The sequence below is a fragment of the Heterodontus francisci genome, chromosome 8 (genome assembly GCF_036365525.1).
Source record: "Heterodontus francisci isolate sHetFra1 chromosome 8, sHetFra1.hap1, whole genome shotgun sequence".
NCBI lineage: Eukaryota > Metazoa > Chordata > Chondrichthyes > Heterodontiformes > Heterodontidae > Heterodontus > Heterodontus francisci.
Window position 1 is genome coordinate 93,110,297 of NC_090378.1, and position 68,473 is coordinate 93,178,769.

The 68,473-nt window shown below is 42.5% G+C and overlaps 1 protein-coding gene across 1 annotated transcript; it reads left to right on the plus strand.

Moving 5' to 3' along the window:
• Positions 1–6,525: 6,525 nt before the first annotated feature.
• Positions 6,526–39,901, plus strand: uhmk1 (U2AF homology motif (UHM) kinase 1). The gene is made up of 8 exons (XM_068037730.1): positions 6,526–6,943; positions 17,838–18,130; positions 22,358–22,549; positions 25,069–25,163; positions 27,098–27,174; positions 27,816–27,911; positions 28,083–28,171; positions 31,473–39,901. Exons 1-8 carry the CDS (start codon positions 6,646–6,648, stop codon positions 31,626–31,628), a joined length of 1,296 nt encoding a protein of 431 aa, XP_067893831.1. The 5' UTR covers positions 6,526–6,645; the 3' UTR covers positions 31,629–39,901.
• Positions 39,902–68,473: the final 28,572 nt, after the last annotated feature.

Here is a 68,473-nt window from a genome sequence, read left to right on the forward strand (position 1 = left end):
GAAGGGACGCAAACAAGGAGGACACTTATGGGCATTAAGGCAGGCTAATGTTTGCAGAAGACGTTACCCAACTGAATGGGTTTACAGACCAAGGCTTAGCCTTTAGGAGATGGCGGAGCAGCAGTGTCTCCGAAAACTACGTCAATCCAGGTAGGTGGTAGCAGAGCAGTGTGGAATGCTGGAGGTAGAGTTGAAGCCACTGGTGAAGGTGGCTGTGGTGCTGAACTTTTTCGCCTCAGGCTTGCTCCAGGGATCATCTGGAGATATATGTGGGATTTCGCAGTCAACTCAATCAAGCAGAAGATGGATGTCATGTACCAGAGGGCAGGGCAATACATCAGGTATCGCACCATTTAGTCTGCGAAGGTGATTGAATTTGAGGCCATGGCTGGATTCTCAGTTGGAGGAGGCAATCAACTGCATGCATGTGGCCATCCAGGCTCCCACACAGCAGCCAGGTGCCTTCATGAACAGGAAGGGGTTCCACTCGCTGAATGTTCAAATTGACAACGACCACTGCAAAAAGATCCTGCAGGTGTGTGGAAGGTTCTCGGGAAGCTGCCACAACTCGTACATCCTGTGACAATCCCAGGTGCCTCAGCTGTTCAGGCCACCCGAATGCCTTTCTGGATGGATCCTGGGTGACAAGGGGTATGTACTAAAGACATGGCTGCTTACACCTGGGCAGAACTCCAACACAGAACCAAAGGACACCTACAACTGGTGCCATGTGACTACAAGGGTGACAACTGAACAGGCCATTGGCCTTCTGAAAATTAACTTCAGAAACCTAGATAGATCTCGGGGAACCCTGCAATATGCTCCATCAAGGGTCTCGCGTGTCATGGTGGTCTGCTACGTTCAAGACAGCCTCCAGAAGGGAGTGACATTGGAGATGGACGACCACATTGCGCACCCCTCCACATCCGAGGAGGAGGATAAGGTGGAGGTGCTTCAAGACCAGACGGCCAATGGAAATGCAGCCAGGGGTCCGATGTCAATGGACACTGACATGCATGCCAAGGAGACACACAACTCACTTATAAGCACATATTTCTCCTGCAATTCCGTTAAATGCCCTGGAAACAAATCAATCAGTCTTCTCCCTGAGGTAGCCTTGGTGGCCTTTCATTAAAAGCCCTTACTATCTCACTGGCCCCATCATTATATCATTCCAAGGGCTACATCCACCACTGGTCCTCATTCTGTGCACAGCTTTTCATGCTCTCCATCTCAAGCGCTCATCATCTGGTGACAGCCATTGGTGCAGAAATGAACAGATGAGCCATTAACCTATGCATTACAAGAACTTCAAAGCTGTACAAATCTCTAATGCTGTGGCATTCAGCAAATTAATATCACCTGGTGAGACCCCAAGAGCTACGAGGTGCATTTACGTGAACCCTTCTGGATGGATTCTCCTTCATTGCTGGTACCTGCAGTTGATGTGGTGACAGGCTGCTGTCTTTTCTGCTCTGGGGCAGGAGATGGCCATGGCAGACAGTCTCCGAGTGCCGCTGCCCTAGAGGGGCCCAGCACATTTGGGGCTGTCATCCTGGCTGCATGCAGTGCTTGTGTCACCATCAAAGGGGCCAAGCAGCTGCCAAAAACGCAAGAAGTTCCTTGAGAAGAGCCCCCATAGGCTTCAGGCAGCAGCTCCTCAAACCTTTAAAGGTCCACCTGCCCTCCCCTGCTGACCTGGAGTAGTTCAACACCTGGAAATGGGTCCGTATGTCAAGGAAATTTCACCTACTCACTGCTCAACACAGCTCATGGGTGAGGAGATACTGTAGAAGTCGGTACGCACCTTCTGTGTTCACTGGGTAGAATGCTGCATGTGGCTCTACATGAGGGTCACCTCTCTCCCCATGGAGGAGGCCCTGCACTCACAGGCCAGAGTCAGAGATGTCTACAACTATATGTAGTGAAAGGAATTGCAAACATTAGGTATTTTTTTGCCTTCTCAAAGCAAATTTCACCAAAACAAAGTTACCATGGCGGATTTCCAATCAGCTGGTCTCAATGCCCTCCAGGTGAGCTGATATGACAAACACAATAAGATCATATCCTGTAATAAAAGCAAAATACTGCAGATGCTAGAAATCTGAAAAAACAGAAAGTGCTAGAAATACACAGCAGGTTAGGCAGCATCAGTGGAGAGAGAAACAGAGTTAACGTTTCAGATCAATGACCTTTCATCAGAACTGGCAAAGGTTAAAAATGTGATAGATTTTGAGCAATTGAAGTGTGGGGGGGGGGGGGATATGGGGTGGGGGAAGAAGAACAAAACAAAGGTTTGTGTTAGGGCGGCAGGCGGGAGAGATTAAATGACAAAGATATCATAGAATAAAAGGCAAAAGCGTGGTAATAGTGGTAGTAAAAGACAAAGCATTTGTCTGGAGAGTGTGAATGGCAGAATAATGAACAGCTCTCTCTAAATGCTAAAACATGAAAAACAAGTTTAAGACTGGCACATGGTAAAAAAAAAATCAAAATGGGAGTCATGCTCTGAAATTCTTGAGCTCAATGTTGAGTCCAGAAGGCTGTAAAGTGCCTAATCAGAAGATGCGGTGCTTGTTCCTCAAGCTTGCGTTGAGTGTCACTGAAACACTGCAGCAGGCCGAGGGAAGAAATGTGGCCATGAGAGCAAGGTGGTGAATTAAAATGGCAAGCAACCGGAAGCTCGGGGTCATGCTTGTGGACTGAGCAGAGGTGTTCCGCAAAGCGGTCACCCAATCTGCGTTTGGTCTCTCCAATGTAGAGGAGACCGCATTGTGAGCAGCGAATACAGTACACTAAATTGAAAAGTATAAGTAAATCGCTGCTTCACCTGGAAGGAGTGTTTGGGGCCTTGGATGGTGAGGAGAGAGGAGGTAAAAGGGCAGGTATTACACCTCCTGCGTTTGCATGGGAAGGTGCTGTGGGAAGGAGACAAGGTGTCGGGGGTGATGGAGGAGTGGCCCAGGGTGTCGCGCAGGGAACAGTTCCTTCAGAATGCAGACAGGGAAGGCAGGGGAAGATGTGTTTGGTGGTGGCATCATGCTGGAGGCGACGAAAATGGCAGACGATGTTCCTTTGGATGTGGAGGATGGTGGGGTGGAAAGTGAGGACAAGAGGAACCCTATCACCATTCTGGGAAGGAGGGGAAGAGGTGAGAGCAGAAGTGCAGGCAATGGGTCGGACACAGTCGCGGGCCCTGTCAACCATGGTGGGGTGAATCCTTGGTTGAAGAAAAAGGAAGACATACCACAAACACTGTTGTGGAAGGTTGCATCATCAGAACAGATGCGACAGAGATGGAGAAACTGGGAGAAAGGAATGGAGTGCTGACAGGAGGCAGGTTACGAGAAAATATAGTTGAGGTAGCTGTGGGAGTCGGTGGGCTTACCATATTAGTAGACAGCATAACCCCAGAAATGGAGACAGAGAAGTCGAGGAAGGGAAGGGAAGTGTCAGAGCTGGACCATGTGAAGGTAAGAGGAGGGTGGAAATTGGAAGCAAAGTTGATGAGGTTTCCCAGTTCTGGGTGAGAGCAGGAAAGGGCACCGATTCAGTCATCAATGTACCAGAAAAAGCATTGGGGGAGAGGGCTTGAATAGGACTGGAACAAGGAATGTTAGACATACATGCTGGAAAATGGGATTAGAATAGTTAGGGGCTTGATAGGACTATGAGGTGGGATGCTATAGAGGGAAGATCTCGAGAGGAGATGAGGTCAGTGACAGTCCTGGAGACAGTGGCTTGATATTTGCTGTGGTCATGGTCCAGGGGAGGTAGGAAGAAGTGCTTTAGAGTTGGCGCTCAGCCTCTGCAAGGGAAGGTTGGTATGCCAGACAGCAACACCCTTGTCAGCAGGTTTGATCACAATGTCAGGGTTAGACCTAAGAGAACAGAGTGCAGCAAGTTTAGAAACAGGTTAGAGTGAGTGAGGAAAGCAGAGAAATTAAGGCGGCCAATATCATGCCAACAGTTCTCAATGAAAAGATCAAGAACAGGTAAGAGGCCAGAGGGAGGGGTCAAGGTGGAGTGGGAATACTGGAGGCAAGTGAACGGATCTGCTGGTTGCGGGGAGGACTCCTGGTCAAAATAAAGTGAGCCCAGATGCAAAGGCGACGGAAGAAGAGCTCAATGTCATGCCGAGCGCAAAATTCATTGAGGTGGGGGCGTAAGGGGATAAAGCTTTGCTAAGTACAGATCGTTCAGCATCAGAGAGGGGAAGGTCAGAGGCTATTGTGAATACATGTTAGGGGGTGAGATTAGAAGAAGGGATGGGGTCAGAGGGAAGTGAAGGGGAAGAAAGATGTGGAAGGGCGTTGGAACCCATGAGTTATTGGAGCTTGTGTTCCTTAACACCTGAAAGGAAGAGCAAATGATTTTTGTTAAAGTGCAGATAAGATGAAGGACGAAATAAAACTACAGAGTAGGACAGCTTTGAGATAAGGTGAGTCAGTACTGCTGGAGAGAGGCCAATTGTGTACATGTGGCAGCGCATGGCAGAGTGTGGATCTCCGGATGCGGCAAGAACAGCAGTCCAAGTAACACTGTATGACTCGGTGATATCTGTAATTCTGGGTGGATTTGAAGTATGAAGGATGGAACCTCAGTTGGAATCCATGTGGAATATGTCAGAGCCAGAGACAGTCGCTGAGGAAGGCGATGTGGCTGCGAAAACAAGTTTTGGTCCTCATCGAACACCAGGAGGGAAATGAAAAGCAATGAAGGTGAACAACATAAAAGAGACAGATGGAAATCTTGTTGGAGAGAAGAGCAGAACTTCTTCAAGGTAGAAATTCCTGGAAGAGAAGCAGCAGTGAATTAAACACCAAAATAAAAGCAAAATACTGCAGAGACTGGAAATCTGAAATAAAAACAGAAAGTGCTGGAAATACTCAGCAGGTCCGGCAGCATTTATGGAGAGGGACAGAGTTAACATTTCATGTCGATGACCTTTCATCAGAACTAGCAAAAGATCATATCCTGTCATTGGCACGGGTTCTGAAATGGAATCTGACTTCACATAGGGAACAACTCAGAGCTGAAGTCTGCACAGCCCATCTATGCTGATAAGGTTTGTACACTACTTGTTGTAGTGTAGAATTGCTTCAAACAGAAAATCTCTTTGTGAACATCACCTGAGGAAACTATATGAAGGTTGAAAGCCTTAGTTAGGCTATTTCAATGATGAGTATGTTCAAGACAGAGATCAATAGATTTCTAGATATTAAAGATAACAAGGGATATGGGGATAGTGCGGGAAAACGGTGTGAGTTACAAGATCAGCCATTTTTTTTTTATTTCCAAAATATACTTTATTCATAAAAATCCGTAAAAATTACATTCCCAAACAGTTTAAAACAGCATCAAGTCAAAGAATACAGACAGTGCAAAGGTGATCAGTTACCTTCTATACAATCATGAGTTGCCTCACAACCCTTCCATTTCATTGTCATGCCATATACATTTTTACATTTACAGCACACAAAATTTCTCCGATACAGTTCGAGGGGTTTCCCATGGATCCAGCCCCTCAGTTCAGCTTGGTGGGGGGACCTTACACTCTGGTCTTTCCGCATTGAGCCTTTGCTGCAGCTGCCCCAAGCTTTACTGCGTCCCTCAGCACGTAGTCCTTGACCTTGGAATGTGCCAGTCTGCAACATTCGGTGGTGGACAACTCTGCGCTGGAAGACCAGCAAGTTTCGGGCAGACCAAAGGGCGTCTTTCACCGAATTGATAGTTCTCCAGCAGCAGTTGATGTTTGTCTCGGTGTGCGTCCCTGGGAACAGCCCGTAGAGCACAGACTCCTGTGTTACAGAGCTGCTTGGGAAGAACCTCGACAAAAACCACTGCATCTCTTTCCACACCTGCTTTGCGAAGACACATTCCAGGAGGAGGTGGGCGACCGTCTCTTCCCCACCACAGCCACCGCGGGGGCATTGTGCGGAGGGGGCGACACTTCGGGTGTGCATGAAGGATCTGACGGGGAGGGCCCTTCTCACCACCAGCCATGATCTAGCTGAATGATGGAGCAGGCTCAAGGGGCAAAATGGCCTATTCCTGCTTCTATTTCCTATGTTCCTAAATGCACTTCATGGTCTTACCGTACAGTTATATGCATGAGGTACCCCTGAGGCCAGCAATTGGCCACTGCAATCTGTAGAATCTGCAACACTCCTTTCCTAACACAGCAGTGTCATTTTTTCTTCTTGATTTCATGGCCATTATATAAGGTAACAGACTAAAGTGTTGGAGATAAACAAAACTGCAATCACCACTTTACCCTGCAGCTTGTGAATGATCATGGCATCTCCCATGCACTTTGAGACGCCTGGTGGTCGTGAAAGGCGTTATATAAATTCAAGTCTTTCCTCCCCACTGTGACACATAAGATGTTGATGCCGTCCAGTGGGCGGGACCTGTTATTTGATAGGCACCGAATGGTCCAATCAGAAGCAGCAGAATGGGGTTGCGTCACGCGTTTGTTTATCAGACGTCAAAAGGGGGCGGGGTAGTAGCACGTGGCCCCGCCCAGCGCGGCCCGTCCCGTCCGTCACACGGCAGCGGTGGGGGCGGGGGGGTATCCAGCCTGTGGCCTTGTTTATCGGCAGGCGGCCTGCCCAGCCCTCCTCCCGCACCCTTGTTCCTGTCATGGCAACCTACATCGGAGCGAGGCCCAGGCCGCGACCCAGATACCATGCGGACGACTGGTACTCGGAGCCGGAGCGGCTTTGTAACAACCTGCCGCCTCTGGGCGTCTTCCAGGCCCACGGGCGGCTGTGGCGGGCGCAGCGCTGCCTGGGCAAAGGTTCATCGGCCGCCGTCTATCGGGTGACATCGGGGGCGGCCCGGGCCGCCGTCAAACAGTTCGTGCACGACACCAAATCGGACTACGGCTTCCTGACCGAGAGTGGCGTCCTGGAGGATCTGCAGGGCCACCGGAATATTGGTAAATAGAGCGTGCTGGCGGCGAGCAAAAGCGGCCGGGTGCTGCAGGCCGTGGCTGGGTGATGGGGAGATGGGGAGATGGTCCAAATAGTCGGCCGGGGGACATAAACATAACTTCCGTCTGATCTCAGGCTGCAGCTCAGTAAGAAAGCCCTGCCCGACAGGCTTAACAAGCCAAGACTACAGCCCAGAACAAGCTATTGCCAGTCTCCTACCGTTACCCTGTGTGCTTTTCCTTTTAGCTGTGTCTGACTACATTTCCATGCTCTCCCATTTATTGGCATATGATAGCTGGCAGACTGCACCTAGAGTATAGTGTACAGTTTTGGTCCCCAAATTTAAAGGCTATATTGACATTGGAGGTATTTTTATTTATTTAGAGATACAGCACTGAAACAGGCCCTTCGGCCCACTGCGTCTGTGCCAACCAAGAACCACCCATTTATACTAACCCTACAGTAATCCCACATTCCCTACCACCTACCTACACTAAGGTAAATTGGCCATTGTAAATTGCCCCATCACCTGCAAGTCTTTGGCGGTGGGAGGAAACCTGAGCACCCGGCGAAAACCCACGCGTCACAGGGAGAACTTGCAAACTCCGCACAGCCAGTACCCAGAATTGAACCCGGGTCCCTGGAGCTGTGAGGCTGCAGTGCTAACCACTGTGCCACCCAAAAAAGATTCACTAGGCTGATACCTGGGATGAAGGGGTTGACTTTCAAGAACGGCTAAACAGGTTAGGCCTTTATTTATTAGTTTAGAAGAATGAGGGGTAATTTTATTGAAACGTACAAGATTCTGAGGGGGCGTGATGGTAGATGTTGAGGAGGTGTTTCCACTACTGTGGGAAATCTCAAACTAGGGGACATAGTTACGGAATAAAGGGGACACTCATTTAAAACTGAGATGCGAAGGAATTTCTTCCCTCACAGGAAAGTGAATGCCTGGAATTCTCTACCCGAGAGTTATGAAGGCTAGATCACAAAGTATTTAAAGAGGAGGTAGATAGATTTTTAAAATATCGGGGAGTTGAGGGCTATGAGGGGCTGGTACAAAAGAGGAATTGAGGTCTGGGGCAGATCAGCCATGATCTTATTGAATGGCTGGGCAGGGTTGAGGGACTGAATGGCCTACTCCTATTTATGTTATTCTGATGAAAGTATGAGACATTGCACAGACAAGATGCATTTAAGATCGGGTGACATTACAAAGCAAGTAATGGAAAAGACAAATAGTAAAACAGGCTTACTTGTAGTCATCTCAAGGGCTTTATGATCTCAAAATATGTTTTAATTAGCAAGGTAGTAGTGGTTCTGTAAGTCTACTTGCTCTACTGAAGATCCTGCTGAATTATTTTGATTTAAATCTCAGTACTAATATTTGAGAATGACAGAACAGGCTCAAGGGCTGAATGGCCTATCTCTATACTGCACTGTAATTCTCAATTATATAGAAATACTTTCTCAGGCAGTAATCTGAAGAGTTCAGAGGACATTTGGATGTTGGAGAACTGCTTTCAGTGCATAGCTTTATTTTATTTGAGCCCATTACGTTGTGTGTGTGTTTGATACAGGATGCTATCTACCCTTTAATGTAAATTAGTTTGTTATAATTCCACTATTCTGCTAGCTAGAACAAATTGAAAATATGGAAAGGGTTTGATAATTAAGATTCATTGCCTCAATCCAACTATACCAAAATCTAAACTTTCTACTCTTAATATAATTTGCAGGTGGCAAGATCAATGTCCTGAGTATCCAATCGGCATACTTGTGGATGCAAAAACCAGCAGAAATCAGTGTAAACAATCATGTCCTGAATAAAAAAAGGACAGAATGTACCACAATTTATTACTTTAAATCTCATACGATAGTTCCAACTTTAATATCCACTTGTATCGTTGCTATGCTCACTGTATAAAGTTTTTCAATTTTTAAATGCAACAGGTTCTGATGGTATTAAAGGCAAAGATCTTAGTAATGAGAAATATATTTTTTTTTTTTAAAATGGTAATGTTAGGTTCCATTGCGCCCAATTTTCTGGGCATTTTTGCAGCTATTCAAAACTGACGTAAATGGATAAAACTTGCATTTGTCTAACTTCTGGATAGAGTTCAGTGGGGTTTTAGCAGACAACCTGGATTGCAGATGTGATTAGGGGTAGGCGGTGTAGTGGTATTATCACTGGACTAGTAACCTAGAGACCCAGGGTATTCCTCTGGGGACATGGGTTCGAATCCCACCACAGAAGGTGGAATTTGAATTTAATTAATAAATCTGGAATTAAAAGCTAGTCTAATGATGGCCATGAAACCATTGTCGATTGTTGTAAAAACCCATCTGGTTCACTAATGTCCTTTGGGAAGGAAATCTGCTGTCCTTACCTGGTCTGGCCTACGTGACTCCAGACCCACAGCAATGTGGTTAACTCTTACATGCCCTCTGAAATGGCCTAGCAAGCCACTCAGTTGTATCTAACTGCTACAAAGTCAATAAAAATGAATGAAACCGGACAGACCGCCCGGCATTGACCTAGGCACCGGAAACGACAATGGCAAACCCAGCCCTGTCGACCCTGCAAAGTCCTCCTTATTAACATCTGGGGGCTTGTGCCAAAGTTGGGAGAGCTGTCCCACAGACTAGTCAAGCAACCGCCTGACAGTCATACTCATGGAAACATACCTTAGTGTCCCAGACACGGACATCACCATCCCTGGGTATGTCCTGTCCCACCAGCAGGACAGACCCAGCAGAGGTGGTGGCACAGTGGTATACAGTAGGGAGGGAGTTGCCCTGGGAGTCCTCAACATAGATGAGGTCAAAGATGGGCAAGGTAACCTCCTACTGATTACCACCTACTGCCCTCCCTCAGCTGATGACTCAGTACTCCACCATGTTGACCACTTGGAGGAAGCACTGAGGGTGGCAAGGGCACAAAATGTACTCTGGGTGGGGGACGTCAATGTCCATCACCAAGAGTGGCTTGGGAGCACCACTACGGACCGGGCTGGCCGAGTCCTAAAGGACATAGCTGCTAGACTGGGTCTGCGGCATGTGGTGGGGGCACCAACACGACGGAAGAACAGAGTTGACCTCGTCCTCACCAATCTGCCTGCCGCAAATGCATCTGTCCATGACAGTATTGGTAGGTGTGACCACTGCAAAGTCCTTGTGGAGACTAAGTCCTGCCTTCACATTGAGGATACCATCCATCATGCTAAATGGGATAGATTTCGAACAGATCTAGCAATGCAAAACTGGGCATCCATGAGGCGCTGTGGGCCATCAACAGCAGCAGAATTGGACTCAACCACAATCTGTAACCTCATGGCCCAGCATATCCCCCACTCTACCATCATCATCAAGCCAGGAGACCAACCCTGGTTCAAAGAAAAAAAAAAGAGTGCAGGAGGGCATGCCAGGAGCAGCACCAGGCATTCCTCAAAATGAAGTGTCAACCTAGTGAAGCTACAACCCAGGACTACTTGCATGCCAAACTGCGTAAGCAGCATGCAATAGACAGAGCTAAGCGATCCCATAACCAACGGATCAGATCTAAGCTCTGCAGTCCTGCCACATCCAGCCGTGAATGGTGGTGGACAATTAAACAACTAGCTGGAGGAGGTGGCTCCACAAATATCCCCATCCTCAATGATGGGGGAGCCCAGCACATCAATACGAAAGAGAAGGCTGAAGCGTTTGCAACAATCTTCAGCCAGAAGTGCCGAGTTGATGATCCATCTCGACCTCCTCCTGAAGTCCCCAGCATCACAGATGCTAGACTTCAGCCAATTCGATTCACTCCACGTGATATCAAGAAACGACTGAAGGCACTGGATACTGCAAAAGCTATGGGCCCTGACAATATTCCGGCAATAGTACTGAAGACCTGTGCTCCAGAAGTTGTCGCGCCCCTAGCCAAACTGTTCCAGTACAGCTACAACACTGGCATCTACCCTGCAATGTGGAAAATTGCCCAGGTATGTCCTGTACACAAAAAGCAGGACAAGTCCAATCCGGCCAACTACCGCCCCATCAGCCTACTCTCAATCATCAGTAAAGTGATGGAAGGTGTCATCAACAGTGCCATCAAGCGGCACTTGCTTAGCAATAACCTGCTCAGTGACGCTCAGTTTGGGTTCTGCCAGGGCCACTCAGCTCCTGACCTCATTACAGCCTTGGTTCAAACATGGAGAAAAGAGCTGAACTCCAGAGGTGAGGTGAGAGTGACTGCCCTTGACATCAAGGTAGCATTTGATCGAGTATGGCATCAAGGAGCCCTAGCAAAACTGAGGTCAATGGGAATCGGGGAAACCCTCCGTTGGCTGAAGTCATACCTAGCGCAAAGGAAGATGGTTGTGGTTGTTGGAGGTTAATCATCTGAGCTCCAGGACATCACTGCAGGAGTTCCTCAGGGTAGTGTCCTAGGCCCAGCCATCTTCAGCTGCTTCATCAATGACCTTCCTTCAATCATAAGGTCAGAAGTGGGGATGTTCGCTGATGATTGCACAACGTTCAGCACTATTTGTGACTCCTCAGATACTGAAGCAGTCAGTGTAGAAATGCAGCAGACCTGGACAATATCTAGGCTTGGGCTGATAAGTGGCAAGTAACATTCACGCCACACAAGTGCCAGGCAATGACCATCTCCAACAAGAGAGAATCTAACCATCTCCCCTTGACATTCAATGGCATTACCATCACTGAATCCCCCACTATCAACATCCTAGGGGTTACCATTGACCAGAAACTGAACTGGAGTAGCCATATAAATACCATGGCTACAAGAGCAGGTCAGAGGCTAGGAATCCTGTGGCGAGTAACTTGCCTCCTGACTCCCCAAAGCCTGTCCACCATCTACAAGGCACAAGTCAGGAGGGTGATGGAATACTCTCCACTTGGCTGGATGGGTGCAGCTCCAACAACACTCAAGAAGCTCGACACCATCCAGAACAAAGCAGCCCGCTTGATTGGCACCCCATCTACAAACATTCACTCCCTCCACCACCGACACACAGTGGCAGCAGTGTGTACCATCTACAAGATGCACTGCAGCAATGCACCAAGGCTCCTTAGACAGTACCTTCCAAACCCGCGACCTCTACCATTTAGAAGAACAAGGGCAGCAAATGCATGGCAACACCACCTGCAAGTTCCCCTCCAAGTCACACACCATCCTGACTTGGAACTATATCGCCGTTCCTTCACTGTCACTGTGTCAAAATCCTGGAACTCCCTTAACAGCACTGTGGGTATACCTACCTCACATGGACTGCAGCGGTTCAAGAAGGCAGCTCACCACCACTTTCTCAAGGGCAATTAGGGATGGGCAATAAATGCTGGCCTGGCCAGCGACGCCCACATCACATGAATGAATAAAAAAAAGTGTTCTGTGGCTTCGTGTAAACTGATTACATGCAAATTTCCCCAGGGGAAAGGCGCAACTGCTTTGACTGTTACACCATAACCTTACAGGAAATTCTGGGATTTTTTTTTCCCGGGGGTGGTCTTATTGGTGCTTGTAGCCAATTTCTTTACAAGTGCTTTACATCCAATGAAGTACTTTTTCCAAAGTGTCGTCGTTGTTGTAGGAAACCAGTAACCTATTTGAACACAGCAAGGCCCTGCAACCAGTAAATGAGATGAGCAAACCAAATATTTTATTTTTTAAAAAGACGGATGTTAATTGTGGGAAAATATTCGCCAAGACACCAGGGAGAATTGCCTTGCTCTTGGAATAGTGCCATACGATCTTTTACATCCATCAGAGGGAGCAAATGGAGCCTCTTCAACTTAATGCCTCATCTGAAAGGTGAATGTAGGACAAGATTATTTCAGCCTCCGATCATTCTAATGTATTGTTTCAATTAAAAAAAAAGAGTGCTGCCTGCTTCTAAAGGAGTTTATTAAAATTGAATTACAATTTATCTGATGGTCTGAATTAACTTTCACTCCATTCTGTGCCAGCAATTTTTTTATTCTTTAATGGGATGTGGGCATTGCTGGCAAGGCCAGCATTTGTTGCCCAATCCTAATTGCCCTCGACAACTGAGCAGCTTGCTAGGCTATTTCAGAGGGCAGGTAACGACAGCAGATTTCCTTCCCTAAAAAAAAAAGGAAATTAGTGAACCAAATGGGTGATTATGACAATGATGGTGTCATGGCACCATTACTCTTTTTTATTAAAGAATTGAACTTAAATACCACCAGCTGCCATGGTGGGATTTGAACCCAGGTCTCTGGAATACTAGTTCAGTGACATTGCCACTACACCACTATCTCCCCATAACATTTAGTTTCCAGTGTCAGTTTTGTGCAATCATGCAGTTTCTTCCCAGTCTACAAAAATGTGGCGAGTTTATCCTGGCCTTACTCCTAAAGCACTTAAAAAAAAACTACACCCAGTATGAAAAGGTCCCATGCAACACTTATTTTACAGTTGTATCTATTCTAATCTTCCATGCATCTTAAAAGGCATTGTGCAGTGATGAGACAGACAAGCTACTATGCATGATCAGGAAAAAGCTTATTTTTTGTGGTATATGTGCTTTGAAAACATAAAATTATCCTCCGTCAGGGAACATACACTGTACCCACGAGTGGTTAAAGGCTGTGCCCAAAAAGGGCTTGCTCAAAAGGAACTTTTACAAGTCAGCTCCATAAACAGAAATTGAATGAAGTCAGCAGCCATTATGGTGCAAAAGCTGGGATGAAAAGTAGGGTTTCCTACTAGGTAAATAATGGTAAGCACGATGGGACTTGCACCTAAATTTATCATAGGCACTTAACAGCATTTCTAAAAAGGTTCAAGTCTGTTTCTCTGCTTGTACAAATCCCTTTCTAATTTCACTTTTTTTATATTTTTCCAGTGATTTCAGGTCCTGGCACCTCCATTTACATCATATGGCTCAGCATTCTGAATGAAAGGTGCATGTGGACCATATTGGAAAAAAAAGTTTCCAGTCAGCATATTCCCCTTGCATTCACTTTTTGGTCAGGATGAGGATGGAAGAGCTTGAGCTGCCTATACCACTAGTCACAAAGGACTTGAAACTTAGTAAATTGCATCAAGGACCATTGTATATATTTCACCTGATCCATAAATAATTGCACTCACATCTAGGAAGCTTCGTCATGATTTTACACAATCTTTACTCTTCTTGCTACTGTCAATATACCTGAACAACATTACAATTAAGTCAGTAAATTTACCCTTTATAAAAAAAAAAGAGTCAGCTACATGTCCTCCAGCCTTCATTGCAAGATTGAGCAGTATGCATATTGCATGCAATTTTCTTTTACAGACTAATCTAAACGAATCACAGCAGAATAAGTACCACAAGACAGTCTGAGAATTGTTGTATGCGTACATGATAAACCGCTTGGTCACAATGATCACGGCACAATAGTTTTCACTAACTTAGCAAACAGCACATGGCCATAGCCAAACCATAATAGAATAGAATCATAGAATGGTTACAGCACAGAAGGAGGCGATTCGTCCCGTCATGCCCATGCTGGTTCTCTGCAAGAGCAACTCAGATATTCCTGCTCCCTTGCCCTTTGCAAACTGCAGGGCAAGTATTGAGCTTAGTAATAGACAATAGAACATTACTCAAGAGTAAATTTAACAAGGCTAAATGGGTATCCTTCATAAAACATGAGATGGATGTGCTAAGTACATATCCAGATGCAGTAAGCACAAAAGTGGATTACTGGAATGAAAGGGATCAAGAAAAAACAAGATTCACAAAGCTTGTAGATAGTCACAGGATCAAATGCAAGATTATGAGGTTAACAAACAAATACAACGTTGAAACAGTAGGTAGAGGGATGAGGGGTTCAAAACCATAAAGGGCTCCTGTGGAAGTTGGTGAGAGCGGCAGGCGATTTGCTAAATTACGACTAGGAGTTTTTGAAAGCAGGAGCTCACTAAAAGTATATCAGACATCAAGCATTTTGTGCACTCTGGGCTTTTGGCAGTGAAAGAGTTTCTAAGTAAGTTTAAAAACAAGAAACTCCTAACAGGGATGAACTATAGAAATGAGAAGAAATTTCTGATGTCATTGAGTATCAAAACACCAAAAAGATTCTGAGACTGCAAACTGACAAATATGGTTTTTATATTAAACAAGGTTGACTGCCCATACCAACAACTACAAAGCTATTGGTCTGATATCAAAAATTGGAAAGTGGACGGCATCAGCTATCAAAAGTTGAGTGGAAGACCCCCACTATGATGAAAATAACTCAATGAACTGCTTCAGAAGGAGTAGATTGTCGATGATCAATCTGATGGAATATGATTGAGAAGTGATGTAAAAAAAAAAAAAGGTGTAACTAGACTTCCAGGGATCCTTTGAAGTTCCAATTAGACAATCTTTTGGAAACTTAAAATCAGTGGCTGTTAGACAGATTGGTAACCCTGTAACAAGGCCAGGATGCTATGGTTAAAAGTGAAAGGAGCTAGGTTGAATGGTGGAGAGGGGGAGTGTGTGGATAAAGAGTTTGTGCTGGGATCCTATCTATTCTTGGAATAGATAAGTGGTCTGGATTTGCAGTTTTTGTGCAAGATAGTTAAAATTTGGAGGCAAAATCTGGATAGTACTGTGGACCCAAAGATAGCACCCAAAATCTTAAAGAGCTCACGAGAGTTTAAACTCCGGTGGCAAATAAAATGGATACATATACCATATGAATAGGGTAAAATGGTCAAGGAGGAAGGTGAAAGAGGCTTAGTGCTGTTAGTCGACTTGGTATCAATTTCTAAACAGTATGTTGTGGCAATAAAGAGACTGAGTAGGATGCCAGGTTATATTGGTCAAACCAGTTAAGCTCGAATACTTGAGAAGTTATAGCTGACATTCAAAGTGCACAGGACCAGGTGCATTTGAAGGACTGCATAGGAGGTTGGGTGCTGTGACTAAAAGGAGATTTGTGGTTTTTTTTTCCAAAAAAAGGAAAAGGAGTCAAACTGAATATATCTTACTTTAAATTTTAAGGATACAATATTAGATGGATTGCTTACTTTTATTTTTTTTTTTAAAAACCCCTTCTAGTATTGTGTAAAGCAATTATACAGTGATTCCACCCATCAGTCCCACCTGCACAACTGTCATTCACTACTTCATATAAAGAGGCCATTCTAGTTTTGGAGGCTCAAATCATTTTAACCATAGAAAGCAACTTTCAATATCTAGTGCATCTATTCTTAAAATCTTGTTTTGCAACAAAATTTGCTTTTTTCAAAGAACACCTTCCAAAGAAAGAACTTGCATGTATTTAGAGGATTACTATATCTTCAGAAAGCTTCTTGAAGTGTGGTCACTGGTGTTATAAAGGCAAAATGAGGCAGCCAGTTTATACGCTGGATTCTGAAAACAGTAAATTGAATGACTGGTTAATTTGGAGGGGTGGGTGTTGGTTGAGGGAGGAATACCAAGAGAACTTAATTCCCTTCAGATAGTGCCATGGCATCCATTACATTTACTTGAATAGGCTTCAGATGAACGTCACATCTGAAAGATAGCCATACAGCATTCCTTGGCTACTTCAGAACTGCAAGTGTTAACTAAGCAGGTCTGATACCTCAATGTGGGAAATAGATGTTCTTAAAAGGGAGAGGGCCAGAAAGTATGATATTCATTTTTCACAAAAAGATCCTATTTAAAAGTTAAGTAAATGACTTCTATTTAGATTCTTTATAATATAGATGAATTTAACAAAAAGATTTTCAGCTCAGTGATGGAACTCTTTTGAGTCAGAAGATTGCAAGTTAACAACTCACTAGGTTTGACACCTGAGCAGTACAGATGGAGTGCTACACTGCCAGAGACATTAAACAGGCACTCAGGTGGATGTAAAAGATCCCAAGGTGCCATTAAAGAGTGGAGTTTCCCTGGTGTCCTAGCTGACATTCTACCCGCATTCAACACCACTGACAAGTTAATTGTTCATTCAGCTCACTGCCTGGTGCAAATTGCCTGCTAGATTTGCTAACAAAACTGAAGTGATTTGGGATGTTCAGGGGACACGAAAATGCACTATAGAAGATATTTTTTCTTCTAGTTCTTAGAAATAATTTTACAAATTTTTTTTTTTTGTTTTTAAAACTGAACAGCTCCTGAATTTAAGTATCCTCTCCAAATGCCAACTTCACTAAGGATTTGAAACAGCTACAGTGATGACTCTCTCTCCAGTGGTGGAGTTGAGCTTAGAGAAGTACTTTCTACCCAGACTTGGGACTGTGAGAACACATGCCTCGCTGCCTTTCTCAATTGTTCGTCTTACTTCAAAATGAGGTCAAAGCTTTTGAGTGACAATTAAAATAACCAAGATTGTTGAAGTAACCTGATTCAGTCATGGTCTTTTCTGATTAGTATACTTCCCTGAACAAAGTATTTTCTTCAAGCAATTCCTCATTGGATACATAGATCAGTATTCAAATTTTCTAAAGCAAGTAATAGGAGCAGCAACACTCACTCTAATCAATAGTACTATAGAAAGATTTGTAAGTTAACAGTTGTGTACCTATTTAAAAACTAATTTTGGTAGGCTATTTAATATTTGTAGTTTAAAACTGACCATGACTTCCAAAAGGAAAATATTCACTAGGTAACCAGTTTATACAAATGCAAATGTTAGCAAACGTGCTAACATTAGCAAAGTAACAGGCCTTCCTCTAGTGCAGGAGACCATAAAGATTTGTAGTTCAACTGATCTCCAAACAGTGCAGAAGAAGTGGCAGCATGTCACGAGTTTGTTTCACGTTTCCTGTGCTCAACGTTAATACTAATGAATAGGAATCTTGTAGCAACAGTTGCAAACAAAAGCAGTAATTGTATATCCAGTTCCATGGAGGTTTAATTTATATTTTCCTCTTTATATTTCCAGTGACTTTATACGGGAGATTTTCTAACTTGTCCTACATGAACCAACGTTGTAACTGCATTTTGCTGGAATTGTTGGATGTCAGTGTCTCTGAGCTGCTGCTACACTCCATTAATAGAGGCCATTCAATGTGGATGATCCAACACTGTGCTCGGGATGTTCTGAATGCACTAGCTTTTATTCATAGAGAGGGTTACGTACATGCAGACCTCAAGCCATGTAATATCCTCTGGAGTGCGGAGGATGAATGCTTTAAACTCATTGACTTCGGGCTGAGTTTTCAAGAAGGAAATCAGGTAAATAGTGAAGTGAGAGTTCATTAAATGTAGGAGTGCCGCATAAGTGTCTCAATGTCTGCTAAAAACAGATAACTAAACACTTAATGCTCTTCAAACATGTAACCATACTGATTAAATACACTAGTGTTGATTTCCATCTAGGTTAAATTAATTGCAGAGAAATTCACCTGATGTAATTTCGCAGAATGGTTACAGCACAGGAAGCAGCCACTTGGCCCATTGTGTGCACTGGCTCTCCAAGTGAGCAATTCACTTAGTGCCATTCTTCTGCCTTCTTCCCATAACCCTGTACATTCTCTCGTTTCGGGTAACTAATTCCCTTTTGAATACCTCTATCAGAATCTCCTCTGAGGCTTCTCTTCTGCAAGGAATACAGTCCCAAATTCTCCAATCTATCTTCGTAAATGAAGTTCCTCATCCCTGGAACCATTCTCTTGAATCTTTTCTGTACTCTTCACATCTTTCCTTAAATGAGTAATGCGCCCAGAACTGGACGCATTACTCCAGCTGAGGCTGAACTAGTGTCTTATACAAGTTCAACATAACCTCCTTGCTCTTGTACTCTATGCTCCTATTAAAGCGGAGGATACTATATGCTTTAATCGGCCTGTCCTGCCACCTTCAATGACTTACGCACATATACACCCAGGTCCTTCTGTTCCTGCACCCCCTTTAGACTTGTCCACTTTATTTTATGGTCATCATGTTCTTCCTACCAAAATTAATCACTTTATATTTCTCTGCATTGAATTTCATCTGCCACTTATCCACCCATTCCACCAGCTTGTCTATGTCCTTTTGAAGTTTTATATTATCCTCTTCACAGTTCACAATGCTTCCAAGTTTCATATCATCTGGAAATTTTGAAATTGTGCCCTGTACACCAAGGTCTTAGGTCATTAATATACATAAGAGCAAGGATCCCAATTGACCCATGGGGAATGCCACTACATACCTTCCTCCAGCATGAAAAACATCCATTAACCACTACTGTTTCCTGTCACTCAGCCAATTTCATATCTATGTTGCTACTGTCCCTTTCATTCCACGAGCTATAAATTTGCTCAAGTCAGTTGTGTGGCACTGCCTCAAGTGCCTTTTGGAAGTCTGTGTGCACCGCAACATCTGCAGTGCCCTCATCAACCCTCTGTTACCCCTTCAAAAAACTCCAAGTTAGTTAAACACTATTTTCCCTTACAAATCTATGCTGGCTTTCCTTAAGTAACCCACATTTGGCCATGTGACTATTAATTTTGTCCCGAATTATTGTTTCTATAAGTTTCCCCACTGCTGAAGTTAAATGGAGTGGCCTGTAGTTGCTGGGCTTATCTTTACATCCTTTTTCGATGAAGGGTGTAATATTTGCAAATCTCCAGTCTAATTTCCTTTTCTGCAGCAAGGGAGAGATACAGAAATTGATGACAAGATGTCAGGGAACCTATTACTCTGATCTGCAAGAATCTTGGCAGTTTGAAAGTGATTATAAGCAATTATACACAATACAAAATTTCCAGAATTGCACTTAAAATATACAACTTTATATTTCCCATAATAGCTTAAATCATATAGCAGTCAGCAATCACATTCTAGCTCTAAAAATATTTCAAGCAAGGAGTTGAGCATTTTATAGTGGGGTAAATGGCAGTTTAGACAACTTACATTTTTTCAAATCAAGCAGAGGAAGGTGTTAGGGGCTGAAATTTCCAGAACTTGGCAACTCGTGGGGACACTGCACGAATGTGTTGCAGCAACCAGGTTAAATGTTCGTTTTATTACATGAGATTCAAAGGTTTCTGCATTAGTCATTGAGGAATTAAATTCACAAACGTCTCCACTTGAAATTGTATCACTTGACATCACTATGAATGAAATGAACAAAGAACAGTACAGCACAGAAACAGGCCATTCGGCCCTCCAAGCCTGCGCCGATCTTGATGCCTGCCTAAACTAACACCTTCTGCACTTCTGGGGCCCATATCCTTCTATTCCCTTCCTATTCATGTATTTATCAAGATGTCTCTTAAACGTCGCTATCGTATCTGCTTCCACCACCTCCCCTGGCAGCAAGTTCCAGGCACTCCCCACCCTCTTTAAAAAAAAAAAAAAACTTGCCTCGCACATCCCCTCTAAACTTTGCCCCTCGCAGCTTAAACCTATGTCCTAGTAACTGACTCTTCCACCCTGCGAAAAAGCTTCCGACTATCCACTCTGTCCATGCCGCTCATAACTTTGTAAACCTCTATCATGTTGCCCCTCCACCTCCGTCGTTCTAGTGAAAACAATCCGAGTTTTTCCAACCTCTCCTCATAGCTAATGCCCTCCAGACCAGGCAACATCCTGGTAAACCTCCTCTGTACCCTCTCCAAAGCCTCCACGTCCTTCTGGTAGTGTGGCGACCAGAATTGCACACAATATTCTAAGTGTGGCCTAACTAAGGTTCTGTACAGCTGCAACATGACTTGCCAATTTTTATACTCTATGCCCCGACCGATGAAGGCAAGCATGCCGTATGACTTCTTGACTACCTTATCCACCTGCGTTGCCACTTTGTGACCTGTGGACCTATACGCCCAGATCTCTCTGCCTGTCAATACTCCTAAGGGTTCTGCCATTTACTGTATACTTCCCACCTGCATTAGACCTTCCAAAATGCATTACCTCACATTTGTCCGGATTAAACGCCATCTGCCATTTCTCCGCCCAGGTCTCCAACCGATCTATATCCTGCTGCATCCTCTGATAATCCTAATCATTATCCGCAACTCCACCAACCTTTGTCGTCCGCAAACTTACTAATCAGACCAGCTACATTTTCCTCCATATCATTTATATATATTACAAACAGCAAAGGTCCCAGCACTGATCCCTGTGGAACACCACTAGTCACAACCCTCCATTCAGAAAAACACCCATCCACTGATACCCTCTGTCTTCTATGACCGAGCCAGTTCTGTATCCATCTTGCCAGCTCACCTCTGATCCCGTGTGACTTCACCTTTTGTACCAGTCTGCCATGCGGGACCTTGTCAAAGGCTTTACTGAAGTCCATATAGATAACATCCACTGCCCTTCCTTCATCAATCATCTTCGTCACTTCCTCAAAAAACTCAAATTAGTAAGACACGACCTCCCCTTCACAAAACCATGCTGTCTCTCACTAATAAGTTTGTTTGTTTCCAAATGGGAGTAAATCCTGTCCCGAAGAATCCTCTCTAATAATTTCCCTACCACGGATGTAAGGCTCACCGACCTATAATTTCCTGGATTATCCTTGCTACCCTTCTTAAACAAAGGAACAACATTGGCTATTCTCCAGTCCTCTGGGACCTCACCTGTCGCCAATGAGGATGCAAAGATTTCTGTCAAGGCCCCGGCAATTTCTTCCCTTGCCTCCCTCAGTATTCTAGGGTAGATCCCATCAGGCCCTGGGGACTTATCTACCTTAATGCTTTGCAAGACACCCAACACCTCCTCCTTTTTGATAATGAGATGACTGAGACTATCTGCACTCCCTTCTCTTTGGTGAATACTGATACAAAGTACTTATTTAGCACCTTGCCCATTTCCTCTGGCTCCACACAGATTCCCATCTCTGTCCTTGAGTGGGCCAACCCTTTCCCTGGTTACCCTCTTGCTCTTTATATATGTATAAAAGGCCTTGGGATTTTCCTTAATCCTGTTTGCCAATGACTTTTCATGACCCCTTTTAGCCCTCCTAACTCCTTGCTTAAGTTCCTTCCTACTGTCTTTATATTCCTCAAGTGCTTCATCTGTTCCTAGCCTTCCAGCCCTTACAAATGCATATGAACTTCTTGGATTCTGCTAACCAGATGTTAAGTTAATTACAAAATACTGCATCAAATGAGACCTAATGTAGCACCTATTGTACAAACGTAGCTTAAACTTTAAGTGGCAGTTATAGTCAAAAAGCTAGTAAGTGTTGCTTGATTCATTGTTTAATTGTTTCTTTGGCACATGGACAGTTAATTTCGTGGGCAACGTGTTTTTCCAATAAAACCCTTGAACATCAACTTGCATTTACCTAGCATCTTAAAATAGTAAGATGTCCCAAGGCACTTCACAGCAGTATTACCAATCAAAACAACAGGTGCAGAAAGACAATAATTTGTTTATAGGGCTACTGGAAATTGACCCACTCAAGGGTAGAGTGACTGAATTTACTTAATCATAATTCTAAGATATTCTTTTGTCTACTGTATACAGGATGTAAAATATATTCAGACAGATGGTTACAGAGCTCCCGAAGCAGAGTTACATAATATCCTGGCACAAATGGGCTTGGAAAGTAATACAGAATGCACAACAGCAGTTGATATTTGGAGTCTTGGAGTAATTTTACTGGAAATGTTCTCAGGAATAAAACTGAAGGAGACCATCAAATCTCCACAATGGAAGGTAAGAACCAAACAATTTATTGGGCAAGTAATTAGGCGATGACGTTTTAAAAAAAAAGTCATGCAACACTAAATTGCAAGGTAACAAAAATTTAAAATGGAAGTGCTTTACATGCATTTAGAAATATAAATTGAAATTTAATAAACCGGCATAGGCTGGTTGTACCGAATGGCCTGTTTCTATGCTGTAAGTTGTATGTAAAAAAAAAAGGCGGATCCCACCCCACCATCATATGCTCAGTTTACAAGGCAAGAGAGAATTGAGAATTTTGGGATTGGGTGGGACAAAGAAGAATGTACTTCTCTTTCCTTCAGCAGCTTCATACCACCAATTTTGTGCATATGTCCACAAGTTAACAAATGGAGTGTAACTAGGCAACAGTGGTGCTCAGTGGCTGCCAGTTTTAATCTGGAGCCAGGAGGAGCACCTCCATTCCTTTTGGCTCCATGTTCAGGTAAATTTTAAAAACTTCTTAGCCACTAGGTGGTTGCGTCCAGCAGTCCCTTTTAAGATGGCTGCTTTATCCTGAGTAAATTGACCACAGCATGCAGAGCTCAGCGATGATCCAATACTGGAAGGGGGCCTGAAATAGGCTTTGGGTCCTTGAATTGCGCAAGTAACTGTTTAGGAGAGAGAGGAGAGAAAATTGCCTTATGCAAGTGCTTTAAGCAATCCAGGCTGCCACCAAAAAAAAAGTATGTTTTATACATGCGTGAGCCTTTTAAAGATGCAAGGTGAATACTATGTTTGCAGCTTTATTTACAAAGTCACCAAGTTCAACAATACATCCAGAAAATTGCAGCAAGCAATGCACAGTCTTAATCAGAGTGGCAGTATTAAAATTTGGGATCCAACAGACTGAGGTGGAATAGAGTGTCCAAGAGTGTACAGACAGTCCACTGACTGCAGTTACTTTGTACAAATGACATTTTAATCCTGGAGACTGGATGTATAAAAATAAACAAAAAAAAGAGAAATCTTGCAATAATGAATTTGGCTTGAAATTAAAAAGGCCTACAAAATTATGGCAGGACATCCAGGCATGGGTCTCATTCTCCCATTTTTGCACCATGGACCACTTTTCCTTCCCTCAAGATAATGGCCTGATTTTGTAGTACAAATGGAAAAACTGTTACTGTTTGCCATCCTTACTCCTCTGAAATGGACAGTAACAGTTAAACACTGAAATCCAGAATTGTCACCAATTCTATGCTTCTGCACGGGGTGTGCTGTTGAAGCTACAATCAAATTATTGAAATGACTAAAACTTGCCTATTTACTGGTCTCACTATGCAATGCTTTAATGAGGTGTAGCTGGGTTTTTAATGGTGTACAAGTCTCTAAATTACTACTGAGCAGCCTCACTGTCCCTAAAAAATAATTTTGCATTTGTATTTCAAATTTCTCCATTATGATTAACTTCAATTCACATTTTAATTTTATGCTATTTCAGCTTGTACCTTAATCCCATATGTATGCCCCAATCATTTATTACGCTCTGTTTAAAAATTTAAGTTAGTGAAAAATTCAGTGCATTTTACTTCCTGGTTTGCTGAATGAGAGAATTCTTGGATGTAATTAGCTGCTTCTCCTGCTGCTGGATACCTGAAGATCTCCTTGACTTGGCACCAGATTCAAACTGATTTAGGTAAAGAAGAAATCCATGCTACAACAATTGCTAGGTCTTGGTCAGCTTTGCTGCTGACTGAAATCCAGGCTGTAGTATTTATACACCTTAGCAAAAAACATTTGCTTTATTAATGTTGACTAAATGTTACAAATTTTATATTATCCCCTCATATGACAGAGCTGTAATGCAAGAAGTTTGTATGCCAAATTTATTCCAGTTCTTGCACTCAGCATCACCATCGTGGGAACTGAAATATTTCTACCAGGACAGAAAGCACTGTTGCTGTGTACCTCCTGGCAGCTTGTTAGAGTTACATTGATGCAAGTGTCAGAGCAAGTTAACCACCTGCCCCTTCAGGTTAGAAAATAGTACTGCAAGTCAATTTTTTTGTAAACTATCTACAGATTATTTAATGCAGCATATTTCAGTTACCTCTCACGCTGGATGGTCAAAGATCGATTGTCCCTCATCATAATTGTGTTATTTGTATGTGGGACTCATGGAGGGGAGAGTTGCAACAGGAGAGAGAGAGAGAGAGAGAGAGAGAGAGAGAGAGACAGACACACAGAGACAGGATGTAGTTGACGAGCGCCTGTCCAAGCATTGTTGTGGCAAAGTCTCACTTGCAGTTTTGGACTGTAAAGTTAAAGTTTGTAATTTTGAGCATTTTCCATCAGCCAGAGTGTTCTATATTTCCTGCAACCCCATCCAATTTTGCCTTGTTCTTACACATATATATGCAAATAGAGTTTTCATACCTCAAAACGTGGGGCCACAATACCAGAAAAATTCTTCCACAACTTGTAAAAGATTAATAATCTAAATCTTCATTATAATTACACTTGGGACTTCTGCTGTGATCTAAATGTTTCCATTTTATTCTGTCTAGGCAAACAGTTCTGCAATCATCGATTCCATTTTTGCAAGTAAAGATATGGTATACTCGGCGATCCCAGTTTATCACCTCAGAGATGTTATCAAAAGGTTAATTATACTTAAACATCTTGAACATTACTAGTTTTTTCTGAAAACTGATTTATTTGAACTTTTACTCTCTACAGCCACATACATGCATACACATTTATTTAGGCTAATTGGGGATAGGAGTATAATCTTCATTATGTATGCATGACACTGGAAAGGTGTCTAATGGGATGATTATGGATGTCAGTTCAGCCAGAATATTCATGTTCACAAGCTTTCACTGTTGGGCAAAAAGTGCCATGAAATAGGAACTTAAGTTTTTTTTTAAAGTATCCTTTTCATGTTCACAAAACATTCTAATGCTTCACAACCAATGAAGTATTTTGAAATGTAGTCATTGTTGATATGTAGGCAAAAGTGGCAGCCAATTTGCATGCAGCAAGGTCCCACAAATAGCAATGAGATAACTACTAGATAATTGTTTTTCATTAATGTTGATTATTAAGAGATAAGTGTTTGTTTTACACCAGGAGAACTCCTTCTGTTCTTCAAATAAACTTTTACGAAAGATGGAACTTTGATAAAGCAGCACTTCCTCAGTTTAATACTCATATGTCAGCCTAGATTGTGTGCTCAATACACACTGGAGCGGGGCTTTAACCCACAACTTTCTAACTCAGAGGTGAGAGTGCTACCACTGAGCCAAGCTGGACACCTTTATTGTACCTTAAATTGGCTCATTATTTCACATCCATAATGGCACTTCAAAGTAATTATTGTATGTGAATTTTACTGTTATAATTAAATCGTTCCTCAATGAAGCAAAGGAAGCCTTCAAATTGCAAGGATTTTCAAAAGTAACTCAACTGGTCTTTAATGGTGTAATCTGCCATTAAAATCTAAACATGGTGCTTCAAGAAGCTAGCAGACATTTTATGTGTGCTTAACAATGATCATGAGGCGTTCAACCGATCAAAAAAAGCTTTTTAAAAATGGATATGTTACAAGTTGCAGGCCTGCTTTTAGATATTCTCTTGGGTGTAGCAGTACTTGTCTCTACGATAATGGGTCTGAGCTAGAATAGCCCAATATCTAATTATACCATAGTGTATCCGAGGTGTAATAGGCCCCATTGTAATTGATTGGTTAATTGCATTTGCCACATGCAGTCATATTGCTTTTTCAGTTCTCCTGAAGGCAGACTGAGAAACACTTAAACAAATATGAAATGTTAAACTAATTTTACAGATAGGAAGCAAATACACTAGTCAAATCCCACTCAGTCCCATTTATTTCTTTGAAAAGTGGAAAAATGAGCTGCATGCCCAGTTTTGTGTGGGCTGGCTTTCTAGTTTTTGGATTTACTTTTCTTTCTAGGCAACTTCTAATTGTAAAATCTGCATTTTAACTTAAGTCTCCATGCTTCTGGCCTGTAGCCCATTGTCTCATTTTTAAAAACCTGTCATTATCTGGAACATGGATTTTCCCCTTGTTAATTCGGACGTCAAGAATCAGAGGCGCAGTGTCTTGAATCTTTCAGATGTAAAGATTTAAATGCAACTCAATAGCAAAATTGGAATAAATTAATGATCAAAATCCTGAAATGAGAGTTTGCATCAATGGTGATTATAAAATCAGAAAAGGCCTTTCTGAGCACAAGATTTTCTGCTGGTTAAAGTAGATTTCATTTTCAGATAACTGTGCAACAGGGCTACATTAGCTGTATGTATTTTAATCTTTCGTAAAGCAGTGCTGTGTTTTAATATGGCAACACACTTTTAGTAATAATGTGATATTACAGAAGATACTTTCAATTTAAAAACCAGTCCTGATAATTTGTATAAAACTGATCAGAAATTCTTAAGATTACATCACTATGGATACAAGAAAATCATTGTTTGCAGCCAATTGAAAAGACATAGATGTTTATAAAGTTTAAGTACTCAGTTTACAATACTTGACAAATTTTTCTCCTCCCAATATTTAAATTATAGTATGCTTCATCCTGACCCAGCACAAAGAACTACAGCAGAACATGCTTTGTATAACCCTTTCTTCAGCATTCCCTTTGGTAAGTTCAGTATTCGACATATATTTCATGTTCTTGAGCCCAAAGTGTAAAATTTTACAAATTTCTACAGAGATATGCAGCATTAGAGTTTACATTTAATGTGACTATATTGTGAATTGTATTGGAGCCAAGAGACTTGGAGATCTGCCCTTTGTGTTCCTTTGCTTTGTACACAGCTTTGACATCCATTGATGGGAATATTGAACAATGGTGACAAAATGGAGGAGAAAACTTGTTTCTATTAACAGATGTCTGGAAATGTCTTTGATTCTGTCTATGCTGCTGAATATGCCAAACAAAATAAGTAGGGTTGCTGGCTTGAGTGAACTGATTAGCACGTTTAATACATGCAATATATGTCAGTATATCACTAGAAACAAAAAAAGATACAAATCTCTGTTTCCCATCATCTGGTAAAAACCTACATCTGCTTCCCTGGTATTTTAGTCACCTTTCTATTCCTTCCAGTTTTGCTTTGGGAAGAACACTTGGACTGACCTTCACAACACACCTGCAAAGTCTCAGCTGCAGTGCAATATAGAGACATTCATACGTCAGAAAACATTAACTTATTCTTTTGCATTTTAGTTAAAACTGACAGCTGAAATTAAGTGCTCACTGTTAATTTTTTTTATTACTAGCACCACATATTGAAGATTTGGTTATGCTTCCAACCCCAGTGCTGAGACTGCTCAATGTTATTGATGATAGCCATCTTCAGAGTGAAGAATACGAAGGTCAGTCGGTGTCACCTTTCACTTATGTGTAGCTATTTTCAAAACAATTAAGTAGTGCTAAAATATTGGAAAGGAATGAAGTTTGGCATGGACATCTTGAATAGGTAATGTTTTTAAACACATTACTGTATTTGAATTTAATTTAAAAATCTAGTTTGCTTTTCCAAACAGATGTTGTGGAAGATGTGAGGGAAGAATGCCAGAAGTTTGGACCAGTTATGTCTCTGCTTGTCCCAAAGGAAATTCCTGGTAAAGGCCAGGTAAACATTTCCCATAATGTGTATTGTATTTCCTCTATTTTCAAAGTTAGATAGGGTTGTTTGCTTGAGGAAAATGTAATATTCTGAATGAGAAGGCAGAGCAGCTTGATCCAGAGACTGATGAAAGCAGTACAGCTATTTGAGAACTAAAAAAAAAAAAAAAAAACTTGCATTTATATAGCATCTTTCACAACCAGATGTCCCAAAGTGTTTTACAGCCACACTGAAGTACTTTAAAGTGTAGTTACTGCGTAGGAATTGTGGCAGCCAATTTGCATGCTGCAAGCTGTACTGTGATAATCAACAGAAAAAACTGACCTGGTTAAGAGATAAATATTGGCCAGGTCACAGAGGATAACTCCCCTGCTGTGCTTAGAATGAGTGTCATGAGATCTTTTACATCACCTGAGGGGGCAGACAGGGCCTCAGTTTAATGAGTCACCTGAAAGGCACCTCTGACAGTACAGCATTCCCCAATACAGCACTGGAGTGTCAACCTCAATTTTTGTGCTCAGGTCCTGGAACGGAACTTGAACCCACAACTGTGCGACTTAGAGGAGACTGTGCTCCCAAATAAGCCATGGTCAACACTTAGTGACTTAAGTGACAGAAGATTTATAATGAGCAAACTGTAGCATATTTCCTTCCCGAGTTTCCATCTCTTTCGGCAAGTGAATTGTTAAATTTCAAAGGTGAGTTAGACCATTGGGATTTGGATTTTTATTTCATAGCCTTTATTAAATTATCTTTAGTGGTTATAAATTCCATTTCCTCCCCATGTATTCTTGTACTTAAAGGTCAAGGATATCACTTCTACAAATAAAATCTCCAATTAAAAGTAGACCCTTTGCTCAAAAGATGAGCCTTACTACGCATTTTCCCACTCTTCATTCTGGCATCCTTCACATATCACAGGGGTAAACTCATACTGACAGTAGGAAATAATTCTGCGATGGTCATGTCAGACTACGCATTGGCAGTAGGGTTGGATGAATGTATTTTGCATTACCACTAAGCAGATACAAAACTTCAGCAACATTAGGAGTCTTTCCATTAGTTCGACATTTGCATCGTGGCCCAATCTTTAGAAATAAAAGTGAGCAACCTACATAGAATGATACAGCACAGGAGGCTGCATTTGGCCCATTGTGCTGGAGCTTTGAAAGAACTATCCAGTTCCCTTTTGAAAATTATTGAATCTGCTTCCACCACCCAGACAATGCATTCCAGATCATAATTCACTGCATAGAAAAATTCTCATTTTGCCTCAGGTTCTTTTGCCAATTATCCTCAACTTTTGTCCTCTGGTTACTGACTCTTCTGCCACTGGAAACATTTTCTTACTGTATCAAAACCCTTCATGATTTTGAACAATTTTAATGAAATCTCCCCATAACATTTGCTGCCCCAAGAACTCCACCTTCTCTGTCCACGTAACTGAAATCCTACGTCCCTAGTAACATTCTAGAAGAAAATCTGTGCCCTCTAAGGCCTTGAGATCCCTCCTAAGGTTTGATGCCCAGAATTAGACAATACTCCATCTGGGGCCCAACCATTGATTTATAAAAGTTTAGCATAACTTCCTTGCTTTTGTACTTTATGCCTCGGTTTCTAAAGAGAAGGATCCCATACGCTGATTTGTCCTGCCACCTTCAAAAATTTGTGTACGCACGCTCCCAGATCTCTGCTCCTACATCCACTTTGTTTTTTTTTTAACAAAAGGGATGGTTTCTCTGATTTAACCAGCAATTCTATTCTTGATGCAAGGATTTTATGTAGACAAAAGGCTCAATCTTACATTTACAGTCAGTCTCCTACAAGAGGATGTTGGAAAGAAGTTAATTTATCTGTCTTACTGGATCTTCATTCTTGAAATGAAATGAGCTTCCATATGCCATGATTTCCCCCCAACCAGTTCAGCAGACCTGTTTTGTTTTAGAATCAGAGCATAGGTATGAAATTGGCATAACCTGGGTGAGGAAAGACATTTTCCTCCTAGCCTTTGCCCCTATCTAAACACTCAAAGCAGAAACTACTGGAAATATTCAAACATACAGCATCTGAGGAGAGAAAGAGGTTAATGGCCTTTCATCGGGAGGTCATGTGCTTCTTACACCCACCCAAGCTTCTGCAGTATGTGGAGATAATTCCAAAGAAAAGTATTCAGACTTCTGTCCCATTCATGTGGTTTGGATTCAGACCCAAAGACAAAGATGTAAATCCATTGCCCTCCAATACCTTATTTTAATAGTTAAAGTATTACTTCACAATAATGAACCCAACTTATAACAAACCTAACTACTAGACCAGATTTCCTCCCCAAACAGAAACTGGTCCACTACGATAAACATTTAAGCAGAAACTACCCGAATACAACAATGGAAATGAAGCTGAAGCTAATGCAACACCATTTCCTTCAACATGCCCTTGTGCATTCAACCTGAAAGCAGTTAGTGTGCACACTCTTTCTCCCTGCCCTCCCCAGTGCAACAAGTGTTCTACAGCCAATGGAACAGATTGTTGAGCTCTACTATAGTGAACATCCGGGTAATCTTTTCTAACAGTTCCAAGGGAGTTTGTTAATAGTGAAGTTCAACTGCATGCTAATTTAAAAATCAAGACATCTGCATATTAGATTTTATAAAATGTGATACAAGATACTACTTAAATCAAGGCTGAACACAACTTTCAGATCTCATTGTTGAACCAGTAAAAATTGGATTGAACAGTTTAATGCACAATAAAACCATATTTTTCTATAATAGAATATACGGCACAAACAGGTTATTCAACCCAAGCAGTACATGCTCCACTCAAGTCTCCTCCCATCCTTCCTAATCTATCAGCATACCCCTCTGTTTATTTAGCTTCCTCTTAAATGTATCTGTTCTATTTGCCTCAACTACTCCCATTTAGTGGCGAGTTCCATATTCTCACCACTCTCTGGGCAAAAAGTTTCTTAATCTAGAGAATTCAGAAGAATGAGAGTCAGGATTGATGTTACTTTAGATAGATAATCCGTAAGTGTTATATCTTGCCAGCTCCTCGGGTGTAAAGATTTGTGATGTTTTGCAATTACCCTACTTAAATACAAATAAAAAAAACCAATCTAACTCATTCTCAAGGAGTTAACCACGAAAAGGTGAATAGTCAACAAGATTCAGTTTCAATTAAATCCCATTTCTTCAAGAGGAGCTGGTTGGTATAGCTGCTGTCAAGACTGAGAAATGCAAAAAGTAAGGTAGTTTAAAAAAAAAATAAAATGTTAGATCTTGATTCTCTTTCTTCTTTTAAAAACTAGGTTTTTGTTGAATTCAGAAGTGCTGGTGACTGCAAAATAGCCCAGCAGATGCTGACTGGAAGAATGTTTGATGGAAAATTTGTTGTGGCTACATTCTACCCACTGTGTGCCTACAAGAGGGGATACCTGTATCATACAGTAGTTGCTGACACTTAAGTTACAACTGGCTCACCACCTTTTACAATCACCCAGGTCCCTTTTGAAATATTCAATACAATAGTGTAAAAGGTGAAATGTTTTGCTCTGTTTCCCTTTGTGTGTAAGCTAGCATTGATTTAAGCAGCTGGTTTAGAGAAAAGGTTAACAAAGTTAGGGATTAATGCACTTAAAATCTGCTGGCAAGTTAACAAAAATCTATTTTATTACTAGAAATTATAGCAACCTGCATTTGGTTTGTAAAATGCTAAAACATCTTCACTGGCAGAGCTATCAAATGCATTCTTGTTAATGGGGAGCATGCTGGTGAAAATTTTACTATTTCTGAACCGAAAGAAAATCACAACACATTTTTATAAATGGTGCGAAAATAAAGATTGAATCTATGTCAGTGGGGTCAAAAGGATCACCTTGCAAGCATTTAGTCATAAGCAAGTCAGATGCAAAATTTCTTGAAGGATTTTAATGAGCGTGCATCGGTATATAAATCACTTTGCTGGTGGGCAGGTGGGATGCAAATTTGAGCACAACTCTTAGAATTCCTCAGTATTGCTTTATTTGGCCTTGGTATAGCAGCAGCTTGAATGGTACGCGTGCGGTGTGGTGCAGATTTATTTATATTCAGGGAGATGTAAGAAAAAGTTCCTTGTATCATTTCAGAGCTTTAGAGACTGCATTAAGTTTTTTTTTTTTTTGTTTGCCTTACTTTGGGACAGCTTTGATACTGTTTTGATAGTGGTCTGGAGATGCACAATCTGACCACAGCAGGCTACAGTGACTAAACAGCAACTTCTTCCACATATGAGCACATTTATTCAGATATATAAAGCAAATCTATGCCAACAACATGGTTAGTATAATTGGGGAGGGAAATGGCAGTTATATCTTGGCTTCTTCAGACACCTTTTATATAACCAGCAATTCAGCATACAATAAAAACTGGTACTTCTAAAATAGTGGAGGGTTGTAATCACTGTTATAACCAAAAGACCAAATAAACTGGCAGTTATTGTCCTAATAAATCATTCAAGCAGTTCAATCAAAAATAGAATTCAGCCACAGTAACATCTACACTGGTGGCAGAGGAGCAAGAGAGCATGCACTCATGATACTGTAGTGAGTGCAATTCATACACCTGATTTTACTGTAAACTCAACATTTACCCGAAGAAACTAAAACAAATAGACTTATGATTAAGAGACAGTGTAAGATAATATCGTTGTGAATGTATCATTTTATCATGGCAATATTAATGAAACTACATGGCATTTTGGATAGATGTGTTATTTGAGTAGGGAAACTTCCTTCAGTTGAGAGGTCATCTAAATCCTTCCTGGTTATTGGAACCAATAATCACAGCACAAACAGAATGTCCCTAGCTACAGCAATTTAAAAAATGCTGTAGTTATGCTTTCCAATTCATTGAGTATGTACCTAAAATTACTAGAACAAAAAAGTGCAGTACATTTTATAGATTTGATAAATATGTTTGATAAGTTAGCTAATTACCAAAGACAACTTACTGTAATGGAGAAACCTCGGAATCAGAGTCTAGAAATCAGTTTTTGAAGTGTTCCGTATGAACTGTTCTATATACAACATGCATAGTGGTTATAATCTGGAATACTCCGCCTGAAAGGGTGGTGAAGGCAGATTCAAATTATGGCTTTTGAAAGGGAATTGGATAAGTACCTGAAGGGGAAAAAAATTTGCAGGGCTATGGGAAAAGGGACTAACTAAATTGCTCTTGTAGAAAGCCAACAGACCCGATGGGCCAATTGGTTGTCTCCTGTGCTGTAACCATTCTATGATTCTATTCTGTAACTCAAGGATTTCGATGGCATAGTTACAAAATGCTTAGGTATTCTTTAGAGATGGATTCTTTGAGCTTATTTTTCCAGGTACATCGAAGGCAAAAATAATTACAAATTCTAACTTTTAAAGCCTTTGATATATGTCTGACAGCATTTTCTGTCACCTGCTTATACTCTAATTTCAAGCCAGTAAACAAGTGAACTCAATTTATCTAGGAAGTGAGGACAAATTCAAGTTAAGTTTACTAAAAGTAAATCAGTTTGTATCTAGGTTAATTTTTTATTTTAAAACCGGAGCAGAGCAGTGGCTTTAAATCCCAAAAAGTACCAAAGAAAAAAAAACAGGGAACATTTTCATGGTTATGTTTCCTGCACTAATTTCTTACTTTGCTACACATTTTACCAAACATGCCTGCCTGGTGTTTTTCTATACACCTCCTTACTCAAACTATTACTCAGCACTGTGTCCTCACGGTGGGTGAACCCTGCTGCCTCCCAACTCCCATCATTTTAATCAAATAACAGACTTCAAGAATACGACTTGGGTTAACCTCATTGACGTTTAGTGAGAAGTCAAGTTTCGAAACAGAACATTCATTGTCGACCTTGCAGATACAAGCTATTAGTTTCTAAATTGTCTTACCACATCACTGACTGCAAAAAAAAATATATATTTATAAAAGATCCCCATCAGCTAAAAGTGGAGCTTTACTGTTCTCCTTGGTTAGAATTCAGAAACTACTGAATTTTCTGGAATTGTTGAAGTTTTGAAAGGTTTGATTGTTCAGGTGAGTCAGTGAATTTCCTCCCCTTCCCACACACTTTGTAGGAAGTGTACTTTGCAGTTTTTTGGCATGGCTATAACATGCCTGAGGTATTGCTCCGGGGTGGGTGTGTTGGGAAGGTGCAGGGGGTATGGCAAGATTGTCCTTTGCTACACTGAACAAAAAAGTATTGCTGCTTGCTCATCTAGTTTCGCACACTGGTCTAGTTATTTTCCTGGGGTGTGAAGTCTTACTGTATAGCAGGCTACATGCTAGGCACTTCCCCAATCTGACAGCCATTAAGCACTACTTGGTCCAGCATATTCAACTCTAAATCACAACCCAAAGCCTTGAGAGGATTGGGATAAAACCCAGACCAGCAGACACAATTTTGACATCATTTTCCAGTAAATAGTGCATGGACCATGGCCAGTAAGGCCTAATCCCCACACATACTGCTCATATCTCCTAATATAGTCTCTGGATCATGAACCAGAATGACTAAAAAGAGCTGTGACCAGTCTTTTAAATCCCTACAGATCTGGGTGGCATCTACTTTAGTTCAATTAATGTCCCATTTTGGCTGCAACCAATGTATACCTAATGAACGAGTAAACCAACTAGAAAATGGATGCATGCCCTCACAAAAAATGTTATGATGCATTTTGATTTTGTAACAGAGTATACCTGGCCATTGTACTTGTGAAACATCATATTCAAAACAAGCAAAAGTGGCCTAATTCAGTAGTTCATACTCGTTTAACTTCTGAACTTCTTGTGTTCTTTGGTTACTATTCTTTTTAGGTGATTTTTCAAACTTTAGGTTTGATTTTCAGATCTGGCCTAAATTTCCTTGTGGTCCCTTTAAATCAAATTAAAAAATCTGCAGCAGTTAAATATAGCCCAAGTGCACCCTAGGCCATCAAAAACATTCAGCTCTGTAGCCAGACTATTATATGGCTTACTTAATTGCCTCATACTCTTGTATTTGTCTTTAAGATTTGATTTAGCACATAAAATCAACCTCAAGAGTTTGGGTAGCCACTAAATTGTGTGCAATGTTGGTGCGCACAGAATTCAAAATACATGCCATCTTTTTCTAAAACCATGTACAGGTTTCAGTTTTTTTTTCAGTATTCTGAAATAATATACCGAATATTGACATTTAACCACTAGTGATTTTACTGTTCCCATTAGTATTGGTGCAAAGACAAAAGTGCAATTACAACATATTCTAGCATACTTCTCTACTCCAGACTGGTCAAGGGTGCCAGTTATAGAAAAGAATTCTTCTGCCACTACACACAAGATTCTTATTGTACAAAGATTTAAAGACACAAATCACGCTTCTGCAATTCAGAGGAGTAACATTTCTTCTTTTAAACTGGGAATGCTAAGCCAAGTGATTTTATGTGGTTGCTGCTGATTATGGTAGAATGAGCTGCAGGCCTAGCTCAGTATAGCACTGAGCATTTGGTTTTTGCATTTTAGAGCTTTGGCCATTTGTAGAATTGCCTCAATGTAAACCTTCTTGTAAAAGATTTTTTTTTTTTTAAGTGGATCAAAATATCAACTGTAATTAATTTGAAAAATATGTCCAAAACTTTTCCCTTAATAGATTTACACCCAATGAGGGTGGTGCTCGACACAATCATGTGATATCAATTTGCCTAAGTTTCTTTTTCTGCTGAGCTAAGGATCATTAAGGGTTCCATTAACTCTAGTTATCTTCTTATCTGGAGCACAGTTTTGCTTTTTCCCTGTGAAAGAGATGGTTGCTCAGTAATCATCTTTCCCAACCATACATGTTCATGGGGTGGATAAATTGTTTACTCAGTCATAGCTTGCTATTAACTGTTACTTGACATTTACTAAAAATAGTGGGGCAGATTTTTATTTTTCTGTCCAGGAATTGACCCACCAGACAGTAAAGGCTGCCATTTAAGCATGTAGTAATCAATTACTTTTGCACCAAAATCTTGGGAGGTAACTGTTTTGTAGCTATAAAATTTAGCTGATTAGGTTTTCAGGAAACCTACTAGTTAGGCAAAATGGAGGAGATTAAGACATATTGGCAAAGCACATGCTGCACAGATCAAATAACTGATTATCTGCTTATATTATGATCACCATAGTATTACATCACAATTTGTTATACAAACTTAAAGAACTGAATTGAGAAAATATAGTGGGATTAGTATATGCAATTTTTATAGAAGGCAAGCTAAATTGTGGATTAATTTTTTTTTTTTTTTTTAAATGCATGGGCTTGGACTTCCAGATGAAGGGGATTTGCCTAGTAATCAGTATTTATTTACTGAAGCTAGTGAATGATGTGGTACTGTGTTCGGAGCGTGCATGCTTTCCTCAGTTTTGGTTTGTGTGCTGTCCTATGCAAAAGACTGGAGCCAAACGAGATAAAATATGCTACCTTACAACATGACTGGCATTGAAATGAAATTTTCCAGTTCTTTATTAAAATGCAAGGGAAAGAAATGAGATATTTGCACTGTGAATGTGTAGGACTATTACAAAAAAAAGTGCCATTTTGTTTGTCTATTGGCTTTGTTCATATGCCCTTCATTACACTCCTGAAGACAAGGTTACCCAAAATGGTACACACCTGATTTCAGACACATTTTATCTGTGAGCTAATTGCCATCTTCAACAAATTCGTGATTGGAAAGGGTTAAAAGCAGCCACGCATTGAAATTCTATAGTCAATCATTGCCCTACAGGAATAATTCCAGTAGCTTTATAAACATAATACTGGATCATCCCCAAAGCATTTCTCAGGGTCGGACACCTGCAACACATCCATGTATGAAATACACAATCATTACCAAAACTCTCATGACTAACAGATTATTCCTAATTAGAGTTTCAAAGCATTCAAGTCAGTCTGAGGTACTGTGCTCATTGGATAAGTAATGTGAACATTTTAACAAAGTTTAACCTATTCTTTCACAAATCAGGCAAGGTTTACATTTCAGACCATGGTATTCAGAAACTGTCAGTACAGCTTGTTGGGCTGTAACCTCTAACATATGTGTTTGTGTGCAACTTCTGAGTTTCCGAGTGACTACTCCAGTTATGATCCTCCCTCAAATCAGTTCATTTAAGACATAAGGTTGTGGAACAGATTTACTTGTAAAACAGAAAAATAGCTGGTAACTTATAGAACCAGTTGATCTCTTGTATTACTACATTCTACAAGATTATTGTAAACTTCCATATACCAGTAAGTGATATATAAATCCTGGGTATAACTGCTTTTAATTGGAAGGTTATTTGTTTTAGCAGCTTGGATTTAATTCTCACAAATTACGATCACCTTACTACAAAAAAAAGTATGACATGTAACAAGAGAGCATAAATGGAAGTTGTGTGTCAAGTTTTGGATTGGAAGCCATGTGGTCAAACTAATTCTATGGCAGCTTCTATCAAAGCCACAGATGTAGTTTGTTTGCACCCTCTGATTGTATCATGAAAGAGGTTTGGTACTTGCACAAATAATTGATTATCTCATTCCAAAACAAACAATGCAGCAGCCATAATCTGGCCTTGTACCTTGGAATTTTGATGTCTTTCACTTCACTTCAGTTGTGTGCATCACTACTTCACCCATCATACATCTGCTACTGTTGGCCTATAGCTCAGTAATTGTTCTCAGGAAACTATTGCACATGTAGGCAAACGCTTTGCATTATTCTTCCCGGATTCAAGATGATACATTGGATTCCAGTTGTTAAAAACAGAAACTTTCTAAAAGCAAATTATTGAATGCATTGCACGATAGCCAGGCTCCATCACTGCACGTTACCATTTGAAACTTGTGTCATCAAAACAGGATGCTCAACTGTGATTGAAAATCCATTTATCACCAGATGTTCAATTAATTGATGTTTTCTTAAACTAGCACAACGATTATGGTATAATTGTATAGAAAAGTGAATTTTAAAAAAAAAATGTAATTGTGGCCTGTGGCTGGATCAGACAGAGCTAATGAAAATAGAGCCATTTGTGCGGACTGTGTACATTATAAATTACTGCTGATTGTGACAATTCTTTATCTAATACTTTGAATAGCTACTGTGAATATTTGTAAGTTATCCATGCAAGCCAGTGTAGCACTTGAGCTTCAGCTTGTACACATTTATTGGCACGCCATCAGAATGTTGAGAGTTTTCAGCATCCACCTTCGGTATTTTTTTGGGACTGAATGTTAAAAGTTACTGCACTGAAAAAGCTAAGTATTACATAGATGCATGTTTCTAGCACTTGTCAAGTAATGAGGACAAAACCTATTGCAGGTCTTTACTTTTGAGAGATGTAGAGAATGTTTGAGAGCAGAATGCAAAACACCACAGATATAAACAAAAAGGAGAAAGAGGAGTGATATGGTGAAGGCATTGCTGAAGAACTGCAAGCCAAAAACCAGTTGGGACAGTTGCAATTTTTTTTTCCATGCAGTTTTGTTGAGAGTTCTAGTTTTGCATGTTTGTTAATTTCTACAACTAATCGTCTTCCACAGACGCAATAGTTCCTGATTGCCTTTACGCAACTGCTTCTCAAACCAATTCCTGTCTTGCAACTAAATAAATTACTGTAGATTCAGCACATTTCCAGGACACAAGCCACTAAACAAAAAGGACCAGTTCTAATTTGTCAGTTTGTTTTTGCAATTAGGGCTATTTACTTAATACTATATATTGGGACAGTCCTCTTCCAATTAATTTTTCTTCACAAGTTCAAATCTTTGCCTTTTATAACAGTTTATACAGTCACTTCTGTGTTACTGCAAAATTGTTTCCACCTCAGTAATGTAAAAGCCACACTAACAGACCTTCAGAGGGAATGGCGCAAGATCCTTTCTTACTGCAGGCTCACAATTTGGGTTCAACCCTAGTGTCAACTCAAGATTATGAAGTGCTGAGAGGGGGATTAAAACTAACGAGTATTTCATGGAGCATTTGCTTAATTTTTTTGAATGTACAGCTGCACCCATCTAATGTTCTTACTTATAGGCATGTACATTTTTGAGAATTCTCATTGCCGAGTGAATTGTAACCAGGAAATGTAGACAAGGTCCTGTTTTTGGCTGTGGATTGATACAGTAGCTATATAAAAAAAAATACATTGAGGGAAGAAAAGTTCATATTCTGAACATCTCCAAAAATATTAGTGCACAATAAGACGTTAGTTTTGTCTCCATGCTACTTTTAACAATTAATGTGCATAAATTTCTACCGTTATTTTAGCTAGTCATTCCTCTTTTTAAAATTAACTGCACACAAATTTGTAGAAACGTTACAGGTGTTGAAGAAATTAAATCCACATTTCTTTTTTCAATACACCTTTTATTGTATGGTAAAAATGTTAAGAGGTGATGGAAGATGCAATACTGCTAGATGGTTTCTGCATAGAAATATGCAGACAGTAACTGAGTTCCCATCCTATTCCAGTATGCTGTAAAGCAGTTTTAATGTACTGGGGGCTAAACAGTGCTGCATCCTCCCACATGATACAAAGGATTAGCTATGTGAACTAATTGTGTCATCTTGGTCATTCTGCTGCTTTGTGTATCAGATTATCTTTAAAGGCATGCTACTGTGTCTTGTAGCATTTATCTCCTTTTGGTAAAATACTGCCTTATGCTTTAGTGACAATAAAAAAAACTACCTAAACAATTAAACTTGTGTTCTTGTTAAAATTAATCTTAAAATATTGCACATTAAAACATTAAATGCACAATATACAATGAAGACTTGCAACATCAATGTTTTGGCATGAGTGCAAACATCTGAATTATCATGAATGTCAGTTTCAGTCCACAATCTTAATCTTTTCCCCAATGGGAATTTTCTATAATCAATTTGTTCCTAAGCTGCCAATAAGTTCATGTTAAAGAAATTTTAAATATTTATAAATGACGGAATAAGATTCAGCTGGGACTGTTGTCTAATTCTCGGCACCAGACTTTAGGAAGGATGTCAAGGGTGCAGGAGATTTACTTGTATGGTGACAGGGATGAGCAACTGTGTTGAGAGCCTAGAGAAGCTGGAATTGCTGTCCTGAGAACAGAGGTTTGGTGGGGGGAAGAGAGAGAGAGAAAAAATTACTTTAGGAATTTTCTAGAGTGAATAAGGAGAAACTGGTAAGGGGTTTAATAACCCAAGGAGACAGATTTAAAAATGTACTTGACAAAAGAACCAGAGGGGAGATGAGTTTTTTTTTTAAACTTTGCTTTAGTAGGAAGCTAAGCCTGCTAGGGACTCAGAGGCTCGAGAAAAGCAGTCAGTTTTTCAAACCGCACAGAGTAAGGAGCGCCTGGAGAGGTGACTTCACCTGAGTGAGACGGGAATTTGGTTCACGTGAATTCGGTGGAGGTAGAAAAGAGGTGCACATTTTTCAACCTGCAGTAACTGTAGAAGACAAGTTGCTTACCAGAAAGAGAAGGTAAACCAGAGACAGTGGCGAGAGTTTGAAGAACGAGGGTGGAGAGTCTGTGGGTTCAGAGCAGTACAAAAAAAATTGTGACATTACAGCAAAGAAGGTAAGTGATTAGTTGACCAATTTTCTCTCATCCAAGGGATTTTAATTGGAGTTAATATAATAGAAATAAGGACAAGAATCTTCTGAAACATGGGTAATTAATAAGCTTTACTAGCAGTAGGCTTAGTAGTAGTGGGGATTATTATAAATTAAGAAAAATAATAAAAATAGGAGGGCAGGTACTGTGTTGCAGCTGCAGTATGAGACAGTTGGCAGATGTCTGCAGCAAATTTACCTGGACACTGTTTCAGAAGGCAGTTAAATAAGGGCCTGAAATGATTAATGTTTGAGACAGTAAACCCCTCCCACTGTAGGCGATGTAATAGGGTATTATCCTGAAAGCAGCAAGAGGTATGCTGGCTAGACAGCCTTGGAGAGTGCAAGTAGTTGTATCTGTATATAATCAAGTTACTTTGCCCTATAAAGAATCTGAAACTTCTTTAAACACTTATCTACACTACCACAATATACAACATAGCAGCGGTGAAAACACCTAGAAATTTGGGAAGGACCTCACCTCACACGGTAGCACCAAGATGGTAGCTCTCAGACTGCGACGAGCTCCGTAGCCAAAGGAAGAGACGGACAGTCGGTGAGTCAACCTGCACCACAGAAGCATGGTGATCGGAGAGCAAAATCCAGAAAGAGATCGGGCAAGAAACCCTTAGAAAATGACTTCACCCTTTTACAAACAGCACACAGAGGATATGAAGGTACACACGGGAGGGAGAGAGAGGCGCACAGGGAAACCTTGCCAGCGCCGTGGAGCCAGAAAGACCCACAGACGTGATCAGTGTCCTGCTAATAAAGTGGAATGCTTTAACTGCACATCTCTCTGAAGGGACCTGTCTTTTTGCCAGATTTACCAAACAAAAAGCCTTCACACACAGCTGAGCGCGAGGTGGAATAAAAACAAGAAATGCTGGAAATACTCAGCAGGTCTGGCAGCATCTGTGGAGAGAGAAGCAGAGTTAACATTTCAGGTCAGGTACCCTTCATCAGAACTGGCAAATTAGAAATGCAATAGGTTTTAAGTAAAGCAGGAGTGGGGCAAGAAATAACCGAAGAGAAGGTCAGAGAATAACTGACCAGGCGGTCATGCAGCATGGAGTGAGGTGGAACAACTTCCAATGGAACACAATTTCCTCGAGGAAGTCTCTTGGTTTAATGACCCCAAATCAAGGATTTTGGAATGTAGACATCAAGTCAATGAACACATTACTAATTTCAAATTGGACACAGGTGCAAGTGTCACAGTTGTGTCAGACCAAGAGCCATGGTTGACAAGACATTGCTTACAACCAGCAGACAGTTGCACAGTCTAGGAGGGATCCAACTGAAGGTGAAAGGTAAGCATCAAGCAACTCTCCAATATAAAAAAAAAGAGATTACGGAAACCCTATATGTTTTTGAAAAATCAAGAATTTTCCCTATTAAGTGGAAAAGCGTGCATAGACCGACATCTACTCAAAATAGGTGGATGAAGTCAAATGGCCAAAGACAACCAAACAGTTGCTTTCAAGCAGATGATCCCAAAACGTTTTTGGGACTAGGAAGGTTGAAGACAGCATACAATTACTCTAAAAGATGCCAGACCGGTATGTACCTTTACATCCAGAAAGATTCACCCATTGATGAACAGAGTACAAAATCAGCTGGAGAATAGGAATCACATGCTCTAAAAAGCAGGACCTCTCGGGTTGTAATCTCTGGATTACTCCCAGTGCCACATGCTAGCGAGTATAGAAATAGGAGAATAGCACAGATGAATGCGTGGCTTAAGAGTTGGTGCAGGAGGAAGGGTTTTAGATTCCTGAAACAAAAACAAGAAATGCTGGATTCACTCAGCAGGTCTGGCAGCATCTGTGGAAAGAGAAGCAGAGTTAACGTCAGTGACCCGAAACGTTAACTCTGCTTCTCTTTCCACAGATGCTGCCAGACCTGCTGAGTGAATCCAGCATTTCTTGTTTTTGTTTCAGATTTCCAGCATCCGCAGTATTTTGCTTTTATTTTAGATTACTGGGACCGTTTCTGGGGAAGGTGGGACTTGTACAAGTGGGACGGTCTACATCTGAACCAGAGGGGGACTAACATCCTTGCTGGTGGGTTTGCTAGTGCTGTTGGGAGGAGTTTAAACTAATTTGGCAGGGGGAGGGGACACAGACTCCTAGCAGAATAGGAACACAGCTAAACACAGGAAAGCAAACAAAGTCAGAGGGAATACAGCAGGAGTAAGTTTCAAGGGAGTAAGACCAGGATGGATGGCCTCTACTTTAATGCCAGGAGTATTACAGGTAAAACAGATGAGTTAAGGGCAAGGATTGACACGTGGAATTGTGATATAGTAGCCATCACGGAGACATGGTTGAGGGAGGGGCAGGATTGGCAGCTCAATATCCTGGAATACAGAATCTTCAGACAAGACAGAGGGGGCATTGCAATATTAGTTAAGGAGTCAGTTACTGCAGTAAAGATGATGATATTTTGGAGCGGGCATCAAATGAAGCTTTATGGGTAGAGTTGAGGAATAAAAAAGGGACAGCTACATTACTAGGTGATTATAGACCCCCAGATAGTCAGCAGGAAATTGAGGAGCAAATATGTGTGCAATTCGCAGGCGTGTAAAAGTAATAGGGTAATTATATTAGGTGATTTCAACTTTCCCAACATTAATTGGGATAGTCATCGTGTTAAGGGCTTAGATGGAGTGGAGTTCTTAAAATGTAAACAGGAGAACTTTTTAGCTCAATATGTAGAGGATCTAACAAGGGAGGGTGCAGTGCTGGACCTAATTCTGGGGAATGAAGCTGGACAGGTGGTTCATGTGTTGGTGGGGGAAAATTTTGGTGATAGCGACCACAACATGGTACAATTTAAGCTGGTTATGGAGAAAGAAATAGACAAGTTGCAAATAAGGTTTTGGATTGGTGGTGGGGGGGGGAAAAAGAGCGAATTTTAGTAAAATAAGGCAGGATCTGGAAAGAGTTACTTGTCGGGAAATCTACAGAAGTGGGGGGGGGGGGGGCATTCAAAAAGGAAATGGGGAGGGTACAGGCCCAACGTTTTCCCTCTAGGGTAATAGGTAGGAGCAACAAGCCCAGAGAACCATGGATGACCAGAAACATTCAGGGTACGATGAGAAGGAAAAAAAAAAGAGAGGCTTTTAGCAAATACAAAAGAGAGCAAATCAACGGAAGCATTAGAGGAGTACAGAAAGTGTAGGATGGAGCTTAAGAAAGCAATTAGGAGAGCAAAGAGGGGATATGAGAAAGCTCTGGCTGGTAAAAGTAGGGAAAATCCCAAGATATTCTATAAGTTATATCAATGGGAAGAGGATAACCAGGGTAAGAGTAGGACCCATTAGGGACCAAGGGGGAAATCCGTGGGTGGAGCCAGAAGATGTCGGTAGGGTGTTGAATGAATACTTCACATCTGTCTTCACCCAAGAGAATGAGGATGTAGATATGGAACTTAGAGAGAGACGGTGAGGTTTTTGAGCAAATTGTCAAAGGGATTGACAAGGTATTGGAGGTTTTGGCAGGCTTAAAAGTGGACAAATCTCCAGGTCCGGACGATTTGTGTCCCAGGATGCTGTGGGAGGAAAGGGTGGAGATTGCAGGGGCTCTGACCCAAATTTTTAATTCCTCTCTGGCCACGGGGGAGGTGCCAGAGGACTGGAGAACAGCTAATGTGGTCCCACTATTTAAGAAAGGTTGTAGAGATAAGCCAGGGAACTACAGACCAGTGAGTCTCATGTCAATGGTAGGGAAACTATTGGAGAAAATTCTGAAGGAGAGAATCTATCACCAGTTGGAGAGGCAAAATTTGATTAGGAATAGTCAGCATGGCTTTGTCAGAGGGAGGTCATGCCTAACAAATTTGATTGAATTTTTAAAGCATGTGACCAAGTGTGTAGATGAGGGTAGTGCAGTTGATGTAGTTTACATGGATTTCAGCAAAGCCTTTGACAAGGTCCCACATGGGAGACTTATCAAGAAAGCAAATGCACATAGGATACAGGGTAACTTGATATGGTGGATTCAAAATTGGCTTAGCTGTAGGAGACAGAGTGATGACAGATGGCTGTTTTAGTGACTGGAAGCCAGTGTCCAGTGGCATACCACTGGGATCTGCGCTGGGTCCCCTAGTGTTTGTCATTTATATAAGCGACATAGATGATTATGTGGGGGATAGGATCAGTAAGTTCGTGGATGACACAAAGATTGGCTGAGTGGTTAACAGTGAGGTGGAGTGTCTTGGGTTACAGGAAGATATAGACGGGATGGTCAAATGGGCAGAAAAAAGTGGCAGATGGAATTTAATGCTGAAAAGTGTGAGGTGATACACTTTGGAAGGAGTAATGTGACACGGAAGTATTCAATGAATGGCCTGACACTGGGAAGTTCCGAGGAACAAAAAGGACCTTGGCGTGTTTGTCCATAGATCTCTGAAGGCAGAAGGGCAAGTTAATAGGGTGGTGAAAAAGGCATATGGGACACTTGCCTTTATCAATCGAGGCATAGATTACAAAAGCAGGGAGGTCATGTTGGAGTTGTATAGAACTTTGGTAAGGCCACAGCTGGAGTACTGTGTGCAATTCTGGTCGCCACATTATAGGAAGGATCTGATTGCACTGGAGGGGGTGCAGAGGTGATTCACCAGGATGTTGCCTGGGATGGAACATTTAAGGTATGGAGAGGTTGGATAGGCTTGGGTTTTCGCTGGAGCAGAGAAGACTGAGGGGTGACCTGACCGAGGTGTACAAGATTATGAGGGGCATGGACAGGGAGCAGCTGTTCCCCTTAGTTGAAGGGTCAGTTATGAGGGGACACAAGTTTAAGGGCAAGAGGTTTAAGAGGGATTTGAGGAAGAACTTTTTTTACCCAGAGGGTGGTGACAGTCTGGAATGCCCTGCCTGGGAGGGTGGTAGAAGCAGGTTGCCTCACATCCTTTTAAAAAGTACCTGGATGAGCACTTTACATGTCATAACATTCAAGGCTATGGGCCAAGTGCTGGCAAATGGGATCAGGTAGACAAGTCAGGTGTCTTTAATGCATTGGTGCAGACTCAATGGGCCGAAGGGCCTCTTCTGCACTGTATTATTCTGTGATTCATTTCTCCCGTCACGAAATGAAGAGAGAGTGGAGTTAGCCTGTGGTTCCTTTTCTGAAACCAAATGGTACTCTCCATATCAGCGTGGATTTAACGCAACTTAAAAGCGGTGAAAATGGAAATTCATCTATTTAGTCAGTGGACGAAAGCCTAGCGAAGCTATCCAAAAGCATAATATTCACTAAATTCAATGTGAATAGTGGATGAGAAGTCAAGATTACTCAACATTTATCACACCATTTGGAAGATTTTGCTTCAATTGTTCACCATTTGGTATTAGATCTGCACCTGAAATCTTCCAAAGGACCATGTCCAACATTCTGGAAGGCCTCAAATGGGTGATGTCACATGGATGACATCCTAGTGCACGGAGCTTCTATCAAAGAACACAATCAGAGAGTAAAAGCGGTTAAGTAGTTTTCAGGAAGATGAGCTTACGCTAAATGACGTGAATTCTCCAAGATATCAATTTGTTTCTTGGCACATATAATAAGTAACAATGGCATAATGGCAGACCTGCAAAAGACAAGAGCCATGAGTTTCCACCTCCAAAAGATTTCTTGGAATGGTGAAATCAACTAACCAAATTTATTTTACCTCATCTAGTGCAGGTAACCGAGCCATTAAGACAACTCTTGAAAAAAAAAGATCAAGCATGGTGCTGGAGTTTACAACAGCAGGCATTCCGTAAGATTCAAGAAATGCTCATTTTGTCTGAATTCTTAGCACACTAGCACAAACTAGTTTGGCAGGGGGATGGGAACCGGAGCCATGGATCAGTGGATGGGGTATCTGCTTGTTCAACAGCTACCGTGTGCAGAGAGTCTGTGAGGAAGGTTAGACAGTTGACAGGGCAAAGTTGCAGCCAGTATGATGGGTTGAAGTGTGTCTATTTTAACGCAAGTGTCAGGAATAAGAATGATGAACTTAGAGCATGGATCAGTACTTAGAGCTACGATATTGTGGCCATTACGGAGTCGTGGATTTCACAGGGGCAGGAATGGATGTTTCAAAAGGAATAGGGAGGGAGGTAAGAGAGGTGGGGGAGTGGCATTGCTAATCAGGGATAGTATCACAGCTGCAGAAAGGGAGGTCGTCGAGGAGGGTTTGTCTACTGAGTCATTATGGGTGGAAGTCAGAAACAGGAAAGGAGCAGTCACTTTATTGGGAGTTTTCTATAGACCCCCCAATAGCAACAAAGACATGGAGGAACAGATTGGGAGGCAGATTTTGGAAAGGTGCAGAAGTAACAGGGTTGTCGTCATGGGTGACTTCAACTTCCCCAATATTGATTGGAACCTCCTTAGTGCAAATAGTTTGGACGGAGCAGTTTTTGTCAGGTGTATCCAGGAAGGTTTCCTGACTAAATATGTAGATAGGCCGACTAGAGGGGAGGCTATGTTGGACTTGGTGCTTGGCAATGAACCAGGCCAGGTGGCAGATCTCTCGGTGGGAGAGCATTTCGGTGATAGTGATCACAACTCCCTGACCTTTACTATAGTAATGGAGAGGGACAGAAGCAGACGGGATGGGAAAATATTTAATTGGGGGAGGGGGAATTACAATGCTATTAGGCAGGAACTGGGGAGCATAACTTGGGAACAGATGTTCAGGGAAATGCACGACAGAAACGTGGAGGTTGTTTAGGGAGCACTTGCTGTGACTGCTGGATAGGTTTGTCCCGATGAGGCAGGGAAGGGATGGTAGGGTGAAGGAACCTTGGATGACATGAGATGTGGAACAGCTAGTCAAGAGGAAGAAGGAAGCAAGGATCAGACAGAGCTCTAGAGGATTACAAGGTAGCCAGGAAGGAACTGAAGAATGGACTTAGGAGAGCTAGAAGGGGACATGAAAAAGTCTTGGCGGGTAGGATTAAGGAAAATCCCAAGGCGTTCTACACTTATGTGAGGAACAAGAGGATGGCCAGAGTGAGGGTAGGGCCGATCAGGGATAGTGGAGGGAACTTGTGCCTGGAGTCGGAGGAGGTAGGGGAGGTCCTAAAATGAATACTTTGCTTCAATATTCACTAGTGAGAGGGACCTGGTCGTTTGTGAAGACAGCGTGGAACAGGCTGATATGCTCCAACAGTTTGAGGTTAAGAGGGAGGACGTGCTGGAAATTTTGAATGATATGAGGACAGATAAGTCCCCGGGACCAGATGGGATATACCCAAGGATATTATGGGAAGCGAGGGAAGAGATTGCTGCGCCTTTGGCGATGATCTTTGCGTCTTCACTGTCCACTGGAGTAGTACCGGATGATTGGAGGGTGGCAAATGTTGTTCCCTTGTTCAAGAAAGGGAATAGGGATAACCCTGGGAATTATAGACCAGTCAGTCTTACGTCGGTAGTGGGCAAATTATTGGAGAGGATTCTGAGAGACAGGATTTATGATTATTTGGAAAAGCATGGTTTGATTAGAGACAGTCAGCATGGCTTTGTGAGGGGCAGGTCATGCCTCACAAGACTTACTGAATTCTTTGAAGATGTGACAAAACACATTGATGAAGGAAGAGCAGTGGATGTGGTATATGTGGATTTTAGCAAGGCGTTTGATAAGGTTCCCCATGGTAGGCTCATTCAGAAAGTAAGGAGGCATGGGATTCAGGGAAAGTTGGCTGTCTGGATACAATATTGGCTGGCCCATAGAAGTCAGAGGGTGGTAGTAGATGGAAAGTATTCAGCATGGAGCTCGGTGACCAGTGGTGTTCCACAAGGAGATGTCCTGGGACCTCTGCTCTTTGTGATTTTTATAAATGACTTGGATCAGGAAGTGGAAGGCTGGGTTAGCAAGTTTGCCGATGACACGAAGGTTGCTGGACTTGTGGATAGTGTGGAAGGCTGTTGTCGGTTGCAACGGGACATTGACAGGATGCAGAGCTGGGCTGAGAAGTGGCAGATGGAGTTCAACCTGGAAAAGTGTGAAGTGATTCATTTTGGAAGGTCGAATTTGAATGCGGAATACAGGCTTAACGACAGGATTCTTGGTAGTGTGGAGGAACAGAGGGATCTTGGGGTCCATGTCCATAGATCGCTCAAAGTTGCCACCCAAGTTGATAGGGTTGTTAAGAAGGCGTATGGTGTGTTGGCTTTCATTAACAGGGGGATTGAGTTTAAGAGCCGCGAGGTTATGCTGCAGCTCTATAAGGCCCTGGTTCAACCACACTTGGAATATTGTGTTCAGTTCTGGTCGCCTCATTATAGGAAGGATGTGGAAGCTTTAGAGAGGGTGCAGAGGAGATTTACCAGGACGCTGCCTGGACTGGAGGGCATGTCTTACGAGGAAAGATTGAGGGAGCTAGGGCTTTTCTCATTGGAGCGAAGAAGGATGAGAGGTGACTTGATAGAGGGGTACAAGATGATGAGAGGCATAGATAGAGTGGATCGTCAGACTTTTTCCCAGGGTGGAAAGGGCCATCACCAGGGGGCATAATTTTAAGGTGATTGGAGGAAGGTTTTGGGGAGATGTCAGAGGTAGGTTCTTTGCACAGAGTGGTGGGTGCGTGGAATGCACTGCCAGCGGTGGTAGTAGAAGCAGATACGTTAGGGGCATTTAAGCGACTCTTGGATAGGTACATGGATGATAGTAGAATGGTTCGGTAGTTAGTTTTATCTTAGAGTAGGTTAAAAGGTTCGGCACAACATCATGGGCCGAAGGGCCTGTACTGTGTTGTGCTGTTCTATGTACTACCAATGACAATTGCTGCAGATGCCTCATCCACAGGGCCCAATCAAAAGCTTTGTCTGAAACCAGATACGCGGTAATTGAAGAAGCACTTGCAGTCATGCAGGCTTGTGAGAAGTTCTCTGATTACATTATGGGATTTAAAGTGGTCGGTGGATCATCAAGACACACACAAACCATTAGTTTCCTTACTGGATGAAAAGGAGATTGTAAAAATGCCAAGAATTCAGAGATTCTGGTTACAATTAATGTGAAGTATGTACGAGACTGTGTGTACAGGGAAAGATGCAAACTTCCGCTGATGTGTTATCAAGAGCAATGGTAGACCACCCGATTCAACAGGACGTGACCTTCATGGGCCAGATAGAGTCGTATTCATGATATATTGCACAATAGTGGCCAGCAAGTATACAGAAACTGCAAGAAATTAGTCACGCCCAAAAGCAGGATGAAGAGTGTGCACATATACACATCAACACTGCACACAGGGTTGGCCTCAAGAATGTCCTAGTGGCAAGATCATGAAAACTTTCTACAAATTCAGAAAACACCTCAATCATTGATGATTTGCTGGTGGACAACAGGCTAGTCAGAGTTCACTCAGATTGGATATCTTGGAATGTCTACATCAGAGCCACATGGGCATAATGATGAAGTGTAGAGCACAGCCTCAGTCATCAGTGTGGTGGTCAGGAATATTCAAAGACATAGAAAACATGGTCCTGAACTGCCAAGTATCTGAAATACATAGACCAGAACAGAGAGAACCTCTGATTACAGCCAAGTTTCCAACCAAACCCTGGGAATGCTCGGGATGGATTTATTTACGCACAACAGAAAATCCAAAAATAGTCATTGATTATTTCTCTCATTGGATTGAAGTGAAAAGATTGTACTCAACAACAGACTGTTATCCAAACTTTGCATGAGACCTTTGCGACGCACGGTATCTCCGACAAAGTCGTGTCAGATAATGGACCAAAGTTTGCAAATGAATACTTAAAATTTGCAAGAAAAATGAGAATTTGAACAATTTACTGTGCTATCCTCAGTCGAATGGCAAATTTGAAAGGGGAGTAACAACCATAAAAAGGTGTTTAAGAACAAGATCTTCCAACCACATTGATTAACTATTGATCGACTCCATTGTTGTGTGGCGTATCAACTTTCCACTTTCCCTAGAAAACTACTTCCGGGGCTAGACGTCAAAGACTGCTGAAAAGTTCAAGATAGAGAGAAGTATTACAGGAACCAAAAAGCTCACAAATTACAAATGATTTTGGACCAGAAACTTACCTCAGCTAAAGGAAGCTGAAAAGGTATGGATACGACACCTAGAACAGAAAGGTGTTGTCATCCAAAAAGATGATCGGCAGAGAGTACTATACGATGAAATAGGAGAAACATTATCCCTATTCCACAGGAGCAACAATCAATCATTTATTTAGACAAACCAGATGATCAAGAAATCCAGAATCAACAGGATACTACAAAACATTGGTGAAGGCCATCCAAAAAGGCTTTCAAGCAAGACTACCGATCTTCCGAACCTGATAAGGGAGAGTTGTGAAGCCTTAGATAGGATGAATTTGTGATGGACAGAGACTTGGGGGCATGGGGATGTAGTATAATGACCTGAAAGAATTAATATTTGAGGGGGAGGGGAGGAACCCTTCCACTGTAATGTAATAGTTACATGGGTATTAGGCGGAGAAGAAGTTAGGAGCAGCACAAGGTGTGCTGGCTAGACAGGTTTGTGCAGAGTGTATAGTTATATCTGCATATAATGTGACCAGGTGAGTCAAAGTCAGCACTGTGGCTAGGGGTCTCACTGTCTTCACCCGGTCTTATTGTAACAGGGTTTAAATTTTAAACACTGTTTTGAGCCCCCCACCTTTGTGAACCCTTGTTCACAACTTTCCAATTACAAAAGGAAAAAAAAATGAGCACAAACAGGTTTTCCTTGGTTTAAAACAATAAGATGAAATGTATTAAACCTTAAAAACTTAATCTCTAATATGGTCCACTCATGCTAGCACGTACATGCGATATAAACATGCACAATAGGGACAGAAGACAGCAGAAAAGTAGAACAGTTTGAGGCAATATCTTGTTACTGTTTCTTGAGCTTGCTGTAGTCCTGGATTGAAGTGGTCTTGTTTCATTGGGGCCCCGGTAATCTTAAAAACTTTGTTCACGTGTTTTCACAAGATTCAGTTCTGTGGGAAGAGATGAAGGCAGGCATGCAGACAGGCAGCAGAGGAGAGGTTCTCAGTCCCAAGAGAAGGTCTTTACTCCATGAGCACACGACTTTGTCCCAGTTCAAATCCCTTTGATGGAAATTCAAATTCAAAAACTTCAGCCAGCCAGTCATGTGACCAAAAGTAGCCCGACCACTTCTATTGGAGCAGCAGTTGCTGGATCCCCATTGTTTCAATGTTATCAGTTACCATAGAAATGTCTTTCCGGTCAGGACTTACAATTTTAAGTTTTAATGTTCATGGTGAAATAATGTGTGCCTCAGTCTTGGCAGGTGGGGTTTGCCTGACAATAAAATAGTGCCTGCTGACAACGCAGAGCATGCACATACCAGTCGTTGACGTCAGTGCGTCCAAACAATTGCAGTATGAATCTGCGCATGCACGCACCGCGTTAGCACATCATGGTGTAATAATGTCAGATTGTTGATACACCCCGCAATGGCTGCGATTGCTGCCTCTATTTCCACCACCACCCACCCCCAAACAGTACCCTGCTCACTTCCCACCTTGCTCCCTCATTTCCACCGCCCCCCCCCCCCCCCCCCACCACCACCACCCGAGGAAGGGAGGGAGCAGTGAGAAGTGGCCTTGGCAGGAGGGAGTGGGATACTGTTGTGGGTGGGATGGAGGCAGCAAATCATAGCCATTGAGGGGATTTAATTAATTAGTCTTCTGGGACAAATTGAGCAGCACCATTTTTATTACTGGCAGCTGCCGGAGATGTTGCAGACAGTGATGTTTCAGTAGATGAGGCTGCATTTGCACATGTGCCAATACCTTGCCACCTAGTGGTTGCATTGTCAAACACAGCCTATCTAACAAACAAGTTATTCTTTAGCCCTACGAAGAACCAGAGACTTCTTTAGACACCACTATCTCTGTTACTACAATACAGAACAGTCACACCCCTTAGGATAGGGTCTTCTGATTTGGTCAGTAGTAAAGGGACAGGAGGGTGCGACAGTCAGACAGGTAAGGGGATCAAGGCAGAAGAAGTGGAGGAGCCTCAGCCCTTGCAATTGTCCAACAGGTTTGAGGTTCTTTCATCTTGTGTGGATGAGTGTGAGGGCTGCAGGGTGGATGAGCAAACCGACCATGCCACTGTGGTACAGGAGGCCATTCAAATTGGGGGAGTAAATCGGAATGGAGTGGTAGTAGGGGACAGTATAGTCAGGGGGATAGACATGGTTCTCTGCAATCAAGAGAGTTCAGAAGGCTGTCTCAACTGCCTGGTGCCAGGGTTCAGGACATCTTCTCGGGGCTGGAGAGGGACTTGCAATGGGAAGGGGGAGGATCCAGTTGTCGTGGTCCACGTGGACACCGACAGATAGGACTAGGAAAGAGGTTCTGCATCGACATGAGCAGCTAGGGGCTAAATTAAAAAGCAGAACCTCAAAATGGTAATAATCACTATTATTACCCGAGCAAATTGGTGTAGGGCAAGAAAGATTATAGGGTTAAATGGGTGACTTAAAAGGTTGGCGTGAGAAATGAGTCTTGATTCATTGGGCACTGGCACCAGTACAGGGAAAAGTGGAACTGTACCATTGGGACAGTCTTCATCTGAACCCTGCTGGGACTAGTGTTCTGGCCAGTTGTATAGCTGGGGCAGTAGAGAGGGCTTTAAACTAAATAGTAGGGAAATCATGTTTGACAAACATGTTGGAGCTTTTTTTTTGAGGATATAACTAACAGAATAGGATAGGGGGGGAAAGCCAGTGGATGTGGTATATTTGGATTTTTCAGAAGGCTTTTGATAAAGTTCCACACAAGAGATATGCAAGCAAAATTAGAGCACACGGGATTGGGGGGTAATATACTGGCATGAATTGAAAATTGGAAAATACGCGGAGCATTCGCAATAAAGTGGATGAATTAATCGCGCAAATAGATGTAAACTGGTATGATATAGTCGGGATTACGGAGACATGGCTGAAAGGTGACCAGCGATGGGAAATGAACATCAGGGGTATTCAGTATTTAGGAAAGACAGACAAAAAGCAAAAGGCAGTGGAGTTGCATTGCTGGTTAAAAAGAGGAAATTAACGCAATAGTGAGGAAATAGATTAGTATATATTGGTCTGATTAGTAAGTTTGCGGATGACACAAAGGTTGGTGGAGTTGTGGACAGTGATGAGGATTGTCAGAGGATACAGCAGGATATAGATCGGTTGGAGACTTGGGCGGAGAAATGGCAGATGGAGTTTAATCCGGACAAATGTGAGGTAATGCATTTTGGAAGGCCCAATGCAGGTGGGAAGTATACAGTAAATGGCAGTACCCTTAGGAGTATTGACAGGCAGAGAGATCTGGGCGTACAAGTCCACAGGTCACTGAAAGTGGCAACGCAGGTGGATAAGATAGTCAAGAAGGCATACTTGCCTTCATCGGTCGGGGCATAGAGTATAAAAATAGGCAAGTCATGCTGCAGCTGTACAGAACTGTAGTTAGGCCACACTTGGAATATTGCGTGCAATTCTGGTCGCCACACTACCAGAAGGATGTGGAGGCTTTGGAGAGGGTACAGAAGAGGTTTATTAGCATGTTGCCTGGTCTGGAGGGCATTAGCTATGAGGAGAGGTTGGATAAACTTGGATTGTTTTCACTGGAACGACGGAGGTGGAGGGGCGACATGATAGAGGTTTACAAAGTTATAAGCAGCATGGACAGAGTGGATAGTCAGAAGCTTTTTCCCAGGGTGGACGAGTCAGTTACTAGGGGACATAGGTTTAAGGTGCCAGGGGCAAAGTTTAGAGGGGATGTGCGAGGCAAGTTCTTTACACAGAGGGTGGTGAGTGCCTGGAACTAGTTGCCGGGGGAGGTGGTGGAAGCAGGTACCATAGAGATGTTTAAGAGGCATCTTGACAAATACATGAATAGGATGGGAATAGGGGAATAGAGGGATTCGGACTCCGGAAATGCAGAAGGTTTTAGTTTAGGCAGGCATCAAGATCGGCGCAGGCTTGGAGGGCCGAATGGCCTGTTCCTGTGCTGTTCTTTGTTCTTTGTATTAGCTCCAACGATGTGGAACCTGTATGGGTAGAGCAGAGAAATACTAAGGGGCAAAAAACATTAGTGGGGGTTGTATATAGACCTCCAAACTATAGTGATGTTGGGAATGGCATTAAACAGGAAATTAGAGATGCATGCGATAAAGGAACATCTGTAATTATGGGTGACGTTAATTTGCATATAGATTGGGCAAATTAAATTAGTCACAAATACCGTAGAGGAGGAATTCGCGGAGCGCATACGGGATGCGTTTCTGAACCAATACGTTGAGGAACCAACTGGAGAACAGGCCATCCTAGACTGGGTATAGCGTAATGAGCAAGGAATAATTCACAATCTAGCGGTGTGCAAGACCCCTTGGGGACGAGCAACCATAATATGAGGAATTCTTCATCAAGATGGAGAGTGACGTAGTTGATTCTGAGACAAGGGTCCTGAATCTTAGTAAAGGAAACTAAGAATGTATGAGGCACGAGTTGGCCATGACAGAGTGGGAAACGTTATTTAAAGGGATGACGGTGGATAGGCAATGGCAAACATTCAAAGAGCGCATGGATGAACTGCAACAATTGTTTATTCCTGTCTGGCACAAAAGTAAAAACAGGAAAGGTAGCCAAACTATGGCTTACAAGGGAAATTAGAGATAGCATTAGATCCAAGGAAGAGGCATATAAATTTGCCAGGAAAAAACAGCAGACTTGAGGATTGGGAGCAGTTTAGAATTCAAAGGAGGACCAAGGGATTGATTAAGAAGGGGAAAATAGAGTATGAGAGTAAGCTTGCGGGGACCATAAAAACTGACTGTAAAAGTTTGTATAGGTATGTGAAGAGAAAAAGATTGGTGAAGACAAATATAGATCCCTTACAGTCAGAAACAGGGGAATTTATTATGGGGAACAAAGAAATGGCTGACCAACTAAATGCATACTTTGGTTCGGTCTTCACAAAGGAGGACACAAATATCATACAAGAAATATTGGGAAACACAGGGCTTAGTGAGAAAGAGGAACTGAAAGAAATCAGTATTGGTAGAGAAATGGTGTTGGGGAAATTGATGGGATTGAAGGCCGATAAATCCCCAGGGCCTGATGGTATGCATCCCAGAGTACTTATGGAAGTGGCCCTGGAAATAATGGATGCATTGGTGGTCATCTTCCAAGATTCTATAGACTCTGGAACAGTTCCTACAGATTGGAGGGTAGCTAATGTAACCCCACCATTTTAAAAAAGGGAGGTAGAGAGAAAGCAGGGAATTATAGACCAGTCAGCCAGACGTCGGTAATGGGGAAAATTCTAGAGTCCATTATCAAAGATTTTATAGCAGAGCACTTGGAGAACAGTGGTAGAATCGGGCAGAGTCAGCATGGATTTACAAAAGGGAAATCATGCTTGACAAATCTACGAGAATTCTTCAAGGATTTCACTCGTAGAGTTGATGAGGGGGAGCCAGTGGATGTGGTTTATTTGGACTTTCAGAAGGCTTTTGACAAAGTCCCACATAGGAGATTAGCATGTAAAATTAAAGCGCATGGGATTGGGGGTAGTGTATTGTGATGGATAGAAAATTGGTTGGCAGACAGGAAACAAAGAGTAGGGATAAATGGGTCTTTTTCTGAATGGCAGGCGGTGACTAGTGGGGTACCGCAGGGACCCCAGCTATTCACAATATACATTAATGATTTAGATGCGGGAACTAAATGTAATATCTCCAAATTTGCAGATGACAAAACTGGGTGGGAGGGTGGGTTGTGAAGATGATGCAGAGAGGCTTCAGGGTGATTTGGACAAGTTGAGTGAGTGGGCTAATGTATGGCAGATGCAGCATAATATGGATAAATGTGAAGTTATCCACTTTGGTAGCAAAAAAAGGAAGTCAGATTATCTGAACAGATATAAACAGAGGGGAATATGCAGCGAGACCTGGGTATTCTCGTACACCAGTTGCCGAAGGTAAGCATGCAGGTGCAACAGGCGGTAAAAAAGGCAAATGGTATGTTGGCCTTCATAGTGAGAAGATTCGAGTACAGGAGCAGGGATGTCTTGCTGCAATTATACAGGGCCTTGGTGAAGCCACACCTGGAATACTGTGTGCAGTTTTGGTCTCCTTATCTGAGGAAGGATGTTCTTCCTATAGAGGAAGGGCAGCAATGGTTTATCGGACCGATTCCTGGGATGGCGGGACTGACGTATGAGGAGAGATTGAGTTGGTTAGGATTATATTCGCTGGAGTTCAGAAGAGTGATTGGGGGGGGGGGGATCTCATAGAAACCTATAAAATTCTAACAGGACTTGACAGGTTAGATGCAGGAAGGATGTTCCCGATGGTGGGGGTGTCCAGAACCAGGGGGTCATAATCTAAGGATACGGGGTAAACTTTTCAGGACTGAGATGAGGAGAAATTTCTTCACCCAGAGAGAGTGGTGAGCCTGTGGAATTCACTACCACAGAAAGCAGGTGAGGCCAAAACATTGTATGTTTTCAAGAAGGAGTTAGATATAGCTCTTGGGTCTAAAGGGATCAAAAGGGTATGGGGAGAAAGCGGGAACAGGCTACTGAGTTGGATAATCAGCCATGATCACAATGAATGGCAGAGCAGGCTCGAAGGGCCGAATGGCCTACTCCTGCTCCTATTTTCTATGTTTTCAGTCTTGACATAGAAACAAAGTAGGAATAAACAGGTCATTCTCAGGTTGGCAGGCTGTGACTAGTAGGGTACCACAAAGATCAGTGCTTGGTCCCCAGCTATTTACAATCTATACCAATGCTTGGATGTGGGGACCAAATGTAATATTGCCAAGTTTGCTGATGACACAAAACTAGGTGGGAATGTGAGTTGTGAGGAGGATGCAATGAGGCTGCAAGGGAATTTAGTCAGGCTAAGTGAGCAGGCACGAACACGGCAGGATATAATGTGGAAAAATGTGAAGTTATCCACTTTGGTAGGAAAACCAGAAATGCAGGGTCTTTCTTAAATGGTGAGAAATTGGCAAGTGTTGAAGTCTGAGTGGACCTGGATGTCCTTGTTCATTAGTCGTTCACAGCTAACGTGCAGTGCAGCAAGCTGCAAGGAAGGCAAATAGTATGGTGGCCTTTATTGCAACAGGATTTGAGCACAGGAGCAAGGATGTCTTGCTGCAATTTTATACAGTCTTGGTGAGACTGCACTTGCAGTATTGTGTACAGTTTTGATCTCCTTACCCAAGGAAAGATATACCTGCCATATAGGGAGAGTAACAAAAGTTCACCAGACTGATCCGTGGGACGACTGGATTTTCCCACGAGGATTGAGGTGACTGGGCCTGTATTCTCCAGAGTTTAGAAGAATGATAGGTAATCTCATTGAAGCATACAAAATTCTTACGGAGCTCCAGGGTTGATACAGGAATGATGTTTCCCTGACTAGGGGAGGGTTAGTGAGTTGGAAAATCTAGAACAAGGGGATAATCTCAGAATGAGAGGTAGGCCACTTAAGACTGAGATGAGGAGGAATTTCTTCTCAGATGGTGATGAATCTTGAGTTCTCTTTCCCAGAGGGCTGTGGAGGCTCAGTCATGAGTATGTTGAAGACAGAAAAAAAAAAAAAGATTTCTAGGTCTTAAAATGATATATAAAAGGGATATGGAATTAGTATGTGCAAAATGGCGTTGAGGTAGAAAGATCAGCCACAATCTAGTTGAATGGTGCAGCAGGCTTGAGGGGTCGAAAGGCCTACTCCGCTTCTGTAGGAAATGACGACCTTGTGTGCACTGAGAAGGGCAGTCGAAGCAAATTTAACAGTAACTCAAAAGTAAATTGGGGATAAATACTTGAAGGGCAAAAGCTGCAGGGTTAAAGGGAAAGGCCAGGGGAGTAAGACTAAATTGATGGCTCTGAGTCAGCACAGGCTCAATGGGCTGTATGATTTGAGGCAATTTTCAGTAAGAAAAAGTGATAATGTGGAATACATTACCAGCAAGTGGTAGAACAGAATTCCATGGTAAGTCTTTTTTTTTTAATAGCTGGAATTCTCGTAAATATAGAACTCAAGGCTTTTCATTCAAGATTTAAACTAAGAAACCTGCTGAGAAGTTTGGAAGAGTGGATTACAAAAAGGAGCAATGATCTTCTGCTCAATCTCTTCATATTTTAAGTTACCTAATCATTACATACAGAACAAATGCAAGATGGTGTTTGACTAGGCATACCAATACATTTCACATTTCCCTTATTTTTATTCATGCAAGGGGTAGAGTTTCCACATTAGGTGCAGTTGGCATTCTGGGCACAAATTGCACTGGTTCTCTGAAGTTATGATTCACTTTTTCATTTGCATAACTATAAAATCTTCCATGAACTAGTGTAATCAGGCAGAACAGAAAGCAATTATTTCATGCAAAGAAAAAAAAAACAAACTTTGATGTACTGAAGAGTGGAAAGCTGGTGTAGTTTTATTTATGCAGCTGAAAATGAGTTGCCACAAAAATAAACATTTTTAATAACAGTCCTCCTCCTGCAAGTAACTGAACACAAATAACAAACTGTGCTGATCGTTTCATTGGTGGGTTATTAGTTCTCCATGTTGTTGCACAAGTCCAATTTTTTTTTTTTTTTTAAACCATTCAATTTGCTCCTCAAAATTTTGAAGCAGTCTACAAGAAACTGAAGGAATTTACCTCATCTTCATTGTCAAGCAGAACACCAAGACCATTGCAGATCAGATTTAAATTATTTTATTTATTTATTTATTTTTAACAGCACACAAGGGCAAGGCAAATGAGAAAAAAAAAAGAGAAGGACGAAGATGCACAACATCCTTCCAGACAGTGGAGCGTGGCAAGACAGACTACTTCATTAGATTTAGAAAACGAAAGGAGGACCCAACAAAACAATCAAACTTAACAAATCAGATGACTATAATAAACTGCTTACTTTGTACTTGGGATTCGTGGTCACTTGAAGAAAGATTTTAAGGTTATGGCTGCCACCTATCTATTATTCTCTAGGTTCTGCTATAAACACTACTTATGGCATAAAGATCTGGAAGGTTTGTCTCATTATTTAAGTTTGGAGAAAACTCCTGAACAAAAGTGGCCAGAATTTTACCTTCCCAAATTGGGCGTCGTCAGAGGCAGCACTAGAGCTCGGACATCTGCAGGGAGTTCAACTGCATGCTCAGGATGAATGAACGAGCAGAATTAGGGCTTCGATTTATATAAACTAAGAAAGTTAAAATCTGTTTATTAAATGCAATTGTGAACCCTGCCTACTAGGTAGACTCATCTCTTCACAGTTCTTTGCCATGAACTCTGGCCTTCTGCTCCTCCCCCATTACCAGGCTGCAGCTGACCAGCAAGTTGCTGATTTCCCTGGCCACTTGTCCACCCCCGTCCCTCCTTCTGCCGTTCTCTTCCTCACTGGAGGACCCTCCTCTAGAGTGGACAATGCCCATGGCTGCAGCATCCTAAAGATGTATTGGGGACAGCTGTTTGCCATCTGCTACAGGACAGGCACTTTCAACCTCCCTGGGATAAATCACACATGTTGTGGCCTTACCAGGAGTATTACTCAATGAGGTGAGCCAGCAATATCAGCCCCGGCCTTGGAATTAGTTGATAAATACAACACCGTATAGAATATTCAAGTATCTCCAACTCCTTCACTGACAGCAGTTTTTTTTTTAATAACATTACAGCGCAGTACATGCCCTTCGGTCCTCGATGTTGCGCCGACCTGTGAAACCATCTGACCTACACTATTCCATTTTCATCCATATGTCTATCCAATGACCACTTAAATGCCCTTAAAGTTGGCGAGTCTACTACTGTTGCAGGCAGGGCGTTCCACGCCCCTACTACTCTCTGCGTAAAGAAACTACCTCTGACATCTGTCCTATATCTATCACCCCTCAACTTAAAGCTATGTTCCCTCGTGTTTGCCATCACCATCCGAGGAAAAAGACTCTCACTATCCACCCTAACTAACCCTCTGATTATCTTGTATGTCTCTATTAAGTCACCTCTCCTCCTCCTTCTCCAACGAAAACAACCTCAAGTCCCTCAGCCTTTCCTCGTAAGACCTTCCCTCCATACCAGGCAACATCCTAGTAAATCTCCTCTGCACCCTTTCCAAAGCTTCCACATTATAGGAAGGATGTGGTGACCAGAACTGCACGCAATACTCCAGGTGCGGTCTCACCAGAGTTTTGTACAGCTGCAGCATGACCTAGTGGCTCCGAAACTTGATCCCCCTACTAATAAAAGCTAACTCACCATATGCCTTCTTAACAGCCCTATTAACCTGGGTAGCAACTTTCAGGGATTTATGCACCTGGACACCAAGATCTCTCTGTTCATCTACTGAGTTGCTGCTCATTTAAAGCTGCTGGATCTGCCACCCGCTCCCCACCCCGTGCACAGAACATAAAATTGAATGGGTATGTAAAATGGCTGACAATTGGCTTTTTAATCACATCAATTGGCAGTCAATTGCCTTTAATCAGATGGCAAGCAGCACCCCCATCTCGCCTGCCTCAGATGGACAGTAGCAGAGGTCAGCTCCAACTGCATGGGTGGCCATCCGATGCCGGTGGCTCTGAAGGTCACAGTCGCTCTGAACTATGAGTCAAGCTCATTCCAGGCCTCCACAGCAGACATAGAAACAGAGATACAGCACCGAAACAGGCCCTTTGGCCTACCGAGTCCGCGCCGACCATCAACCACCAACATTTATACTAGTCCTACATTAATATGTGCGGAATCTCAATCATCTGCACAGCACTGCAAAAAGGTGGTAACTGGTGCCATATTCAGACATGAACCAGTTCATCAAGTTCCAGACGGACACCAGTCAGGCAGAGAGAGCCAGAGGCTCCAGCGCCATCGCTGGGTTCCCTGTGGTCCAAGGTGTGATTGACTGCACTCGTGGCCAGAGCTCCTGCAGGTCAGCCAGGGCCCTTCACTCAATGAATGCAAACAAGTTGCACAACCACTGTAAAAGTATATTACAGGTGTTCACTATCCAGAAAGTGATCACAACACATTCATCCTCTGAAACTCCCAGGTGCCAATGTTTTTTGCCCGAGTGCCTGTAAGGATGGATACTTGGCGACAGGGGTTACCCACTGAAGAGATGGCTAATAGCATCTGTGAGGAACCCACGGAATGAAGCAGAGGAATGGTACAATGCAAGCCATGTGGTGCCCTTCAGTATTTGCCAACAGGGGTATCTTGTATTGTTGTTTGCTGTGCCTTACATAACCTGCCACTGCAGATGCTGGATGCTGAAGAAATTGTTCAGCTCAAGGCATCCTTGGGTGAGGAGGGCCAAGTGATTCCCCTTCGAGGTTTGCAGGAGTTGGAGCAAGGGATGCTTGGGAGGTTCGAATACTCAGGCGCTTCTCCTGATCCAAGGTTCATGACCCATGCAGTCTTCCAGTGACTGACACGTCAATCTGACGAGGATTGGAACTCCACTACTGGTCTGTGCCCTCACAGGCATTCTGGGCCCTCCTCGTGGAGACGCATGACAATCATTTCAGTTACTTGCCTTGAAGGAGCACATGCACATCCCTCTTGCTGCATGCTGCCTCTGGGACCATTGTTTTTCAAGTGTAAGGTTGGCACACTTATCCCATGTGTGCCTGGCAATGCCCAATGACAGGGCTACAGCCATTTACTTCAGATGGATGACTTCCACTTTGCAGCAACACCTGGATACCCACCGATCTGAGTACAAAGCAATGAGGACTGAGACATGCCACTCACCCTGGCAGAGTGGAGAAGGTTGTTGATCTGCTTGTGGCACTGGATCCACATCCTCCTCAACCCCACAGCTGCTCACCTCCTCTGCAACCTCCATCCAGGCCATCCTGGTGATTTGGGGAGGCCTCCTCCTTCTGTCTGGTGGGAAGAGGACCTCCCGCCTTGCCTCAGCTGCCTGGAAGAGGACATGCAGGGAGTCATCTGTGGGACCACCCTGTTGGTGTTCTCCGCCATTGCCACAAGCATGTTCTGGTCCACCAAGTTCTCAGGTTGGTTTCTGACAATGTCTGGTGGGTCCCCCCTTTCAGTCAGAGGACAGCTCCAGTTGCCTGCTATGTGTCAATGATGTCACTCTTGCTACTCCCTCCATCCCGAGAAGCATGTAGCGTTCCCAGAGCCACTAAAGGTGCTGTCAGCACCACCTTCTGGTTCCTGCCCCATCCCACCGACGCCGACTTTTCCGCCCATGCCCGCCTTTTCCATTCAAAAGTCTGCCGGCAAGATGCTAATTGGTTAGCTCGCGCTCGATCGCGGCAGCAGTTGAGCATGGAGCGGGGTCACGCAAAATTGTGGCCAAAATGTGCTGAATTCAAAGAGTTGAAAAAAAATTTACTCCACTAATCACAGTTGCAGAAATATTTAGTGGAGAAGGGAAAATGCACATTGAAAGATTAAACAAAAGTCTGATCTAAAGATTAAACTCAGCCTTGGCAACAAATTTGTCCTTGCATTTAGAAATTTGTGTTAAAACGCTGCTTCCCCATATTACATGCAAGGATTTATTTAACTGGCATTTGTAACAGTGTTTTCCTTATACTGAGAATCGATGAAAAGCAGTCTTCAAAAAAAAACACAAGCGAATCAGTCAAAATTCCAAAATATGTTCATATGCAACACATTTTATATATAAAATGACAGTTACAAACCATGAATAGATTTTACATATTGTACAACTTTGAAACATACTGTACAGCTGTGAAAAACAAACAAACATTCAACCCTTATCCAATATCATTTCTTTAAGAAAAAGAATAAGATTAACAGCGGAGGAATGCACCCAATACTACAGGTCAGACATCAGCTATTAAATTTTGGACTGAATGATCACAAGATCTTTAGAGGATGATGACCGTTTGGTCTATTTTAATTCCGCTGTCCAAAATCACCCTACAGTTTTCAATTTTTTTTTGGTAAATTATTTCAGGTTTTGGCCTCCACTGCTCTGCCCAATAGTCCATTCCAAGTGCTGATCAGGACAAATGAAGATCTTCCTGATATTATTCTTGAAATTACCCTTTCATTGGTGTGAATCCATGTTCTCCCTCAATGTAATTTAAAGTACATTGTAGATTAACATTTCCATATCATTTACTATTTTTAGACTTTTTACTGCTCAGATGCCTCCAATCCAAGCTGAAAAGCCCAAGTCTTTCCAGTGTTTCCTCACAACTCAGACTCTTGATACTCAGGGCTGAGATTTACCATGAGCTTCAGGGCCCTGATGTTGGGCCTCAAAGTGGTTCTGGAGCCCGCACCTATCGGCAGCAGGACTAGCTGAGCAATTTTACCCTGTGGGCTTGACACTCACTAAAGGACAGCGGGCATGCTCTGGCAGCTTTGAAGCTTCAGCAGCCCCACCGGCAGAGATGGACGCTGCTGATATAGGCAGGAGACCTGAGAGGCAGTTCAAAGTGGAGGCACCATCAGATAGGCGAGTAAAAATTAAATTTAGGACGCAGAGAGCGGCAAGCCCCAGGGATGGAGGGGAAACTCCTCTGGGGGATTGCTGTGGCCAAGGGTCCTGCTGTTCCTGCCTGGGGCCCTCTCTTTGGGCCACACAGCCTCTGGCTTAAGTGGCATCCTGGGCTGTTTCCAGGAAACTGGTGGCCTCCCCATGTGGTGCGGGGCTACTCGGTCACCAGCAAAATGCTAGCAACCCCATAAAATGGCCCTTAATTAAGCAAATTGACAGCCTGCTTCTGTGGAGCGGCTAGCTGATCCACCTTGCAGCCCGCCACTGGAAAACTTCCCTGGTGGCGGGACAGGGGCAGGGAGTCATCCAGATGTGGCTCCCCACTATTTTACCAGTCCCCTGCCTCTATTCTCACCACTTGGGGCTAGTAAAGGTCAGCCGTAGGAATAAGCCTCATGTCTCTTCCTCAGATTACATCTGACGCTGGAGCGTCTCACCTGTTTTTTTTTTTTTTTAAATAAAAACCGATTAGAACTAGACGCAATACTCAAGGTGGGTCTGACCAGAGCACTGAACAAGTTGATCATGATTTGCTGCACCTAGTAGCTACCGTTTTTCTGTGCATTTCAGCTTTCTATTAGCTTTGCTCTGCATTGATTGGACCCACTGAGCATACAGTCCACCGAGCGACCTCGGTCTCATTCAACTTCATCCATAACTATTCCAATACCCATTGTGTACTATTTTACCCTTTTTTGCTTCCTATGTTCAGTGCTTTACATTTGTCTGCATTCAATTTCATCTGCTATTAGTAACAGGAGAAAGCCACACAGCCTCAGGAGCCATTAAATTGGATCATGGCTGATCTATATCTTAACTCCATCAATTCACCTCAATTCCATATCCCTTAATATTCTTGCCAAACAAAAAAATTTATCAATCACATGTTATGAAATTTTCTGTTGACCTAGCCTCAGCAGTTTTTTTCAGCATGGTGGGATGGGGAGGGGGCAGGAAAATGAGGGGGAGGAAGAGCTCCAGATTTCGACTACCTTTTGAGAAGTACTTCCTGACATCATCCCCAATTGGCCTCACTCTACTTTTATTATTTCCCCCCACCAGGTGAAATATTTTCTCTATGCACGAGTTCAATTCCTTTCAAACATCTCAGTTAGATCATCCCTTAATCATCTATATTCGAAAGAATACAAGCCTAGTTTCTAAAACCTGTCCACATAATCATAACCCTTATTTGCCCCAGCATCATTCTAATGAAACTGCTCCGCACCCCTTCTAAATATATTCATCCCGAGGTATTGTTTAGCCCACATACACATTAACTCAGTCAGCATCCACTCATGACCCAGCTATCCCTCACTGACTATTACCATCAAGCTAGGTGATCAACCCTAGTTCAATGAGGAGTTGTGAAGGGTGGTGGACAACTAAACAACTAACAGGAAGAGGAGGCTCCTCAAACAATGCTGGTGCCCACATCAGTGTAAAAGACAAGACAAGACTGAAGCATATACAACCAACTACAGCCAGAAGTACCCAGTGGATGATTCATTTTGGCCCCCATCATAGATGCCAATCTTCAGACAATTCGATTCACTCCACATGATATCAAAAAATGTCCGAAGCCACTGGCTGACAACACGGCTGTAGTACTGAAGGTTTATGCTCCAGAGCTAGCCATGTCCCTAGCCAAGCTGTTCCAGCATTATAAAAGGTCAGAAGTGGGGATGTTTGTACAATGTTCAACACCATTTGCAACTCCTTAGAGACTGAAACAGTTGTGCCCATATGTAGTGAGACCCAGACAACATTCAGGCTTGGACTGATAATTGGCTAGTAACACACACGCCACACAAGTGGCAGGCGATGACCATTTCCAATAAGAGAATCTAACTATCTCCCCTTAACATTCAACAGCAATACCATCGCTTAATCCCCCACCATCAACATCCTGGGAGTTACCATTGACCAGAAACTGAACTCGAGCTGCCACATAAATACTTTGGCTACAAGAGCAGGTCAGAAGCGAGAAATTTTGTGGCAAGTAACTCACCTCCTGACTCCCCAATGCCTATTCACCATCTACAAAGCACAAATCAGGAGTGTGATGGAATACACTCTGCCTGCCTGGATGAGTGCGGCTTCAACAACACTCATAAAACTCAACACCATCCAGGACAAAGCAGCCTGCTTGACTGGCACCCCATCCACTCCCTCAAACATTCACTCCCTCAAACATTCACTCCCTCAAACATTCACTCCCTCAAACATTCACTGATGCACAGCGGCAACAGTATGTACCATCCACAAGATGCACTGCAGCAACTCACCACACCTTCTAAACGTGTGACCTCTTCCATCTAGAAGGACAGGAGAGTAGATGCGTGGGAAACGCCACCTACAAGTTCCCCTCCAAGCCACACACCATCCTGACTTGGAACTGTATCACCGTTCCTTCATTGTCACTGGATCAATATCCTGGAACTTCCTCCCCAACAGCACTGTGGGTGTACACACACCACCTGGTTTAAGAAGGCAGCTCACTACGACCTTCTTAAAGAGCAATTAGGGATGGGCAATAAATGCTGGCCCTGCCAGCGACGCCCACATCCCACAAAACATTTAAAAAGGTACAGCTACAACACTGGCATCTAACAGACAATGTGGATCATTGCCCAGGTATATCCTGTCCACAAAAAGCAGGATAATTCCAATCCAGCCAATTATAGTCTCAGTCATCAGCAAAGTGATGGAAAGGATAATTGACAGTGCTATCAAGCAGCACTTACACAGCAATAACCTGCTCACCAATGCTGCTCATTTTGGGTGCTGCCAGGGCCACTTAACTCCAAACATGGAGAAAGAAACAATTCCAGGAAGCGAGACAAGAGTAACTGCCCTTGATATCAAGGCAGCATCAAGGGGCACTAGCAAAATTAAAGTCATTGGAAATCAGAAGGGAAAACTCTCCACTGGTTGAACTCCAACCTAGGACAAAAGGAAGATGGTTGTGGTTGTTGGAGGCCAAACACCTCAACTCCAGGACATCACTGCAGGAAATTCCTCAGGGTACTATCCCAGACTCACCCATCTTAAACTATGTCCCTCCAACATAAAAGGTGAGAAGTGAGGATTTTCATTGATAATTGCACACAATTCAGTACCATTTGCAACTCCTCAGATACCAAAGCAGTCTGTGCCACATGCAGCATGAGCCAGACAACATTCAAACTTTGGCTGATAAGTGACAAATAACTTTCACACCACACAATTGCCAAGCAATAACCACCTTCAACAAGAGAGAATCTAACGGTCTCCATTTGACATTCACCAATACTATCACTGAATCCTCCACTATTAACATTGATCGCTTGACTTCCCAAAGCTTATCCACCATCTACAAGGCACAAGTCAGGAGTGCGATGGCATAATCTCCACTTGCCTGGATGGGTGCAGCTCCAACACTACAAGAAGATAGACACCATCCAGGACAAAGCAGCCCGCTTGATCAACACCCCATCACCTTAAACATTCACTCCCTCTACCACCGGTGTGTACCACGTCCAAGATGCACTGCAGCAATTCACTAAGGCTCCTTTGACAGCACCTTCCAAAGTTACGATCTCCACCACCGATAAGAACAAGAGCAGCAGATTCACCACCTGCAAGTTCCGCTCCAAACCACACACCATTCTGACTTGAAACTATATCACCATTCTTTCACTGTTCCTGGGTCTAAAACCTGAAAATCCCTTCCCAACAGCATGGACTGCAGCAGTTCGAGAAGGCAACTCACCACCACTTGCTCAAGTACAATTCCGGATGGGAAATAAATGCTGGCCTTGCCAGTGACACTCACATCTCAAGAACAAATTTTAAAAAACTAAAGAAGCAGTCTGTATTTTCACAAGATTATGCTTAATCCTAAATTTATTGATTCCCTCATCTTATTTATGCTACTGTCGGAAGGTGCCAAGTGGATTCTAGGCAGTTTCATATAAAGTCACCTCGAATCAGCACTCAGATTCTCAGCCTACACTGACTCATCAGCAGCAGTTTGGATTGTACATCTCCTGATCCCAGTCAGAATCTGGCCCAGGAAATACATACAACAAAAACAAAGCATTGATTGGTACAGCATTCATATATAACTTGGTAAACTATTATGGTCTCAGCATGTAGAAGTGAATATC

Bases quoted from the DNA above. Each gene is read 5' to 3' on its own strand.
- uhmk1 (XM_068037730.1), top strand. From the start codon at position 6,646: ATGGCAACCTACATCGGAGCGAGGCCCAGGCCGCGACCCAGATACCAT. The intron at 27,175-27,815 runs GTAAGTTCAGTA...TTTTATTACTAG, and splicing joins TTTCTTCAGCATTCCCTTTG to CACCACATATTGAAGATTTG. The intron at 27,912-28,082 runs GTCAGTCGGTGT...TTTTCCAAACAG, and splicing joins TCAGAGTGAAGAATACGAAG to ATGTTGTGGAAGATGTGAGG.